This window comes from Archocentrus centrarchus, chromosome 15 (assembly GCF_007364275.1).
Source record: "Archocentrus centrarchus isolate MPI-CPG fArcCen1 chromosome 15, fArcCen1, whole genome shotgun sequence".
Classification (NCBI taxonomy): Eukaryota; Metazoa; Chordata; class Actinopteri; order Cichliformes; family Cichlidae; genus Archocentrus; species Archocentrus centrarchus.
The window spans coordinates 11119349-11186817 of record NC_044360.1 but is presented as its reverse complement, the minus strand read 5'-3'; the positions used below and the strand labels follow the sequence as shown (position 1 = coordinate 11186817).

The 67469-nt window shown below is 38.8% G+C and overlaps 3 protein-coding genes across 3 annotated transcripts; 2 read left to right on the top strand and 1 right to left on the bottom strand.

The window, feature by feature from the left end:
• Window positions 1-6915: 6915 nt before the first annotated feature.
• On the bottom strand, window positions 6916-28150 carry ifngr1l (interferon gamma receptor 1-like). The gene is made up of 7 exons (XM_030748221.1): window positions 27926-28150; window positions 11477-11594; window positions 9756-9940; window positions 9070-9251; window positions 8670-8838; window positions 7763-7878; window positions 6916-7596 (listed from the first exon to the last, which is right to left on the bottom strand). The coding sequence occupies exons 1-7, from the start codon at window positions 27987-27989 to the stop codon at window positions 7210-7212; spliced, it is 1221 nt and encodes a 406-aa protein (XP_030604081.1). The 5' UTR covers window positions 27990-28150; the 3' UTR covers window positions 6916-7209.
• A 4307-nt stretch (window positions 28151-32457) lies between these two features.
• On the top strand, window positions 32458-39961 carry LOC115792888 (uncharacterized). Its single transcript, XM_030747494.1, has 2 exons — window positions 32458-32485; window positions 36658-39961. Exon 2 carries the CDS (start codon window positions 36732-36734, stop codon window positions 37524-37526), a length of 795 nt encoding a protein of 264 aa, XP_030603354.1. The 5' UTR covers window positions 32458-32485; window positions 36658-36731; the 3' UTR covers window positions 37527-39961.
• A 23433-nt stretch (window positions 39962-63394) lies between these two features.
• olig3 (oligodendrocyte transcription factor 3) lies at window positions 63395-65189 on the top strand. The gene has a single exon (XM_030748535.1). The coding sequence runs from the start codon at window positions 63652-63654 to the stop codon at window positions 64534-64536; it is 885 nt and encodes a 294-aa protein (XP_030604395.1). The 5' UTR covers window positions 63395-63651; the 3' UTR covers window positions 64537-65189.
• The last annotated feature ends 2280 nt before the right edge of the window (window positions 65190-67469 follow it).

The following is a 67469-nucleotide window of genomic DNA, read 5'->3' as shown; positions in this document are numbered from 1 at the left end:
GCCAGTTAAAGCTCTGCAAATTCTCTGTGGATGTAGACTATTCCTGCTGAAAGGCCTTTTTCTTGGTTCTTGTTAGTTGTGGGGGATTACCACACTGCGTCATTTTGGGTTGACCCAGTTATAAGCGGTGCTAATTCTTGTACAGCAGTTTACTGGAAATGTGTTACATAATGACGTTTCCTGTACATTACCTGCCACTTTTCATCACACTTCATGTTTCCACTTTGTGTTCATAATTTGATATTGTTACTAGCAGATAATTATAGGAGCAGTTATCAGGTTACGCAGGACACAATAAATCCTGACATTGCAAATTACAGTTAATGTTTGACAATATTACAGCTGGACTTCATCTTTTCTTGTGGGCCATAATTTAGCACAAGTGTGAAACGAAGCAAACTTTCCAAGTGAGGTAAAATCCATTTAAAAAGTTGTTGATAGCTGGTTAGACACTACTGCATATTAAAATACTGGTAAAAAATAAATAAATAAACGTAAAAATGAAAAAATGTAATGGAGAAAACATGCTTCATGTTATGTGCAAATGTTAAGTTGATTAAAACTGTTAGAATAAAAAAACTGAGTATGGTAAAACAGTAGTGGATAATATGTTGTTGGAATGAATGAATGACAAAAAATTAAATCTTTAATTTAGAAGATTAACATAACCCCACTAACTGCATGTCTTTGGACTGTGGGAGGAAACTAGAGTACCTGGAGAAAACCCACGCAAACACGGGAAGAAAATGCAAACTCCAGTCAGAAAGGCCCAGGCCAAGGTGGATTCAAACCCAGACCTGCTTGCTGTGAGGCAACAGTGCTAACCACTGCACCACCATGCTGCCCTCTAATACAACTAAATTCAAATAATTTATATAGCACCAAATCACAACAACAGTGGCCTCAAGGTGCTTTATTTTGTAAGGTAAAGGCCATACAATAACACAATTTAATTCAATTTAACAATACAGAGAAAATCCCAGCAATCAGATGATCCCCCATTATCAAGCAATTGACAACAATGGGAAGAAAAAACTCCCTTTTAGCTGGAAGAAACCTCCGGCAGAACCAGGCTCAGGGAGGGGCAGCTATCTGTCATGACTGGTTGGGGCTGAGGGAAAGGAGACAGCACAAAAGACACACTGTGAAAGAGAGGCAGAAATTATTAATAGCATTTGAATTGTTTTGGTTACTTTAGTGGTGCTCTGTCCTCTTTTTCTGTCTTCTCCCCCTTTCTCGCTCCTTTTTTTTTTCTTTTTCTTTTTCTTTTTTTTCCCCCCCTCAGCCTGTCAACTGGAATTAAATGTATATGTATACAAATAAATAAATAAAATAAAAAGAACAAACAAACAAACAAAAAACCCCCACAAATATTAACAAGAAAACCTTATAGAGACTCTATAGAGCTTATCTTGGAAGAATACATATGTTTGGCACAACAGTGCATTCAGATCACAATTCTGCTTGCAAACACTGCCAGACATGACAGGCTTTAAAAAAAAAAAGAAAGAAAGAAATTATTAATAACTAATGATTAAATGAAGAGTAAAGCTTTATCAAAAAGAACATTTTTATGCCTAATGTTAAAAATAGAGAGGGTGTCTGTCTCCTGAATCCAAACTGGGAGCTGGTTCCACAGAAGAGGGGCCTGAAAGCTGAAGGCTCTGCCTCCCATTCTACTCTTAAGTATCCTAAGAACCACAAATAAGCCAGCAGTCAGAGAGCGGAGTGCTCTATTGGGGTGATACGGTACTACGAGATCTTTAAGATAAGATGGGTCCTGATTACTCAAGACCTTGTATGTGAGAAGAATTTTAAACTCAATTCTAGATTGAACAGGGAGAAAATATGGGAGAAATATGCTCTCTCTTTCTAGTCCCTGTCAGCACTCTAGCTGCAGCATTTTGGATCGGCTGAAGACTTTTTCAGAGAGCTTTTAGGACAGCCTGATAATAATGAATTACAATAGTCCAGCTTAGAAGTAATTAATGCATGAATTAGCTTTTCAGTGTCACTCTGAGACAAGATGGTTCTAATTTTAGAAATATTGCACAAATGCAAGAAAGCAGTCCTACATATATAATATGCATATAGAAAGAATACTCCAAGATTTCTCACACTGTTACTGGAGGCCAAGGTAATGCCATCCAAAGTAAGTATCTGGTTAGACACCATGTTTCTAAGATTTGTGGGGCTGAGTAAAAGAACTTCAGTTTTATCTGAATTTAGAAGCAGGAAATTAGAGGTCATCCAGGCCTTTATGCCTTTAAGACATTCCTGCAGTTTAACTAATTGATGTGTGTCGTCTGGCTTCATGGATAGATAAAGCTGAGTATCATCTACGTAACAATGAAAACTGATGCAATGCTTTCTAATAATACTGCCTAAGGGAAGGACATATAGTGTAAATAGAATTGGTCCTAGCACAGAACCCTGTGGAACTCCATAATTAGCCTTAGTGTGTACAAGATTATTTCCCATTTACATGAACAAATTGGAGTCTATTAGATAAATGACTCAAAATATTGCAGCACAGCACCTTTAATACCTACGGCACGCACTAACCTCTGTAATAAAATATTATGGTCAATAGTATTGAATGCTGCACTGAAGTCTAGCAGGACAAGCACAGAGATGAGTCCACTGTCAAGGGGTTATAAGATCATCAGAATTAGGAAGATTAGAGACAGATGGCTCAAGTCACAGCTATTTAAGCGATGGTTTAATTATTGCCACCTTAAATGCCTGTTTGAGCAGTCCTGTGGCATAAGCTCATTGGGGCTTTGGCTAGATGAACTATAAAGTAATGGATTTGGAAAAAATGTCCAAAAAAAGTCAACAAATAATTAAAAAGCAGCATTAGAATTTAAACGTGATGGATGAACAGTGAAAAGAACTAAAAGTAAAAAGAATGGTATACAGTAATAATTGGTAATGATTTAATTTTGATTTAAAAAGAATGATTATGAACAGGACGTAAGTGACATGCAGTGGACACAAAACACATTTCATCTATATCCACTTTTAAAAAAGAAAGTGAATTTGTTTGCAAATGAGCACATTATGAACCTCAGAGTTGGTTTTTCAGTTCATCTGATAAGCCTGTGAAGGCACAGATAATGAAATCTGTTACTGGCAGAATAAATAGAAGGTCTCCCTTTTCCCACACAAAGCAAAGAGGAAGGAAGCATAACCAACAGACATGCAAACACAAAGGACCCCCCCCCCCCCCCCCCCTCCCATTACTGGTGTTACTGGATGGAGAGGAAGGAACACCTTGGGTGAGTTAAATGTCAAAACACCACAGGCGTGAGCCTTTCTTCCCTTACATGGTGACGGAACCTGATGAAGTGATTTAAATATTACTGTAGGTCCCACTCCAATAAACCATCAACATAATGACACTGCAAATGTCAGCTTCCCTTTCTTAATGGGTAATATCCACATACAGTAATAGAATAAGATTGTTGCAGGATGTTTGACATTAACTTCAGTTAATATGTCACACATCAGCCTTTATATGAACAAGATACAGACAAGCACAAATTTATAGTTCCACTTTTCTTTTTTTTTTTAATTGAAATTATGCAATCAAGACCAGAACAGGCAGTAAATGGTATGGGTTACATGGGTATAATGATGTAACCACATTGCATCACTTACTGTTAGATGTATATTACTATTACAGTACATAGGTAGGTGAAGAAGCACAGCGTTAAGAGCATATACAGCAAGCGTGCCATTTTCACAATGTTCTGTTTTTCTCCATTAAGAAAGGAACATTGAAAGAATAATCTAGAAAGTGCAAATGTTGAATTGCTTGGCAACATTTTAAAAAGTGGAAAGAAAAAAAAAAAAAAAAAAAAAAAGCCCAACAACACATTTAAAAATTATTACAACCAATACAATCCCTGCCTGCAAGCTGCCAATTTGCCATGTGAAATTTGTGGACAGAAAAATGTTGCACGATAATAAAAATAAAAGCACCACCTTTCTGTTATAGAACCAGAGTTAAGCTGTGAATAATCACCTCTTGGTGTTTCTGATACACATCACATTTACATCCAACATTTAACATTTATACATGTAAACTAAATAAAAAGCAGGAATCATCACATGTAATGACAAACAACCACAAAATTTCATTAGTTACAAATCTGAATTTCAGTTTTGTTTCCAAAGAACTGATTCCCCTCACGTTTTTCTCCTCATCAACCAGGAAGAAGAGAAGGTAAGCACACGATGCATTTTTTTATATTTATATTTATATATATATATATATATATATATATATATATATATATATATTTAGCGGTTAACAAATTTATTAGACCAGCACCCAATGTAATGTTTATGTCACAGATTCCCTAAATTAACAGTATGTGCAAGCTCTTTATATTACTAAGAACATTTTTGATTAATTATTATTGTTATCCATGAATTTTCAACTGTACTGTTTTTAAAAAAAAAAAAAAAAAAAAAAAAAAAAAACATTTTTTTGATTAAGAAGCCAAATTATTTACTTGCACTCTGGAATGAATGTAATGCTTGATTCATTTCTGACTTCTCAGAGAAGTCCAGTGTGCCGACCCAAAGTTAGGTATAAAAGCACAAATTAATTTTATTTTCCTTAATAAATAATATAACTTTTAGTTTTATACAAGTTTTTGACAGACTTCAATATATTTTTTTTCTTGTTTTTATGACATGCGGGCTAAAAAAAATTTGCTAAGCACTGTATGTTGGAAGAAATCGTGCCTTTCTGATTTGTTCTCTTCAACCAGATCTTCCAGGATGAAGAGAGAGTAAAGCACATAAATGTCACAGTACTTACATTAACAACTTAAAGCAATTTTTTATGTAACTTTAAGATAACGTCAGGCTTAAAAAGCAGATGAATCAGATAGAAGAAGAAGTGCAAGTGATCATGAGGAGGCTCCACAGTGAAGACAGCATTTTGACTACCTGGCTCAGCAACTGGTAAATATCATTGCACATATGAAACAGATGCCCACAGATAAAATAGGATGTACAACAGAAATATTTACAGTTTTACTGTGTGGGTGTCATTGTCATCAAATCTTAGATACATCATCAATGCACAGTGGAACACTTCTGAGCTTTAAAATTCATCCAATGAGCCATGATGCAAAGCAGGAGTATATTTATGATTTCAGTTTCCTCGTTAGTTATTTTAGTCAATCACTGACCGACCTTGTAAAAAAGCTCTTTGTTCCCTGTAACATTTCAACTGTCCTCACTATGAGAAGAAAGCTGAGATTAATATAGTTTTACCTTGATAGAACTCTCTTTAGAAGGTTTTAGCTAGAGCTAAACAACAGAATGCATTTCTACTAATAGTCAACTTATTCAAGATTATGGTTTATTTAAGCTTTATGAAATCAGAAGCTGCAGGAAAACACTTAGATTTGCATTATAAAAAAATAACTCCATTTACTGGGCACTGCCTATAAATCAAGTAGGGCTGCAACTATCGATTAGTTTAGTAATCGAGTATTCTATTGATTATTCCATTGATTAATTATTAACAATTCATCTGCATATTTTTACTTCCATACTGCAGTTTTTCCCTGTGTGAAACAAACAGCTGTGGATGGAGCAGCTACAAAGTTCTCTTTTCTTCACATTTGCTGATCAGGTGGTTGATGAAGGACCTCCAGCTCTGTCCCAGTAAAGCTTTAATGGTGGTTACAGGAACAAGCTGCTGCTGCTGCTTTGAATGCTTTCCTTTCACTCCACCTGGGCTCATCGTCTCTGTAACGTCTCCGCCTCTTTGCGCTTACCCAGCGTGTGCAGACAGACTGCACATAAAACAGATGCTGCTGTTGTGTTATTGTTGAAAAACTGGGGGTTGCGTGCGCTTATTGTTGAAACGCTTGCATTCACAGGCTTCCTCCTGAATAGGCTTCTATTGCAGGTCTATTTTTAGTTAACAGCTGAAATTCTCAGCACAGTGAGCGCAGCGAGCACAACACACACACAGTTTAAACAAAGCAATAACTGAATTATTAGTAATTAAGTTACTCGAGGAAACGTTGCAGCCCTAAAAACACGTCACCATCACCATCATGTTTTTCCATCAGCTTGGATCGGCCCCTCTGGAAGCCAATCCAAGCTGATGGAAAAATCCTGATTCATCACTGGGGTCGATAACAAGGCACCTTAAATATTTTTTTAAAAAGTAAGATTGCCCTCTGCTTGTACAAATTGGTTATTATTTGATTTAGACTGACATTTGGTTTACTAAATGCAACAGCTTTCTTTTTTTAACTCGCTCGTGAAGGAGGAATAAAATGGCCCCTGGGAGAGAAAACTATACAGTATATATACCGTATTTTCCGTATTTTCTCCCAACTGGGAGAATGCGCCACCCAACTTTCCTGGAAGTCATTGGATGGATCAAGAAAACATGGGCTTCAGTGACAACCAAACCATCCTGTTGGGATTCAGAAAGGCTGGAATAATTATAACTGCAGCTGACGACGAGTCTGACGAAAGCGACACAGAAGAGGAAGCGGCGCCTCGTCTACGTACGGAGTGTACGGAGTTGTTTAGAAGTGACACCGAGGATGAAGACTTCAATGGATTGATGGTTTGGTTAACTTGTTAGCATGTTCTTTATGCTATGGTTATCTGAATAACTGTTAATGGAACGTTAACATACCAAACACGTACTCTGTTCGCTGTGCGTCATGTAGCTGAATGTGTTACGTTAGCATAACGTAGGCGTAACCGTGTTCGCCCTGTTCTTTAATCCATTATTATTTTAAATTGCCTTTCAAGATGGAATTTCTGCTCTGGGTCGGATTCTATTAAATAACCCCCCCCCCCCCCCGCCCCCCAAAAAAAGTGCGACTTATAGTCCAGTGCGACTTATATACGTTTTTTTCTTCTTTATTATGCATTTTTTGGCTGGTGCGACCTATACTCCGGAGCGACTTATAGTCCGAAAAATACGGTAAGTCCCCTCAATATCCAAACACAGAAAATAAATAAACAAAACTGGTCTACAAGTTAAAGCATAACTAGAAGGGTAGAGGATATGAGTGAGCCAAAAATGTATCTTAGGCAACAAGAGTCCAAGTCAGTCTTTCAAAACTGAGATCTCACATTTTAAAAATGTGAGATGCTGCTAACGTTTTACATCTGCTAATGTGCCAAGAGCTGATTGGGACAGCTGTTCTACCTTCAGCCACGGTAGCCCTTAGCCATTTCATCTTGACCCAAATCCACCAGCACTGTTCCACGCTTCTCATAACCAGAGGTGGACTCATTGGCCGAAGATGTCTCATCATCTTCGTCCAAGTTTCCTGCCATGTAACCGGGACCCTCCTCATTCACTTGCCCTTCCAGTGTGACATTAGATACATCTCCATTCTTAGATGACACTCCAATGGGAAACCGCTTGTCATAACCATCAGAATTACAACTAGATGTGAATTCCGTCTTATCCTCCTCTTCTGTCTGTGAGAGCAGAGGTGTGGGCGAGGAAGGTACCGCTTCACACTCCACATTGTTAAGAGAGACCGGCTCGGGCGGAGCCATGGGCGAGGACATTGGTGACTTATTGATTACCTAGACACAAAGAAAAAGTGCTCAGTCTGTGCTGAAATTTAAACCCACCTCGACCTTCAGCTGGGATACATTATTCATCAACAGCAAACTTGAAAAAAAAACAAAAAAAACTTGACATTTAAATGGGACCTGTCTAATATAATTAGAGGTAGTAAAATGAGGATACCAGAAAATTGGACAAAGAAACTGAAGGCTTGGTCATTTTTTGATACGCCATGAAGACGATCAAACAAGTCGTAGCCACAGCCAGTACAGCACTCACAATGTAGACGATGGTGAAATCTAGACAAAGCAGAGAAGGAAAAACAGAGAAGTAAATTTACAGTGAAACAGTGCACGCACGCATGCACACACAGAGCTTCATAGACAGTATAAAAGCTTTGAATCTGAATCAGATTCAAAATTTTTGAATCTGAACAGTGACGCTAATGCCAAAGTGCCTTAAACCTGCATTCTTTTAAAGGCCACCAGGGGGCATATACCTGTGGTTGTAAAAAGATCTCTGGTCCTAGAAGCCTATGGGAAACCAGCTTTTCCAACATGTTCCTGCTGACTTACTGAATAAAACTTGTGCCCATTTTGTAAATCGTGGTCATGCAATGAAATTATGTACAGCATGCTTACTGCAACTACTAGTAAAATGTTCAATCAATTGTAATTTTGATCATGACGGGTCTCTGTGTGTGACTGAAGCTTGAGGCTATATGTGGCTTCAGGTTATACCTAAGAATTTATTTGTTTTTTTTAACAGTATTTTAATGACTATCACAAAACAAAGGTGATTTTTCTTGCTCATAGTGGTTTTTATCCTTCGCTGAACTGACTGCTTTTTCTTGTTTTGGGAGCAGTGTCAATCAGCCTTTTCAAATCAGCCTTACTTATGGATATTCTCTCATATATATCCTTATATTCTTGGCAACGGTATATTTTCCTCAGCTGGAGAAATTAGAGAGAGCTGAACCTTAGTTGAGAGCTAAGAAGTGGAAATTTAAACTGTTCCAGCTGCCATCACAGGGAATTAGTAAATCATAATTTGTCAACTGCTCTTAAGAAAAAATAAAATTTTACTCAACTGCTCGCCGATGGTTCTTTGAATGCACAGTAAAGTTGTGTGGGTTTAACCAGGGGTCCCATTAATGTTTCTCCGGTGATGTTCAGACAGTGGTTCTGTTGTGCAGCATCTACTGGCAGTACTTCGTTACACACTCTGTCCTCACACGTGAAAGAATGGGGTTTCCCCGTCTGCACATGCAACAATGGCTCATTTTCAATGAAATAGAACACTGACGCAAATATTTTTACAGCAGCTAACTAGACAAAATGCATTTTCACTATTCCAGAAGAGTTTGTTTGTGGCAGTGTGCCCTATTTCTGATGGCCACATATGAACAAAAGTATTGTTTGACTTTTCAATGATTGCTTCATCTGTATGTACAAAAAAAGGGAAAAAAAAAAAATTGTGTGCATTCTGACCTGGTTGAGAATCGTGACTTTAAAATTAACAGCCGGGATCTCTGCTTGGTTAATTTTCTTTTGAGATTTTTTCGTGCTACTATTCAGGTGTTGGCGATGAAACAAAAAGGGATGCACAAAGCTGATCTGGACCTTGTTATCTCGCTGGAGAGTGACGTTTACCGGTGAGAGATCCAAAGAACCTGTAAACCAACACAAACATGTTTAAGTCAATTTGGATTACATGTAGGATCACAAGTTCAGTATCTGATCAAATGATATAGTCTCAATCCCTCCTTCTCTTCTTGGATTACTTACTATGTCACAGTTAACATTACCTATAAACTATTACAACTTTACATTATGCCTGTGTGAACTTCTGTGATAATGAGCATGTTCGGTTGTGGCCAGAAACATGATTTGTGAGGTTAACTTTGATCTTTGAACAGCACAAAAGGAGTTGAGTCCACGTGACCGCTGGGCTTAATTTGAAGAATTTACTCCATTGTGCATAAATAAAGAATCGGATGGATGTACAAGCTAAAAATGTGACTTGGGCTATTAAAGCTCGTTACTCATTAACTACTCAATAACGATCCATTAATATAGTGTTTAAAATTGTTCATTGTTGTGTATTATGACATTTACTTTAGTCACATATTTTTTTTTTTTTTTTTTTTTTAATTGCATAAGGTACAAACACTTACATTTCTGCTGAACGTCATTATCCTGGTAATAGCTGAAGGTGATTCCATCATCTGATGGGGCATCTACAGATCTATTGCCACCAACCACAGCAGTTACAGTAAGAAAATAGCCATCGCTGGGGTCATTCAAGAATGACACATCGGCATGTAGAGCTTTTGTCTCCACCAGGGAGACAAGATGAGAACTGAAGAAACAAAACAAGAGAGAATTTGTTAAACTTTGAAAGAGACCATGATGAGCAAACAACTCTGATTAAGCCATATTAAAAATATTCTTGGTTGCATTTTAGAAAAAGAAGAATTCATCTTTATTCTTGGAGTCTGAATTACTGCATGACCTTTACCTTACAATATAAGGGACCAAGAGGCAACTATTTGTTGTGATTTGGTGCTATATAAATAAAACAGAACTGAATTAAAACACATTTGTGACAGACAGTAAATGATAATTAGGTCAATAAGTGCTTGAACAATAACACATATTTTGCCTCTGTGCACCTCTGCAGAAAGTTATCTGCATAAAGAAAAAGGAAAAATTCTCAGGCAGTCAGGTGGAAGGCACTACTGGATTTTTCATGCAAGCAAATTCCACAAACAAGGGCCCGAGCACATCTGCAGGGATCTTATCTTTAAATGTACGGCAACTGAACTGCTTATCAGCGGTCATAGCCATACAGAAACCCGCACAGGCAGGAGGCTTCTTACCTGCAGCGTTCTTGCTGTGACATAAAAGCACCAACAACTGCACCACTCTCATTTTAAATATTATAATTTACAAAAGTAACATAGAACAAAAATACTTCATCACTGTACTTAAGTAGAATTTTCAGCTATCTGTACTTGAGTATATATTTTTCTGACAAGTTTTTACTTTTACTCCCTACATTTTTGCACAAATATCGATACTTTCTACTCTTAACATTTTTAAAACACTCGTTACTTTAGGTTTTCATTTCTGGTCACTGCACCTTCAAACATCAAACTGATCTGAGCCTAAATGGAGGAACAATAACACAAAAAAGACAATCCTATTGGTGTATCCTCCATCACTGGGGCTTATCACACACAGAGTTTAAAGAGGTTAAACCATATAATTCATGTATCATTTATAGCACTATTATCAGGGGTTAAAGTGCCCAGACCTTTTAGCTGTGAAGCAACAGTGCTAATCACCACGCTGCCTATTATTTTATATTATATTAATATAGCAGGCTCAGTTAGCTGTACACAAACATAGCTGGTAGAAATGTCCCCCAAAGAGCTACTTTTACTTTCTTTGAGTACTCAAAGTGCAAAAGTACAGGCTCTGAAATGTAAAGAAGTTGAAACAGTACATCAACTTTTACCAGAGTATTTATTAACACATTTACACATAACACAGTATTTATACTTCTACTTAAGTGAAGAGTATCTGTACTTTTGCCACCTCTGATAATTTATATTTTAACATTTTAAGATCCTCAAAACATATTTTTCCCTATATTTTGTTTTTCAATAATCAAAGAGGAAAACACTTTGCTGATTTGTCTCCATCCTGGCTTTCACTGTCAATCATTTTCTTAGAATCTGTCTTTAAAAGGCGATTCAAAATTGAATACAAATTAGTAAATTGTGAGCGTAGTCTGGATTAATAAGTCATCTACAGTAGTGCACAGTTTGTTTAAAGCAGCTCAAGAGAGACATCTGGCTGGTACTGTGTACAAAGGGAAATGCAGTCATACTTTTGATATGATCCAATATTGACTTTAAATTTAAGCCCAGGTGTGTTTTCAGGGTAGCTCCACTTCAGCATGTTGCGGAAATTGCGGCAGTCCAGAGTCACATTTTCTGGTGGTGCCACTGTGGAGACAGAAAACACAAAAAAAAGATGTCAGAATGCAGATGTGTAGAGAAATAAGAAATAAGGTTTGAAACTCCAAACTAAAAACCTCCCAAACTCAGCAAATCACTAGCAGAAATGTGTTTAGGAAGCATTATCCTCATGATCTGTACGGTAAAAACTTTAGGTCATAAAGACTCTCTTCTCACTGCCGTTCACTTACACAAACAATCCACTAGAGGGCACAGTGTGAAAACTAGTTCCCTCGACACTGCTGATCAAGCGTTTTCAGTAAGCTTTTCTCCTTTCTCTAGTTTCTTTCTCTTTTGTTCTGCACCCTCCTTGACTGTGACCCAGAAATAAGTGTCATTATGCCCTTCTGAAGGATGATTACATTTCTAAAATAAATCAGGAGGAACAAGGAGTTGAGGCTTGCTGAAGGAGCAACAATTAAGGACGTACAGGAGTTTCCTTTGCAATGGCTTTTTAACCTTCAGCATACAAAAACTGTTGTTTTAGCTATTTAAGATGATTGACAGTGTGATTAAACATTTTTTTTTTTTAAAGAATAGATTGACACAAACACTTTTACACCCTTAGCTAAAAGAGTGCAACACAAAAATTAAAAGCTGATTTTAAATCATGGCTGAATAAGAACAGGACCCTATTCCATGAAGCAGGTTCAACAAACCGAGTCTAATCATAAACTCTAAGTTGATTAACTCTGAGATCAACTCCAAGCTTTCTGTTCCAGAACAGCCACACAGAGTTAGTTCAATCATCTCTGAGTGTGTCCAACCCGAGTTAAGCACACGTGTGTATAGAGACAGCCAGCTATCATTAATGGAGCTCAGGTACCACAATTCACCATGGCAACGGGTAAATAAAGAGCAGCGCCTCCATTTGAATGCACCAAATGTTAATGACTGAGTCAGTGAGGACCATGGCATTAATCGTACAAAAACAGGAGGGGATAGTCAATCAAATTAGCTCGGTCCACTCAGGATTCCAGCTTCATCTAATGTACACAAAGACAAATTTACATTTGAGTTTTAAATCTAATTCTTCAGAGGGAACCTGACAAAATGCAGGTGACAGATGCTGAAGATGAAAATCAGGAAACAGATCAGACATTTTACTAATGGACCTGTGATACTGGTTACTCAAAGACAGAGCCACCCTCAAGTCAGTTTATTAATTAAATAAAGAACTGAGATTTTTTTTATTGCTTATGCCCATTTCATTAATGTACCAATGGGTTGTAACTACCTCATTTTTTTTGCTTAATATTTACAGAAAAACTCTGATTTAATGGTCTCCAGTGTAACCATCAGCCTTCACTGCTGGATGATGGCTCTCTTACAGCCACAGGAGAGATCTTTTACTGATTTACTAATAGTGCAAGATTAGTCATTGTAACTGTTTCACATTTCACTTTCAAAAGTAAGTACATAAAAAAAAAACAAATGTAGGCAAACATCTTTAATTATTGTTAAGGTTTACCTTTACTCACAAAAGTTAACATTTAAAACTGTTAATATCTAAGTTTTTATAGACCTGTGTACACGTTGTTCAGCTAAATTTTGATATTTCAGTATAATTTTGGAAGGATGAGCCCTTTTAAATAAGCATGCTACATGCTTGCATATTTCAATAACTGTAACTGTGTCAAGTCTGTGTATAAAACTTGAACTAAGATAGAGAGCAGGGTCAGACTTGTGTGAAACTGCACTGACTGCATCAGGCAGCTCCGACAATTCTGAACCAGATTAATCTGTAAACTGTTTGAAATGGCTTTATTAATTTTAATAATTGGACTCCTTATTCCTGTTGGTGTCATTCCTGTTCGATGAAAAGAGCACGCAGAAACCTAAAAGCTTAAACAGCAACACACACTCTTATTATTTAAAATTCCTTCAATACCCACCAAACGTATGTGAGGATAGGTATCCTGTTTGCAAACAGTGTGGAAGTAAAGTGGCCGCTAAAGGAGGGAATACTTCAAACTTGTTCTCACATCTACTACAACACCATCCCTCCGTGCAGATTAAAGTAGCTATCTCGTTAATACCTGTCTCTCTAACAAAAATGTGTGAAATGTTGACCATAAACCCCGTCTGTTTCCTCGTGCTCGTTCCACACGCAAACCACCAGCAAAAGAGCTGAGTCATCTGAACTATGGACACGCCGGTCCCCGTGGCCGTGAATCGCGTGCTGTGCTGGATGTACATGTCCGTGTTAAGGGCCTTTTGAAAGATGGCATATTTACGTGCGTTTATTTTAAAACTTTGGCGTGTCTATTTTTCATCCCTTAAAAATCAGGCTCAGCATGAAAGCCTTAAGAGTGAAATCTGTATTATGAGGATCATGTCAGAAATAATCCCCTCTCTCTGCAGTATCTGGTTATTTATCACTAACTTAGCAGTAAAACGCATGTTATAAAGCAGTCAGCAGTAGTTGATCAGACACTGACCCAGGCTCAGTTTCTCAGGTATTAAATATGTTTTTAAGGTGATACATAATTTTACTGAACATTTTAAATGCAGGATGTTTAATTATCAGAGATTTTATTTATTATATATATATATATATATATATATATATATATATATATATATATATATATATATATATATATATATATATATATATATATATATCACATTTAAATTGTATTATTTATTATTATTATTATTATTATAAAAATTAGTATAAAAATCTGATCTCAGTAAAACTGCTGCACTTTTTCTCACATTTGTTTACAAATGTGAAAGAATTTCTTTCTAAAGAGACAGATTAATTTTTATTTAAGATTTTGGCTTTTTCCTCATTCTAATATTGCAATTTTTGCAAATAAAAACAGGAGATGTAAAGCTTTTTTTTTTTTTTTTTTTTTTTTTTTTTTAAAATGGAGGCATTTTAAAACTGTCATTAAAAATTGTTCCAAGTACAATAAAAAAACAAAACAAAAAAAAACAAAAAAAAAACTGTTGTCATTTCTTTAAGGGTCAGTGTAACTTATAATAATATATATGAAATAAGGTGATACCGCAATAACCGTGATACCGCGATATTTTCTGAGACAATTATCATACCGTGAAAATCTCATACCGTTGCAACCCTAGTCTTATGTCTGCTTTATACAGATAAATTTGATATAAATGTTTCCAGTGCAGAAACTGACAGTCAGCCAGCTACATTACTGTCCCAAATCACAATGTTAGAAAAATGTAGATTTTATTCTAAGATACATGTAATTCCTGATGTAATCACCGTCTCTGTCCTTAAATCTATGACCAATTATAAAAACACTCGTGTTAAGCACAAAAATGACGAACACTTTCTGGAACGTCAGTGTTTGTTTAAAATAAAACTTTCACGGGCGGCTTAGTGGTGAAGCTGGCGACCACATACATATGCTGCATTGCGGTGCGGGCGGCACAGGTTCAAGTCCCAGCCTGTCACCAATTTGCCTGCGTGTCTTCCCCTGTATCTTCCCCCCCCATTTTCTGTCTCTCTCCACTATCAATAAAAGCCGCTGTGGCCAAAAATGCAGGGTTAACAAACCTGCTTCCTGGAATAGGGGCCAAATGCATCTCTAATAGAAAGCAGCTTCCTCCAGGATGAAGCAACTATTTTCCCAAAGAGCAGTGCCAACTAATTTGCTTCAGACCACTGCAGCCCACCTTTGACAACTGGAAATCTTCTGCAGCCCACGCAAACCTCTAATCACAACTCTGGTCACCACACAAGTAGGAAGATTATGTTTTCATGAACTGATCTTACTTGTTCAACTGGAGTCTCGAGAGCTTTTTCAGCATTTCTGAATTAAGGTCTTTGAATCTAACGATGGTATGTGTCACGGTCCTGGGCCATTGGCCCAGTGTTTTTGCGTTTTCTCAGTGTGGTTCTTGTTCACAGTGTTCCTTAGTTTGCTCATTTAGATCCTTAGTTCGTTTACATTTGATTAATTATCACTGTTTATATTGAATCCCTGTTCCCTATGTGGTACTCCAGTGTTTGTCTTGTCCCTTTCTCATGTCCCCGGTCTCTTGTGTTGTGTTTCTATTTAGTCACGTTTAGGTTCCCTCTGTGTGTCAAGTCTGTGTGTGTGTGTGTGTGTGTGTCTCATGTTTGTGTTATTTCCTGTTTTATTTTGACATCTTTGTCCTGTGTGTGTTGGGTTTAGTTTTGCTTCCCCTTGTCTAAGTAAACACATTCAGCTGTGATGCCCACCTGTTTCCTGATAGTAAATACACAGAGAGAGTCTGTGTTTTCCCCTCGTTCTTTGTCCGCCCTCATCATTGTTTGGGTCTGTGTTATCTTCTGTCCCGCTGTGTGCCACATGTCCTGAATTCAAGTCTATGCCTTTGTTCATGTTTAAATTTGTCAAGTCAAGTCATGTTTTGCTTTGTAGTGGAAGTTTTTTTGTTGCTGGCTCCCAACCAGCTCCTCCTTTGCTCCATGCCTGCAAATGAAGCTTGCATTTCTATTAAGCCTTTCATCTTGGGTGTCCTGCATTGAGGTCCTCTGCCGTGCCTGCCAAAATGTTACGTGACAGAATGTAAGATGAGTTCAGGATCAAAACTAGGCCAGAATCCCACAACTTCCCTGTTTTTAAACACACTTTGGAACACCACAAACAGCCAGGCAGAGCATGAATGAGTGAACGATGACTTGTTAGATTATTTTTAAACTGCATTGTAATATTTGCTTGTTTAGGACTCCTACATAACTACACATAATTTTAAAATTTTAAAGACATTTGTTTATATTTCACAAGGGAGGGACTAAAACATAAACAGGAGGATCTGAAATGCAAACTGGGAAATAAGAAAAGGCACAGTACCCCACACAACTCTAAAGAGTGTCAAAATCTCAAAGTATTGGAACATTTTAATGTCTGTAAACAAGAGTATGAGAAAACAATGGATGGGTCTGCCACAGTCTTGTAATTTCCACTGTGACGGTACACCAATAAACTGACCAAAAAACAAACAAAAAAAAAAAAAAAACACGAGCTGCAAGCACTAAGCCTTGTGAAAGTCAGATTTTTCTCCGGAACACAGAATGACTTTAAAGTGGAGCGCTGCAGCTGTCAGGAGAATACTGCAGGAACCAGGGTTTTTAAATAGCATGGTGCAGAGTCAATCAGCAGAAAACAGGCAAGAGAAGACCTGCAGAGGGACCCTCAGAGTGGCCACAGCCATAACAGAGCATTACATATGAGATCACAAAATACAGCAACAGTAGGGCTTAACACATTGTTTTAAAGCGACAGCAACAAAGCAAGGATGTCTCCTTTATTTAAAATATCTGTTGCCTCAAGACTTCCACTTGCTTTTCCGGTGAGTGGGTGGGACTAAAATGTAACAGGAAAAAGGGGCAAGTCACTCTTGCACAGTAGGCCACACAACTCTAAAAGACTGCCAGAGGCTCAAAAGCATACAGAAAGTGCAGAAACATTTTAATGTCTGTAAACAAGGGCATGAGAAAACAATGGATGAATCTGCAGTTTCTTCTGCCACAGTCTTTGCACCGATAAACGGTCAAAAAAAAACAAACAAAAACAAAAAACAAACAAGCTACTTCATATTTTTTCACTTCCTTAAATCCAATTTTGCAAAAGCACACACCCAGAACACGCAGAAAAAGATTTCCCTTTTAACTGCCTCTGCAGTTGATCCTCACGTCACTGCACCGACGTCAAGCAGCAACAAAAAAAAAAAAAAAAAAATTATTTGCAGCATTACACAAGAACTCTTTTTAAAGCATACCTAATCAAAACTGTGAATAGCACTTCATTAACCTGAGCATTTTTACACAGGCCTGACATTTTACCACGCCTACAGCAGGTGTCATTACACTGCACGATTAGCCACACATCCATCCGCACATTCATGCCCAGGCTTCCCTCTTTTTGGCGCTTCTGTCAACTTTGTTCCAGGCAATTACTACCAAACCAAGGGACATTTAGTTATAAATTATGGAGCATTTTGTGGTTGGAGGCATAAATGCACGTGATGTGAAGATGTCAAAGAAGCTGTCTGTTAAATTTCCCTGACAATACAAATGAAGCTGGACTGTTTAATTCAAACAAGAGTGAAAAAAAAAAATAAAAAATAGCAGGCAAGCCGTATCAAGTTAGTGTTTGGGACTCATGAGCTGTGGCACTGGACCTCAACCAGTTTTGATAAATCACATGGGAATGACTGAACGCACCAAGACAGTTATGAGTCACCACTTCCTTTCTTTTAAGCTGAACGATAAAAGAAAGAAAAAGGAACCATGTACATATCAGTCTCTTTTCCTCTGTGAACAAACTTTGAATTCATTACATTTACAAGGAAATACCCGCCCACAAAGACACATGTATAACTAAGCATAGCTGAGATGTTGAGAGTGAAAGAGAAATCACTGGTAGAAGTATACATACTGTAAAAGAAGTGACAACCGCAACAGTAAAACTGGTGGCTGAGGGTTATCACCACAACCTGACACATTCACAAACACTTTCGGTTCATTTTCTAACAGTTTTAAGGGTGTTTATAGATCTGACTGTGAAAACTGCAGAGGATTGTGACTACTGAGTACTATACATGAAGAAATATCAAAAGAGGCCAGGAGCTAAATAGTTTTGACTGATTAGGCCAAACCTATTCCAGCCAGCCAGCAAAAAAAAAAAAAAAAAAAGTACAACAGCTTTCTGAGAAACTTCAAACCCTGCAGAGGAAAGTTACAGATTGCATTTGTGAAGATAACAGCAAGAAGCAACAGTAGCAGGCAACATTCATGGGTTTTTGCCTACAAAGCAAAAACATGTATCTGAAGCAGGAAGAGAAAGCAGATGCTATCTGAGCTAAAAACGAGGTTACTTGTGGTACGGAAAGCACAAAGTGACCGCAAACCTGCGTAGTGCTGCTGGAAAACACTTTCTAATTGAGTCAAACAGAACGACCATTCTAACTGTATAAGTTTAGTACCTAACAGCATTTTGTTAAAAAATGTTGTTGTAATTTGAAAATTCGGCATTTTTACAATAGTATAATATATTACAGTAACATGTTGGATCTATAAGATTTTATTTGTTTTAAATACAGCTGACTAACTTTACAAATGCGCATTTATTCCAGTGACAGTAAATCTCACTTTGTATGAAATCAAAATGCAAATTTGTTCAACCACAGCTACTGTCAGACGTCACAGTTCTTTTTACAGGAGAAAAGAAAGAAAACAAATCAAGAGATCAACAGGATGATAAAGACACGTGCCAGAACTGCGGAAAGACTAAGGAAACAAAATAAGAAAGCACATCTGAAAAGTTATTTAAACATTTACATAGCCCGCATGCCTTTTCCGTGTATTCATAGTGTTATTAATACTAACTTTGTCAGCAAAAGCTCTGTTAGCACTGCTCTAAGGCTGCATTATATTTAAGTGAAGTTAAGAACTCCTGGGCCTTTATTTGCAGTTTCCTTGTGACTAAATCTAAGAAACTTATGACGTTCTATGACGTTCCATCCATTTTCAGACCTACAGTATCTGTGGTAGCATGTAAGTTTACTGCACAGATAGGTCTATGTTTTCAAATAGTTTGTGGATTACCCAGCTGAATTATTCATTACATTTTAATATGTATTTTTAAAGCATGTCCAGAGTAAACTCTATAATTTGGTCTTTGTCCATTACACCCAATTCTAAGATAGCTTTTTATTTTGAATGAACCATCCCACCTTTTGAAAAAATGTGTCATTAATAGTAATGGTGTCAGCCACACCTCCTCACTGAGGTAAAAGTTTTAGTCCCTTCCTCGCCAGGAGCTGCTCTGATATCTTTATTAAATCATCCTTATGGAGTGTTCACACAAAGTGTGCAAACCTATGCAATCAAGTGAAATGATGTGAACAGAGGCAAATCCACCTTTGTGCAAGTTAAGTTTCAACATCGGCAAAGGCTTGCCTAAAGCTGCAGTTCCTGACACCACACTGCTCCACCTTATCCCACTGACTGTCAGGAACCCACAAATACTAACACAAATGTATTCATGTGAGCAATCCAGGCAAAACTTCGCAAATGGCAAAAAAAAAGGTTCATAAAAACCAAACAAACGAATATTAAAAACATATTTGTTCTTCTTCGTTGCAAGCTACATTTTCATTGCATAGGACAAAGTAATTAACAGGAAAAACAATCAAGTCACTGCCTGCGAGTTGCCAGACTAGTTACAAACATCTGCTCAGATCAAAGTTTTCATATTGGCATGCTTTGATGCTTGGAAAAGATACTCTGTTAATAAATCCGTGGTATGGTTACCTAAATCATCTAATCAATACACTGGTGAGGCTTTAATTACATTTCCATGAGAATCAGTTTTTTGCTGTACAGAATCACCTCAATTCCCCACACTACGAGACACATTTGACCTGCTCTGGCAGATGATTAATTACCAAGAAATTCACGAGTCAACCATTGCTCAATAACACAATTAAAAGAATCTGTGAGCTGATCTGAGTAATTGTGACACCACTGTAAGTAATGATTAAATACGCAAACAAAACCACAAAACCTACCAAATAACGACCATACTGCTGCTCAGGTTTAAAGCCAACATCGGTCGCCTGGTCCCCCACAAACATGCCTGCACCACTCATGTTAAGAGGACATGCTTACTTTGTGCATATTAACACTTTGGTTTTTAGATGATGGTTAGTATACAATGAACTCCTGCAAACAAACTGTTCAATGCAAGTACTCAGTATTAAGGTTGTAGCTGTTTGGAGTATTTGTGGGTTTCTAACGCTAAAGTATTCCCGCGAGTAATGCCAAGTGAAACTTCACTTTGTGTTTGGTGTGAATTGGGGCTGCAACTAAAGATTATTTTGGTAGTCCAATAATCTGTCAATTATTTTATCGATTAGTCGATTAATCGATTATTTCAATCTTACCTAACCTGTTCAAGCCTTCCCACCTGTTAAAAATCACCTTGTCTATTCTCACAATCAAAATAATGACCCATAAAAATACAAGTTTGAAACTAATCAAATGCATTTTTAAAATTAATGTGACATCACAATAAATATCAAATAAACAACGCATATTAAAGTGAATGCAATTTTTACGTTTTAAATGACAATATAATATGCAAATAAGGCAATACTGCCCTCATATCTTCCTGTAGTCTATTGCAATTACAAACTCGCATATAAGCAGAAGGAAATAGATGGATGAGTTATAAAATACGACGCTTCAATGATGAAATTCCATGTCAACTAATTTTTGTAGTCGACGTCGTCGATTACGTCGATGAATTGTTACAGCCCTGGTGTGAATGCACCATTAAGCTGGGAGTTCAATCTACTGCATTCCTGTCTATGGATAATAATGATTTTTTTTAAATAGTTATGAAATAACAAATATAGTTTGTGACTACTTTTTGTCCTATAATATATAATTTTCATTGTTTTAATTGTAGGAATGCAATGCATTCCTATGCCCAGAACATGACAAGATTGTACAAGCAAGTTGTTTGATGAGCATTAAACAGAAATAGGAGAATGGGCCATTAACTCCTCTGCGTTGGACTGATTAAGTGTAGGCCAAGAAACAGGAGGCATGGCACGCAAAGCTAAAGATGACTACAGCCATTTAAAAGTCTTAGAATACAATAATTAATACATGAAAATGACTTCAGGTATAAACTCTGCCTGTTAGGTCTGCTGGTTTTCAAGAATAGTTCACATTTCCCAGTAAGAATCAAACATAAATAACATTTACTGTGTTAATGATAAATCTCTGGTATGGTTCCTACACCATCTGATCAAAATATTGTTCAGGTTTTAATTACTTTTTAAGGAGAATCAGTTGTTGCTGTTCGCACAGAATCACCTCAATTCCCCTTCCTGTGAGACACATTTGACATGTTCTGGCAGATGCACTAATACCAAGAAATTTAGTTAACGATTGCTCAAAATCACACTGAAAAGAATCTGTGAGCTGATCTGAGTAATTGTGACACAACTGTGAGTAATAATTTAATATGCAACAAAACCATCAAGTCTACCAAATAACTACTATACTGCTGCTCAGGATTAAAGTCAATGTCATTGATCATTTTTACACACACACACACACACACACACACACACACACACACACACACACACACACACACACACACCCTAAACAAGGATATTTTGTCAGTGAAAAACTGCAAAACTCTGGGAGGGCAGGTAAAAAATAAAGGGCCATGCAAATGTTATAAATTAATAGAGTTTTGGCTGTTCTGCTGATTTCTTTATTAACTACTGCAAAGCTAAATCATTCATTGTTAAACTGCATCTGAGTGTACTTTGTCTGTTACCAGTGCACTAATGTGTTTTTTCTGTTTGGGCTCCACACTGTGCATCATGGACAGTGGAAAGCGCTTTCCTAACGGGTGCACATTAATCTCATTTGCCACCCAGCATGATCTGCAGTCGGGGGGTGGGGGGGTTGACAGAGCAATCGGACTGTGTGGCCAATTGCCAAACCCTAACTGGTAATACTAGAACTGCCATGACATCCAAGTTTATCTTTTGAAACTAAAACAACATTTTAATACCCAAGTCTAAAAAATGTTAACAGTTTAAACATATGATCTTTGTGAAAGTAAAAAGCATATTAAGTTTGATTTAGGTTTAAAACAGGGACCCTATGATCAAAGAGTGACAAGACCAAGGCTGGTCTGCCTGGAAAATTCAAGCCCTGTGTATACCAATATGCCATCCTGCTCAATGCTACTGAAACAAGTCCGGGGTTGAGCAAACCCAGCTGGGCCATCTGGATAAAGAAGTATTGTGTTGTGAGCAACAAAACACCCTACAAGCCCCCAGGAAACATCAATGATGATGTGTCCCAGCACATCCATAGGATGCATCTTTCATTCACAAGGAAACAGACCGGACCAGAAAACCGCCTTTCAATAATTTTTATGGTTAATAATCAATTTATCTGCAGCTCCTCTCAAATAGCTGTTTCCCATTCATTTAAAACTGTTGTCAAATTTTTATCTTCACCATTTTGTAAAGCTGATACAAGATTTCTTGTGTTGTGTCAAAAAAGGCAATAATATTCTAAAAAAATAAATAAAGAGAAATGAAGCACATTTTAACAACTGAAAAAAACCTTTGATTTCTTGTTAGCTATCAATTTTGGCACTGCGGTTTAATTCCCAGCATTAATTCGGCTTCTTGTAAGCTGTCAGACTGCAGTGAGTTTCTTTCACATTATTCCATGGGGAACAGTAACTCAATGGTTTTTGGGGTTTTTTTCTAGTCAGGAAAGTACAAGTCACAGTGAGTCGTCATCACTCTAAACCAAGTTTCAGGGCAATACCAAACATTTCAATTAAATAACTCCATGCTTGGCATGTCATGTGCTTCACAACGACAAAACGAGGCTCTCCCTCCCAGATGGTTCATGTTTTAACTACTAACAATAATCTTAGCTGCTTAAGGAAATCTGTACCTCATGAAAGCCACAATACCAACATAAAACCCCCAACAGTATGTCACTATATACCTGAGGTTCACACATATGCCCACAAGACCTGTCTGAAAATGACAATACACAGGGCATACAAAGTGTGAACCACAATATACAGTCTGCAGCATACAGTAGTTTTCATGAACCAGTGGATTTGGTGCCCTTCATGGTTTCCACAGTTCATTTTAAATATCTAGAACTGCCATTTCTAACTCACCAGCCTACACCAAGGATGTCAAAAATGGGCCCACGGGTCGGAAGGGTACAATCTGGCCCATTGGATGCCTTTTTACAAAACTGCAAAGAAGGAGGGCATACATTTTGAACTTTTGCTGCCTTTTGCACTAAGAAACATTGCACTGGAAGTCTCAAAAAAATTAATCATGGCATGCGTGCTTTTCCAAACTGCTGCTACACTACTTCAAAGTAATTTAATGGTGCTATTATTACAACTATAAAAGTTCCTTTTTACACTACAAAGGAACCATTACATTTTAGCAATGGTGTCTGGTCAAAAAAAAAGAGGAAATTTTCTGTGTATTTACAACAAAAAAGATTTGTTGTTAAACACCCCATAAGAGCCATTCTGATTTAAAAAAAAAAAAAAAAAAAGATTTGTTGTTTTTTTTTAGTTATGCAACAAACTCTGGGTGATGAACTAGGGAGCTTGTGTGTCCATGCTGACAGATTTACTAAGCAGCATGTTTTTATAATGACAGCAGACTGGCTGAAGGTGGAATAACTGAGACACTGTTTAAAAAGAACTTCCTTTCCTAACAACAGAATGTACTTCTTTATAGTTAAAAGAAAGGGAGTCATACCAGAGGGTAGGGCTGCAACGATTCAGCAACGTAATCGATGACAATGACGTTGACTACAAAAATTAGTTGATATGGAATTTTAATTGTCGAAGCATCATATTTTTAAACCCATCTATCCATTTTCTACTTATGTGATTTTGTAACCGATTTTCCATTGTCTGCCAATAACACCACCAACGAAGAAGAACTTAACCTGAACAACATAACAATGGTGGAACAGAGAGGAGGGTGGAGAAAACGAAAGAAAATGGAGACAGACTGTCAAAGGTGTGGGAGCATTTGACTCAAAACATGAATAAAGCTAAATGCAGACTGTGTAAAGCAGAGCTTTCCTTCCACAGCAGCATCACTGCAGTGCTGAACGTTTAAAACACCGGCACCCTGGAGCTGTGACATCAGCTTTAGATGGGTATATTTCAGGGAGTTAGTGCAACATTTAAGCTAACATACCCCCAAAAATGGCCAAATGTAAAGTGGACGTTGAAAACAGGTGGGAGGCAAAGGACCTGTTCGCTGATATTGAAGGTAAATCCATGTGTCTCTTCCCCGCCTGTGATGTGTGGGCAAAAGAGTGAAATTGTGGGACGAATTTGAGAGAAGATGCAGAGGGAGACCTGAACAGGTGAGCTCAAAGTGCATCACTGAGTCACACAGCAGGAAACTCTGTGCAGCAAAATCCTGGAAACAGAATGCGTCATAAGCTCCATAACACAGACAGTGAACTTTATAAGAGGCAAAGGTTTAAATCACCGAAGTTTCAGTCTTTTCTGGAGGAAATAGCTTCTGAATTTGGTGGCGTGCCTTATCACACAGGTGAGATGAGCTGCCTGAGTTAGATATAAGCAGCTACGCTGGCTACTTTTTTTTTTTTTTCCTTGCATTATTATTAGACTTCATTCTGAATAATAAACCTCTTCATGAACTGAATCATCTGTAAACTTTTCAGTTGTTTTGGACAGAAAAATCTTTGTTTTCATTTGAAGCCTTATTTGAACTTTTGGACAGAGGCTATTTTCATTTATTTGCACATTATATTTTCATTTAAAAATTAAAATTGCATTCACTTTAATATGTATTATTTATTTGATATTTATTGTCATGGTCACATTAATGTTAATAATACATTTGATTAGTTTCAAACTCATATTTTTATGGGTCATTATTTTAATTGTGATTAGAGACAACAAGGTGATGTTAACAGGTGGGCAGGCTTGAACAGGTGAGGTAAGATTGAAATCATCGTTGACTAATCGACTACCAAAATAATCTTTAGTTGCAGCCCTACCAGAGGGCATGAACAGGTCTTTTAAACAAGAAATATCAGTTTTCAGTGGTTAAAACAATGTCAAAAACATGCTTTCAAAGTTAGTACAGACTTGAAGAGATCTGATTGTTTTTAAATCCACTGTATTAACCCCAGCATCATGAGTCTGATCTCTCTTGGATAGATAACATCACAGCTGTCATCAAGAAGGCTCAGCAGTGACTACACTTCCTGAGGGTCCTCAGGAAGAACAATTCGGACTCGAACCTGCTGCTGCCCTTCTACCACTCGTCTATTGAGAGCCTGCTGTCATACTGTATCACAGTGTGGTACGGCAGCTGCACTGAGGCAGATGGGGGAGGCTTCAGAGGGTAGTCAACTGTTGGCTGCTCTCTCCCCTCCCTGGACATCTACAACTCCCGCTGCTTCAGAAGAGCCAAAATCATCATCATCATCATGGACAGCTCACCCCCTGGCTTTGAACTGTTTGATTTGCTGCCCTCTTTCAGGTGCTTCAGGTGCATCAAAGCCCAAACAACCAGATTCTTGGCTAAAGCAATAACCACACTCAGTCTAACTGTGCAATACCCATATCCTGTGCAATATTTATATTATTCATACTAAATCTCTACTCATGAACAGTGCAATATCTATCACTCTTATACTGTGCAATATATATTCACCAAACGATGAGTCCTGATATCTACATCAAGTAAAGATGATTTTTTTTTTTTTACCTTCTTAAAAAATTTCTTAAATGTCTAATGCTGCCTGACTCTTTGGATAACTTTAGCTGGAGACTATGTAATGTGACACAGCTTATTTTTTATAAGCTAAAGATAGTTCTTATTTAATATCATCATGATTGCATCTTAAATTACAGATGAGCTACCGATCAAAGCTTACTTAGGACATTGGGAATCCTGAAAAAGATTATTACAGAAACTTATTTTCCCATTGTCTATGCAACTTATAATTAAAGAAGAACGTAATTTTTTTTTTTTTTGGAGCAAACTCTGAAAAGATTTCAATTCCTTTCACAATTTTCACTTCACGTGTGGAGAAAAAGCACATAACCAGAGCTTTACCAAGCAAGAAACAATGCCCAATTAGAGTAACACAGTTATGCTTGTTACATTTCCCTCTGACGTCTCTGCAGACTTCTGCTTCCCAGAAGCAAAGAAACTACAAGATTTGAACAACTTGATTTACACCAAAACAGATCCATATTCAAATAAATAACTGTTTATTTCCTGTAAGGGTGTTTTAAAGATCAGGGCTGTAAAAATACATTATTTTTAAAGCTTGGCAAAGGTTAGACAAAGGTTAAAAAAAAACAAAAACAAAAACCAAACATATAAATCGGGGTCTCTGAACAATTTTGCTTTAAAATTCTACGAAAAAGACTACCCTTTAAACCAGTAAAAACTGAATTAATTGTTTAACAGTTCTTACTTTCTGTCAGTAACAATATGACAGGCTTTTTCCTAACTCAAAATAGTCTTGGAGGGATAATCAGTAAAAAAAGTCTCTCCCTTCTCCTTTTCTCTTTTACAATTTCATAAATAAAACAAAAGGTTTAAAATATTTCTGTCGCTGCAACTTCTGCAGACTGCACAGGATCAATACTTCTTTTGCTGGCGCCTTAGTGATCTAACTAGGATTAATTAGCACGTGACATAATATATTTAAATGGTGAGACCATTAAAAGCCTCTCTAAAACCAGTTATGTGCCAGGCTAAAATTGAAGATTTATAGTGCTTGTCTTTTGCTGAGTTTCATGCCGGCACACACACACTGCATCATAATACACAATGGGCTTCCTTACTTCTTCCTGTAAAGAATATCGAACAGCTCTCTTTAAACATATTGCACAACCAAAAGATTGGGCAAGACCAAACAAAGAGGAAATAAAGAAAAACCCCTTAAAGCTGCAGAGAATAAATTTAATGTTTGCATATTTTATATATATTCTGATTAATACTCACAATGATGTCTGACAGCTAGGTTTCAAGTATATTGCATATTTTGGGGGGCAAATATGCACAAACCAAAGGGACCTTTCAGAGATATTCAGGCAAAAATGCACAGCTCATCATGCTTTAAAAGCAACTTTTTACAGACAGGCCACAGCCATAGCCAACACCATCAATACACTGCCACATCAAATATCATGTGCAAAGGGAAATCTACATTTATTTTTAACACTTCAGTTTTTTCCTGGCTCAAAATTGGCCGGGAGGGTGAGCATGTGGACCGTTCGTGCATTTAAACACGTATGGTCCTCAGTTGAAACAAAGAGTCAGCGTTACCTTACTTAGCAGAAGCCTGTGGATTTTCCTGCTAGTTTTACTATGGAAAGTTTCACTAAAATGAATCCTTCTTACAAAATAAACTTGTTAAGAATCAGTAATGGTGACTTTCCTTTGGTAAGGGGAGACTAAAACCTCACTGGTGGATATTCACATCTTATTGACATAAGCAGAGTGAACTCTGTAGTTACAGGAAACCACCTTTTTTCCCAGTTATCTTTCCCTAATAGCATGATAGCATGTTAGCTGTTAGGGATTTACCGTATTTTTCCCTTGAAGACACACACCCACACATAACAAAAATGGCGAAAATATCTCCTGACAAATCATTTAACACATTTTATTTAACATAGTCCTATAGCAGCGTATTCTCGGGCTCACAATAACCATTTTAGCGTATATTGTAGTTAGCTACCGTCATAGCTACTCACCGTGGGAAGCCACTACCCTGATCCAGAATAGCAGGCAAGCAGGAAAGAATAAAGCGAAATCCATGACACCTATTTATACGTCTAAGGTGTCCCTACTGACACCTCAACGCTCGCTATTCAGTCTACAGTACAAAGGGAGGCTCTAACTAACGACACCTTGACTGCGTGCTCGGAGATCGACTGGTTCCCAGAATCAGAAGCTCTGCTCTCCGATCCGTGCTTCCTTCGCTGACTGTTTGAGAGAGGAAGCGGCTCAAAGACTAGAGAAACACGCAAAGACGCGTGACAAAAACTGTTTCACTAATTCTGGTTCCACTTTCTTTTTCATTTGTATTATTATTTAGGGGAGTTCTTTATTTGTTTATTTTTCTTCAGCAGGGGCTTTTTTCAGGATTTTTTCAATCCCCAAAATTTTGCTTTCCTGTCAACGCGACCATTGGTGGAAATTACAGAGGGCGCGAGATCAAATAAGCGCTGCATCATTGTAAATAAGCACAGCACAGAAAGTAAGGAAATTTGTGTTTGGCCGATTATTTCTTTGTTGTAACAATGCTTCTTGGCAATAAATCTTAAACCGTTGGAAAGCCTGTTTATTTCCCCTTAAATGGTGCCACATTTGTAAGGAAAATGCATTTGTGTGTTAAGCAGCAGAGATAAATATGTGGGTTGCACCCATGTAAAATTTGTCGGATCTTTTCTGCCAATGCCAAAGAGCTTTTTCTGCTGTTGACATATGTTTTGAGCGTCTGTTTATATAAAATGCAATCCTAAATAATATTACATGCAGTGAAAGCTGATAGTTTAACTGCACATTATTTAAATAAAAAATCCTGCATGAAACTAAGAGCAAAGTGTAATTGAGTTAGCCCTCATTTCTTATATATTTCTTTTATTTTGATTCCAAGGACCCAGACTTTCATGCCGTTTTTTTCAAGTAGTCTCTTTTCTTTGAACATTGGCTGCTTTTTTGCTCATTTTCAGTCCGGTTCTTATACCTGACCATGTTCAGATGAATTTTGTTTATTTGTTAAGCCAATTTAGCTAAGAACCTATTTTAAGTTGTATCTTTAGGCACTTTGTTACTGGCAGCCTGCCAAAAAACACACAATTTGTTCCCATTTAGTTGAATTTATGAAAAATGCCCAAGATAACACAATCTGACAGGCATAAAATAATATTTTTACACCACACAAGGTGATTCCACACAAGATCTCTTAGCTGAAAACTTGGCATTTTAGTTTAGTTTAGTTTATTATTATTGTCATATACAGGTAACAATTGCACATCACTACTGGCAATGAAATCTTTAGGCCCAGGCCCCTCAGTATTTCACATATGCTGCCTCAGTCATGAGAAAATGACTGATGCCATACTGGCTCAGACATTGCCCGGATTAACAAGGTCTGCATCAGGTATTGTGGAACTAGGGGATGCTGATGATAAGTGGGGCAACTGGAAATAGATGGTGGATTCTTCGACACCCAACATCCACAGTGACATCGAAACAACTCGCAGCTCAGTGTTCCAACATTCACAAGAAGATACTATTATTGCAACTAGAGATTGCTGAGGTACAACAAGGGAGAGTCAGGATGACAGGTTTAGGGGGGGGGCTAAAGGCTAAGATCAAGGCAGGTAAGCTGAACCACCAAAGGTGTACTCTTAGTGGCAGGGGAACAATATGAGAACAGCACCCCCACCAAGGCTAGAGATGGAGGAATACTGGAAGAGCAAGCCAGGAAAGCTGCAACCTCTAAGTACCTGCAAAGAGTAAGACAAGTCCTGTAGAGTCAGCTGAATGGGAGAAACAAGATCCGGACAATCAACACCTATCAATCATGGCAGCAGAGGAACAAGCGCTGACCACAAGATCAGTAGAGGCTTGCTCACCAGGCAAGACCCCTGGTGTAGGCTGTGCAGAGATGCCCCTGAGACAATCCAGTACATAACAGCAGGGTGCTAGATGCTAGCAGGCATATATATATATATATATATATATATATACACACATACATACACACATACATACATACATACACACACACACACACACACACACACACACACACACACACACACACACACACACACGCTATTGTGTGCAATGCCCAGTATTTCAACAATACAGTAGCCTGATGTCTGATGCTAGAAACTGCCCCTGAATCTGCTGGTGCGGGTCTGGATGCTCCTGTGCCTCCTGCCATCAGGCAGGAGTGTGAAGACTGAATATCTTGGTGTGACATGCAGTCTTCTGGGCAACTGAGGGGATTTCCAAACCGTCACATCTTCAATTTATCATTACTAACTGGACAATTTCCAACAAAATGACAATATCAGTGGTCATTCAATTTTATAAATATGGTGAAAAATACGACTTCACAAATTACAGGCCTGTTTCTCTTCTGCCACAATTCTCAAAAATCCTAAAACAAACAAACAAACAAAAAAAAAAACCCTTCAATGATAGGCTACATAAATTTATAGAGAAAATTGTTGAATTGAATAAAACTGAACTAGGTCTGGGTTTTGGTCTGTGGATTGTGTATTGCATTATTTATGTATGTGTATGTATATCCCTGTGTAGGTTTATGTGTGTACATGTGTATACATAGTGTTGTTGGTGGCAATTCTGTGTCCAGTGCCCTCTTGTTTACCTATTTACAATGCATTTTTTTTGTTTATTTTTATTTACATATTCAAAATCAATCAATCAATGAATCTTCTTCTTCTTTCGGCTGCTCCTTTTAGGGATCGCCACAGTGGATCATCTGCCCTCATCTGCGGTGTGATTTCATTAGCTTATCTCAAGAGAACCTGCCCGTGCTTTCAAGGAGAAAAAAAAATCAAACAGGCAGGGATTTTCTGCTCTAACTTCTTTTCCTTTTAACTACTTTAAATAGAAAATGTATTTGCTGCATTAAGTGACTTCATCCTGACTCTGCCCCCTTACTCACACTCTGTGCAGTCAGAAACTGCAAGAAAAACACATCCATTAACATTTCTCACAACAAATGAGGTCCTTCCATTGACACAGTGTAAATATCTCATAAACAGCAAATCCATGGAGGTTCAGTGTAACCAAAACTCCAGTCTCAGACTGCAGATTCTCTAACTGTCCTCCATCCATCTTCCTCTCTCTCTCTCTCTCTCTCTCTCTCTCTCTCATTATCGTCGTTTATCAGCTCCTCAAAGTACTCCTTCCACCCTCGCAGCACAATCACTTCACTTAGTATATTTCCATCTCTATCCTTAATCACCCTATGCACATCCTTTCCAGGTCGATCTCACTGTCTGGCCAGTCAATACAAGTCTTTTTTGCCTTCCTTATCAGATTTTTAAAAAGAACAATACAAAGATGTTACAAACCTAAACAGAGAAAAAGCTCGTAAATATAGTCATTTTAAACCGGAGTAAACAGGAAGCCATATTTTAGCCTTATAATTTCAACAAAAAAGCTTTTTTTTTTTTTTTTTTTGAAAATGTAGAAAAGCAGAAGTATAAAGTTTCACTTCAGTTCAGTTCAATTCTATTTTATTTATATAAAATATTATCAAGTTAGGAAGAATAAAGGGGAGGGTCTCTCAATCAGGATCAAATGGAAGCCCTCTCCAAATATCAGGAAGTCAATTAGCAGAATATGGTGTAGCAAAAAACAGATACATCAAAAAATTCTTGAGTATAGCTTCTCTCTCTTAAACTCTAAGACACTCGAAGTTTAATTTCCATCCATCCCTCCCTCCATCCATCTATTTTCTTCAGCTGATCCAGCTGCTACAGGGCGAGAGGCGGGATACATTCAATTGGGGCCTCTTGGCCAGGTCATGTTTGTAAATGAGAACTAGTTCTCAAACATTTTTTACCTGGTAAAATAAAGGTTGAAATACACTCCGGAGGGGTCGCCAGTCTGCCGAAATCAAGTCAAATCCTGTCATTTCCGACAGCACTTGAAAGCAGCAAACACTGGCTAGCCGCTATATCGCCTAAGCGCCTTGTCAGGAAAGACATTAAGTGTTGTTTACCGACAGTCAAACCATTAAAATGACATTCATGCCTTTATGAAGCCGTTACAGTATATAGCTTATGACGTGAATATGCTTTAAATCCAGAAACTTCATGCAATGTCGGCCTTATCTAAACAGAACAAGAACTTATACTTGATTACACAAAACGTATATGTAATATATATATATGGCAATGCGTGTTATGTAACCTATTATTATTGTTCATATATATATATATATATAAAAAATAAATATATATATATATATAAAAAATATATATATATATATATATATATATATATATATATATATATATATATATATATATGAACAATAATAATAGGATTCTCCTTGGTTCAGTTATGTTCAGAGCAAATATAGCCTTACTGCGGGCTGCATTGTACATAAGGCTGAACTCAGTCTCCTCCAGATGCGAGTTACAGCTTCCTATCTGGGATAACTTCCCAAATCCTGACGTCAGCTGGATGTGTGAGTTTCCCTCCCAATCCCAGCCTCACTCTGACGCATTCGCATATCTTCTCCTCAGCAGCAATTTGGGGTAAGTTACACAGCAGACAACTATGAAAAACTTTCTGTATGCTTACTAACGCTGACGACCATTTAGTGGATATTAACAGCTGTGAAATGTGTATTTTTGCGTCGCGCTGTTAACGCATTGATAGGATTAGAAAGCCAAGCCCTATGTGTATTCTCATATTACATTACTTAGCTTATGCATTCCTGGCAATGTGCGTTATGTAACAGAAATATTCTCGCTAATCTCTTAAGGTGAAACAGATACGCTTATGATGCCAGACTAGCAACCGAAAGGGTCTTTAATTCACTGTAGCATTTCCTTTTACACTTTACTGTGAATCCCTGACAGTTTTTCTCCTGAGCATGTGTGAGACTGCTGAACAGACACTGATTTCACAGAGATCATAATTGGACAAAATTCAGCTGTGACCCAAAGAATACAACCTAATGTTTGAATCTTGACTCACAGTAAATCACAGCAAAAACAGATGTGTGGCCAAGCAATGACTCATATGTATTTGAATTTGGGACAGAGAAAGGAACAGTCCCATATACAGTTAAGCAAAAAGGAAGTTTTCATAGGGTTTTTTTCCCCATTCTGGGGAAAAACTAAGTACACCCGGTGATTTATAAGCTTGTTATTGCTTTCTGTATGTCCTTACCAGTCTCTCACATTGTTGTGGAGGGATTTTGGCCCACTCTTCTGTACAATGTTGCTTCAGTTCATTAAGGACTGTGGGCATTCTTTTATGCACAGCTTTCTAAAGGTCCCACAACAGCATTTCAATGAGGTTGAGGTCTGGATTTTAACTGGGTCATTGCAGCACCTTCATTCTTTTCTTTTTCAGCCTTTCTGTTGTAGATTTGCTGCTGTGCTTGGAATCATTGTCCTGTTGCATGACCAAACTTCAGTCACGCTTTAGCTGTTGGACAGATGGCCTCACATTTTACTCTAGAATACTTTGGTATACAGAGGAGTTCATGGTCCACTCAGTGACTGCAAGGTGTCCAAGTCCTGTGGCTGCAAAACAAGCCCAAACAGTCACCCTTCCACCACTGTGCTTGATGGCTGGTATGAGGTGTTTGTCCTGATGTGCTGTGTTTGTTTTTCACTGAGTATGGTGCTGTGTATCATGATCAAATTTTTTTTTTTTTTTTTTTTTTTTGAGATGCAACTCTGCAAACCTAAGCTGTGCTGCCATGTTCTTTTAAGAGAACATGCTATTTGAGACCTGAAAAGATGTAACTCTTGTGACCTTGAGGTGAATTTGCTGGGACATCTCCTCCTGGGAAGATTGCCATATTGTGTTAACACATACCTGAATGCTCCAGTCCCGCAAACTGACCAATCCTCTGGCAGATTGCTTGTTTTTAGAGGTGGTCACACTTGCTGATGATCAGTTAATCAGTGCATTTGATTAGAAGCACCTGGCTATCATTTACCCTCTTAATTACTATGGAAGCAGAAAGGAAGCACTTAATTTTTCACAAACATTCTTTTTCACATGACTGTGCTGTGACTCTTATCCACAAAAGATGAGAGCAGCTTTTCAGGTCTTGAAAAGTGAAGGAAATGCAGAAATGCCTTAAACATGCATTCTTTCTATTAGCCAGCAGAGCAGGTCACCTCTGGTTGTAGTAATTAATCAAACTGTGTTGAAGTCTGTGGAAAATGAACTCCTCTGTCTTTCTTTATCTGAGTTTACTAAAGTCTTACTGAATACAAATGGTGCTCACTGTGTAAACTGCAGCATAGTGTCAAAAAGGAAGATGAAGATTTATTTGGTGGTGCTAACTCTTTTGCTCAGATCTGCCAAACACTGCAACCTTTTCTTAAGTAATCAATGGGTGAATGACTAGTGTCTGCAACCACCTTTTATTTGCAGTCTATTCCCTTATAGCACTTAAACAGATCATTGGCAGAGTTAGGCATTTTTTCTTCAGATGGCCGGGCTGAGCTCATTACAGAGACTGATGTCTCATTTTTTGTGTGTGCTGCAAACTGCTGTTGTCCAGATAGTCCACTTTATTTAATGACCCACTCCTCATGATTGGAGGTATGGCCGCCATGGAGAAGTTAAACAGGCAGAAATAATAAGACTTTTTACATAAGTGTCAAATGAGTTTAAAAAAATCTGGAATGGCTGCTAGGAATGTAATTTTCATAAGGTATTTACAATTTAAATTACAAGAAGTTCCTGTCTGTAACTGCCAATATATCAGTATGTGGATAGTTTCCTAAAGGTACATACACACTGTGAGACCTTTGCAGTTAGCCACACCCTGTGACATCGCTATAATAAACAAAATTTCGGACACTTTTTCCCCCAGGTTAAAAGGTCGGCTTTGAACTTCACATCACAAGCAGGTAGCAGCAGACAAAAAACAAACAAACATGCATTTAAAGTAGTATTTAATACTTGGAGCCTTGTCCCACACTGTGTTTAGTTAGTTACAGCAACTTTCTCAGCTGTTATTACATTGCATTCCCATGCAATGGGCTGCTTGATTGCAGACACCTAATGCACATAATCCCAGTGCACATGACACAACTGTCATCACATCTTATGAGTTTGATGCATTTTATTTTTTTGCCTGACTAGTGCAAGAGTTGTTTGTTCTTCCCATTTCCCCTTTTTGTGACATGGTATTATGACTCAAATAGCCACTTATAAATTTTACATTAATATGTGTACAATTGCCATGTTTTATTATGTATGCAACTTTGAATAGTTTAAAAAACATTTCTTACAGTATTTTTTTCTGAGCTATTTTGTTACCTTCAAAGAAAAATAGAGAAAAGTAAAGAGTCAGTTTAAATACAACAACAAAAACAAATCAGAGTTTAACTTGGATGCAAGAAACCTCCAAAAGCTGCACGTCAGGGTGAATTTAGTCTTTAACTGAATCACTCAGCCATCAAAATCAGGGCATCATGGGTTTGAATATTTTGTTCAGGATCTTATAGCTTTAGTTAAAAGCTGTTGGTGCTGTTGGTCAATGTTAAACACGACGATTTTGAAGTTAAATTTACTGTAGATGATAACTGTCTTTTGTTTAACATAACCCAAAGGAAGAATGTAGCGGTCAGCTCCATCCAGACTTCAAAATGAGTCAGAAAGTCATGTTCCTGCTCTGATTTTATTGCCAAACCAGAAAATCTACCCAGACGGTCATACAAACCAAGATTTCAAAACAGTGTTTTCTCTGGAATCTCAAAGCACAGTTGTAATTTTCTAAGTAAGTGTGTTTGTCCATGTGAAATTCAATGTGGGGTTTCAGTGCCAAACTATATATGCTTAGCTGGGGTTCAGGAAGAACACACCCAACACTCATTTAGTGTGTGTGTGTGTGTGTGTGTGTGTGTGTGTGTGTGTGTGTGTGTGTGTGTGTGTGTCCTGATTCAAACCAGCTGTAAATATGTCCACATTCCCTTTCTTCCTGTGTTGGTAAGTAAATATTTAATGGATCGCAAGTATATGTTGACCTCAGTCCTTTTCAGTCCATTATCTATGAAAAAGGACCTTAACTGAAAGAGGTTTGTTTTCATATATAGACATACTCATTTTACTCACACATTCTAGATTTGATTGTTGTACTTTATGCAAGAAAATAATCCAGTATTGTACTATTTTTATTAGCGATCGTTAAAAATAATAATCCCAGCTCGCCCTGTGGGCAGTCTTTGTCCACCAAACTCAGGTCCTCTACCAGAGGCCTGGGAGCTTGAGGGTCCTGGGCAGTCTCTTAGCTGTTCCCAGGACTGCACTCTTCTGGACAGAGATCTCGGATGTCGTTCCTGGAATCTGCTGGAGCCATTCTTCCAGTTTGGGGGGGTCACTGCCCCGAGTGTTCCGGGAACCACTATTACCTTCACATCCTCTCTAGCTCTCCTCTGAGCCCTTGGTATTTATCAAGCTTCTCACGTTCCTTCTTCTTGATGTTGCCATCACTTGGTGTTGCACCGTCTGTCACTATGGCCTTCTTCCTTTGTTTGTCCATCACTACGATATCTGGTTGGTTAGCCATCACAAGTTTCCCTGTCTGTATCTGGAAGTCCCACAGATGTTATACCAAGTGTGATTTGCTGATAATGTTGTAATGTTGTGTTTACATGCAGGACCGTTACTACTTCAGCAAAGTTCTGAGGTGTTTGTTTGTCGTATAATCTTTTTCCTCTTTTCTTTACTACAGGCTCAAGTGTGTACACATCATATCCACATATGAGCCCCAGTCAGTAAGATGCTTGAGACTCTCCTTCAGCAGTGATGCCTGCCTTCAGCCCCCCTGCCCCTCTCCTCTGCGTTCTGCTATATGTGTCAGTGGGTCTGCAGCGGTCTGACCTGCGCCTGGCTTATGTCACCCACAACAGCTTTTTGTACTACTCCTGCAGTCAGGATCCGCAACCCTGCAGCACCTCTTCGCTTACAGACTGCAGATGCAAGGACATCCAGCTCTCCACACTGCACCGGCTGCAGTCGCACTCATCTCCTGTTTTCCAAATGAGACGTTTAACCATTTGGTTCACTTCGCCATCAAACACAGCACGTCTGCTCAACAACTCAGAGGTGAGGCACCTCACGCTGATCTACTGCGGATCCAGTGGGGTGCCTCCTTTTAATCCGGATGGACATTTTGCCGTGCACCACCTGGAGAGACTGACGGTGGTAAATCTGCCACAGAAGTCATTTCATCCCTATCCTGATGTGAACAGAGCCAAGAATACAGACCCAGACAGGGAAAACAATGCACACTTAAACACAAATAAGTACAACACAGAAAGAAACACAAATCTGGACTTGATTACAGACATGAAGAGAGATTCTCTAAGTCTCTCCCCAACACAGGTTCAAGACATCTTCCTGGGCAGGGAGCTCGGAGCAGAGTATTATGAACAAGCCAGACTGGGAATCATCCACAACTCAGTGCTGGAGGGGGGAGCAGTGGTCAAAGCATACACAGTCAAGACACACATAGACAGCAGTGGTGCACTGCCTTTCCCTGAGCTCCACCTGCAGAAATTACCAGAGACATCTGTCATTTATGTCACCTTTGTGTACTGAATTTTAAAAAGTTGCCTCTCAAAGCTTTTAGGAGGGAACAACAGGATGAAGATGATCCGGTTTTTTGCAGGCCATATTTCTTGATTTACATTTTGGCTTAAGAATAATCACTTCATCCTCTTAAAATGGAGATAAAGCATCCATTAATTAGGTTCACAAACTAATTTCTTCTTCAAACTGATAGTTGGCAGGAGAAACAGTGAGAGCTTTTAAAAGCCATTTGCTTAATGACACCCCACAAAACTTTGGGACGAGTGAACACAAACGAAGCACAAACACAATGTCAGCAACCACTAAGTAGTTCCCAAAAACATCGTAATAATTGTTTAATCTGTTTTTAAATATAGAAGTTCTGTAATTTTCACAGGTTTTCTTATTTGGACAGAAACTGAATTCATTTGAGAGAGTTTACGTTTGTTTTTGCATTTTGGTCCTGGGAAAATGATTCAAATCTTTGGCTCAAGAGATTTAATCACACTTTTCCAAGTGACCTAAGAGTTTGCACAGTTGTTTATCAGTGTTTGGCCTATTTTGGCCACTCAAAATAGGCCAAACAAAATCTGAGGCTCCAGAACACCAGAACAATAAGTTGTTTTTTTCTGTGTTTATACTGAAGGGCGTTTCATTCATGTGTTATCAAGCAGTATTTATTCTTTTGATTTCCTACAGTGCTGTGAAAAACTAAATAAAAAATGTAGTTTTTAAATGATAATTTCATTTCTAAAGGGAGAAAAATCTACCCAAACCTACCTGGCCCTATGAGAAATTTTTTAAAATAATGAATTAACTGTGATAAACCACATTGTTTTGAAAGCTGAATTCAAACCATTCCCAGATCTGATTACTGGCAGACCTGTGTGACAAAGTGAAGAAGGCTGAAAGATCTCACAAAGCAGCACTTCATTCCACTTAGAAACAGATGAGAAACAAAGTCATCGACATCCAGTAGTTTGGATAGGGTTACAAAGCCATTTCTAAGGCTTTGGGACTCCAGCAAACCACAGTGAGAGCCATTATCCACAGATGGAGAAAACTTGGAACAGTGGTGAACCTTCCCAGGAGTGGCATTGAAATTACACTAAGAACGCATCGACGACTCACCCAGGAGGTCAGAAAAAAAAAACCCATAAAAACATCTAAAGAACTGCAAGACAAAAGTTTAACTTTATGGAAGGTTTGAGTCCCATTACATCTGGCATAAAACTAACAACATTTCATAAAAAGAACATCACACCAACAGTCAAACATGGTGGTGGTAGTGTGATGGTCTGGGGCTGCTTTGCTGCTTCAGGATCTGAATGACTTGCAGTAATTGATGTAATTCTGCTCTCTACCAGAAAATCCTGGAGGAGAATGTCCGACCATCATTTCATGCCCTGAAGTCCACCTCTTAAGAGAGTGTTCATGCTTGAGGGTGGCACAATTAGATTTAGGGAGCGAGTACTTTTTCACATAGGGACAGGCAGGTTTGGATAGCCTTTTTTTCCCTTAATAAATGAAATCATAAAAACTGGATTTGTTTGATGACCGGAAACATTTAAGTGTTACAAATATACAAAAAAATCAGGAAGGGAGAGAGAAGGGGGCAAATACTTTTTCACAGCACTGTATGTAATAGAGATGAACTGAAAGGGCTGATCCACTTCCTTAATTTAATGTGAGGCTGCTATACAGCATTTCATATTGCCACACCTGTCAGATGTTGTGAAAATATGTTATGTCCCCTGTAACTAAACATTCAGAGGTTTCAACATTATTTTGTGTAATGCTGACTCAAAAATATCTTTGGCTTAACAAACAGTCTCACGTGTCTGCTATTGCTAAAAAAAGCAAAAAAAAAAAAAAAAATTTCATTTGTAAGCAAAACATGAATCCCTCACAGTTCTGCTTTCTAGAGTTAACTTTTGTTCCTTTTGTACAACCAGCAAAGATTTTTGTGAAAGAAGTCAAATAAATAGGGTTCATGATTTTTTTTAACAGTCCTTGCCTAATGCTTTTTGGAATGGCACAAATTTTGTGTTTCATACACTTAGCTACTTATTATTTTGAATATTTTTTACATATTTCTGTGACATAGTGAACAATGATTATTTGGCCACAGATTCCTGATTGGATTAAGATCCAGGGAGTTGGATCCAAAATGTTAATTTAATGATTTCCACACCACTTAGTTATCACTTTTACTTTGTGACGTGGTGTTCCATCATGCTGGAAAATGCACAGATTGTCACCAGATTGATCCAGGATCAGTGGAAGAAGTTGGTCTTTGAGGACGTTGTTAGTATGGTCAGTGTGTGGACAAGCAGAAGCCCACAGCCTGTTCATGCATGGACCTAGAAGCTGATATCCAGCATGCCACAGAGATTTGCAGAGGTTATCAAAAAGAGGGGTCCACACTGTAAATACTGACTCCAATAAAAGTCTTTGAAACTTAACACTAACACTTCAGTTATATATTATTTAGGTTAAAAAAAATCTGAATATAAAAAAATGAAAATGCTCTCCAAAGCCTTTTGGCTATGAGTGCACATATATATAAGCTAGATCAAAAAAACAAACAATCTGAAGTGGCAAAGTGTATGAAACACAAAATGGCAAAAATGGCAGTGGCACAAATAAACCACAAGGTGGCAGCAGATACATTTAAGTCAAAGAGGTGCCGACAAATCTAAGTACCTTGGAAAGACTAACTGAAGTTATCTGCAGCTCCGGTTAACCTAAATTTTAAAAAAAAAATGTCATGATGCATCAACACCTGACAAAAGCGTGTGACGACTGTTATATTTGTAGGCAGCGATTTTGTAAGCTTAAGTTAATAAAGCCAAACAGTATTTCTTTAAAAATGCCATTACTTGTATTTGCATACCGTAAACAGAAATAAACGATTTTACAAGTCATAATTTGTGAATTTATTATTGATTGATCATTTGGCTCCTTTATTAGAATTGGTGAAATTAAATAATCAGATACACAAAATCTGAATATTTAAAATAATAATAATAATAGCGATGACGATGATGATGATGAAAACATTCTCCAAAACCCTAAAATAACATGAGCTTTTTGTTTACAGTTATGCTCAATCTGAAACATTTATTAGAGGTTATGTGAAGTTTTTTTTTTTAAATGTATTTTAGTGTTCTGTCATTGTTTTTAGGCCATTGGTCATTATGAGGCACAGCTGCATATGTCAGCCTTGTGTGTCTATGGTTACATTTGTAACGCGATAATGACTGCAGTGCTGTTAAAGACGCCGCTTGCGCACGTGCATGCACGTGTGCGTGCGCACTCATGCGAGTGTGCGCTGACACCTGCTAGAGAGCTGCTTATTTGCATGATAAACGTGCAGCCCATCTTATTAAACGTCCTGTGAATGCAAACTGATACCGCCTGTTGGCCCCGCACCTGAGAGGTCAGCGCGCAGCCGACTCACCAACCGGGGGCAATTACAGGAGAAATCACCGGCGGGTGGAGGAGCAAGTCAACCCTGCGTGCATAAAGGTTGGTGTGAGTCTAACCTCTGCTTGGGATCATCTGAACACGAACTCATCCAGGAAAAACAAATCAGTTAAATGTCCAGTGCGATACTAGAGCCCTCTGTGTGTGCACTGCAAATACTTATGTCAGTCTAAAAAAGGCGGAGGGGCCGAGGCTAAATTGGATTGATTTTAGGTGGGCTCTCCCTCCTCTGCACCCCTCCAAAGTGAGTCTTTTACCACGCTGCCGCCGTCTCCTCACCGGCAGTTTAGCAGTAAAACATTTTTATAATCAGACGTTATTGTTCGCCGCCTCCTTGTGGGAGATGCGCCCATGTTCATTTTTTAAAAGGGCAAATCAGCCATAATTCAGTTTATAAACTGCTGCGCGCAGGGGAGAAATGCCTGGATGAATATTCATTAGAGTCCGCCCGAACTGCCACGCTCGGTGATTCATTAGGCATATGTAAATATCACTCACTTTAATTGCCCCTAAACTGACTCAACATAATGTTGTCATTAGCAAATTATTACTTATTTGCGATACTAATGGTACGGTATGGCGCGCGGAGCTGAAGCCACACATATATGATTGCAATTACAGCTCGTTTTATTCACAGGATGACTGCGGGATCTGATGGATCTGTAATCCGCGCGCGCGCGCGTGTGTGTATGTGGCTAAAGTGGCAACAATTAATTTCCCTGATTCTATCTAAGTCTATCCAGCCAACACAAACACACTGTGCGCACATCCTACCCAACCACCCCACAATAACAAAATTAATCGCTGTATTTTAACGTGTTTTCAACGCACCTCTACAATTAACTCCTCTAGAATGAACTCGAAATGATCTGAGGTTTGATTAAAGAATTGTTGAACCTAATTAAAAACAACTAAATCCAGACAGTTTCCTGTATCAGTAACAGATAAATGAAAGCTTTCACGCCTCTAGAAACTATCATGCTGAACAGCACAGTGTATGAAGCATAAAGTTTGGTTTCAAAAATATAAAATATGTGTGCAAAAAGATCATCAACGTGTTTTTCTTCCACAGTGATCATGAGCAAAATGACTGATTAGATTGATGACTTCTGTACTGGTTGCTTTATAATGCTCATTTAAAAGTTGCACTATTGTTTTTGCATAAAATTTGCATTAAAATTTTTTTGATATACAGAGAATTTTTTTATAGTTTAAAATGAGCAGTTTTACGCTTAATCAAAAATATCTCACTAGTGCTGTTAATTAAGTTTTGGGGTAGACATAATCATAATAATAATAATAATAATTTAGGCAAATAATTTTTTCAAATAGCATTAGGCTACCTGTTTGAAAGGCCACATTGAGTTGTGTGCACACTGAAATTCATTATTACCACTGTGTTAAATTTCTTCAGATATCCCCTTTAAGCTTCATATTAAATTCAGGGAAATCAGTTAATGTTTGATTACTTTGTGCATGTTCAGTTTAGCTTCAGAAAACAAGGCTGAGCATTAGATTTCTGTCAGTCATCCTCTGGTGCATACTGAAACCAGCTCCTGTCACATTTTTAAAAATAAACTACTGCTGTATTTAAAAAAAGAAAGAAAAATCCCTCACCGCTTGTCACAGTCTGCAAAACACAACTCGGTTTGGAGTTGTTTTATAGAAGCAGCAGCAGTTTGAAACAACAACCATGACAAAACAGGCCCACAAAACAGAGGGAGAGAAAGAGGGAGAGGCAGAGACAAATAATGATGTGTGTGTGTGTGTGTGTGTGTGTGTGTGTGTGTGTGTGTGTGTGTGTGTGTGTGTGTGTGTGTGTGTGTGTGTGTGTGTGTGTGTGTGCGCGCGAACACACGCGCATCTGTGAGAGAGAGTGAGGGAGCTAATAAAGTAATGTGATGGATGATCTCCTTTCTCCCAGAGGGACCAGCACCATGTAAATTGGCCCACACAATGCATTATGGATAAGGCAGTTGAGATTATAGCTTGTTAATGTGTCCCTCCCTTGTCCCCTCCCTCTCCTCTCTCCCCCTACTTCTTGCATTTCTCCCTCGCTCTCTCGCTCTCTCTCTCCATCCCTCTGCTTTGGCTCAGGCAGTGACATGGTCACCTCATTGTCGGGGCGCGTGGGTCTTTTAGGTGCAGATGGAGAGGAAGACGAGCTGTACTGCAGCTATCTGCCAGACTTACTGGAGTAAGTTTATGCATCTGTGTGTGTGTGTGTGTGTGTGTGTGTGTGTGTGTGTGTGTGTGTGTGTGTGTGTGTACATATGCTGCTCACATTGTGAGGACTGTGTGTTTCTTCACCAGTTTGTTCGCCCAGTCACAAGGAGTAAATGTGTGTGTGTGTGTGTGTGTGTAAGGGGGGTGGGGGGGGTGTAAATAAGTAAACTGCCTCATTTCAGGGTTAGGATTTGGTGTTTGGCTATAAGATTATAACAGTCATCAGGGGATAAATGGAAGTCAATGCAGCAACCTCCTAAGTGACAAAAACATGCTAATAGATGTGTGCGGTGTGTTTGTGAGAAAGACAAGCCAGTCACCAAGCAGCCAACAGAGACTGTCCGTCAGCAGGGGCCAGGACTGTGGACATATGTCTCCTCCCTCCCTCACCCACCCTACACCCCCCTCAGCCTTCCTTAGAGGGTGCCAAACCTCCCCCCCCTCCCCCCTCCTCCCACACAGCCCCTTTCTCTCCACCTTACAGGCCTGTCCAGGGATCTGTTGGGCCATCTGTTGAAGCATGTCCAGAGGAGCTGGTCTAGAGAAAATACTACTCCAGCGTAGATATGTGGCCAGTGTTGCTGTCGCTAACTAGCAGGGCTATGTGTGTGTGTGTGTGTGTGTGTGTGTGTGTGTGTGTGTGTGTCCCAGGGTAGACAGTCCCCAGCATATTGTTTGAGCAAAAACACATCCCTGTGAATTCCTTAAAGCCTGCATATGTTGAGAAGAGAGCACATTTTATTTCCTTCACATATATAAGTTTGAATCTGTTGATTGTGTCAGTGGCACACATGGACCTTGTTACATAAGCCTGATGACACTCATGTTTGTCTTATCTCTGAATAAGCACACTGGGAAGGCTACCAGGTTGGACTAGCTGCATTTCTTCACTTGCCCCAAATTCAAAGAACCAAACGCATCAGATTGACCTAAGCGACACACAGTGAAGCAGGCGCAGAGACCTTCATATGTGAGATCAGCCTGTAAAAGTTTTTCTTCCCCTCAGTGTGTGATTGGAGCAGGAGAAGTTGAAAAAAAAAAAAAAACATAGAAATGATCAGACCAGCAAGTGTAGACAAGTTTAACTAAGATTTAAGACACTCGTGAAGTAATAAAAAAAAAAAATCTGACAGTGACAACCTTTAACATCCATTAGTGCTGCAGCCTGGGAGAGAGCAGAAAACCGCTCACTGATGTTTTCTATCAATCTGTGCGACTTGATTTGAGTTAGATGGCAGAATTATATCCAACATAGAGGCAACTTTTCCTGAAAAAGTGTAATAATTACAGGAAGTCTGTGAACTGCAACCATCAGTGTCATTTTGTTTGCTACCTTACCAAAAGCATAAATTAATGATTCCTCATTATCAATAAAAAATATAATATTGCTTGCATACTGCTTGTATTAAAATACTGGAATGAGGATGCGTAAACTGATTTCACTAAGTTTTATTTATTTTGCACATTAAAAATCGAAGTGCTTTGCAATAAAAAATAAAAAATAAATAAAAATTCCTAAAACAAAAATCAATGCTGCACACTTTCACAGTATTTACATAAAGTAACAGAACAACAACAACCTGTCCGCCAACCATAGTTCCAGAGATCAGCTGCTTCCAAAGGCTTGACAAAAAAAGGTATGTTTTCACCTCAGATTTAAAGATGTTCACAGTTGATTTCTGAGATCACTTTAGAGATCATTCCAGACCTTAGTGATCTTGTGGGAATGTATGGATGGAGCATATCTACTACAGATACAGGTGCAAGACCATTTAAGGCTTTAAATACAAACAGTGTCACTTTATACTGGACCCTGTAATGCACAGGGAGCCAGTGTGAAGCTGCTAACACTGGAGTAATGTGATCTCTCTTTTTTGTCCCAGTCAGTCATTTGGCTGCAGCATTTTGGACTAATTGTAGACCAGCAAGAGGTGATTTACTAACTCCAATATACAGTTCATTACAATAGTCCAGTCTAGATGTAACAAAAGCATCCATCTGTATTTACCCATCAGCTGATTTTTTTTCTAGTGCAGATTTTTGATATTAAAATGGAAAAATTAAAACTCTGAGTCATTCAGTAATAAGCAGCCCAATCACAAACCATGTTCTCTGTAAAGAAAACCTCTGAGAAAAACAACCAGCAAAGACTGTGAAGCAAATATTGTGTCTTTAATGCTATTGACTAAATGATAATCTTAAAACTTGTAGTATGCTTTGGCAAACGGTCAGCAGGGATGGAGCGTGTATGTAATTTGTACCCAACTGGCTAAGAACATTCAAAAGCAGCTGTGTGTGCCTTTTAAGGGGTCTAATAAACAAGCACGCAGGAAAATGGCTAAATGATCCCACTGAGAGCTCAACACCTGCACACACTCAGCTCACCGAAACAGCTGGTCCGATCCACGGCGAGGTTTTCCCTCGTTCTGGAGAGCAGTCTTTGTTTGTTCTCAGCTGATATGATAAGTTTGAATGTTCTTTAATTGGAGATATTTAAATATCATTTCAGTCAAAGCACACACACAATCAGTCTTCAGCTGCCACACTTTAATTGTTAAACACTATCTTTGTGTCCAAAGTGCCCAAAAGGACTCAAAAGTCACCATTTTTTTTTTCTTGCTTTCTTTACGAGGATACTCAGGTAAATTGCTGTGTTCTTGTTCCTAAAAGAGGCAGTAACTGAAGTATCAACTACATCCGGAAATCTCGCTTTCTCATTGTTTTAATGAGATCATACCACATTGGCATATTCTAGACCTCAAATTTCCAAAAATCTGAAACCAAAAAACAAATGATTTAAGGAAATTAATCCACGGGGAGAGCTTCAGGTATATAATTGTTACCCTTTTCTTTTTTAATTTATATAATTGTTTAACAATACAGCTTTAAAAGATTGATTTCAAACTCTAAATCTCCTCTTCAGATGGTTTCAAATACGCCAACCACTGCACTGTTTTTCCCCCACAGTGGATACTTCATACATGATTCAGAGTCAGATTTATAAAAAGACTTATTCCCAAAAACATGCTGATTTTTGTATTATGACAGTATTTTTGGATTGAAGTGACAATACATTTCTAAAATCCCCTTAACTAAATAAATAAAAATCAATTTTAAACCTGGTTTTATCTAATATTCACATTTCTGTTCTAGGAAATTGGCTCATATATATATAGCACCTTAGATAGCACCTTATTTGGGCACAAAATTTCAGAACAAAAAATTATTGTCTTAATTTAAACAATACACTTGTGAAGACTATTTCAAGCAATTTTTTACCTTGTTCATATGTAGAGTCTCATTTGAAATAAATCAGCCAGTAATGGGCAGTTAAAACAAGCCAACCAAAAACTCACATGGCACAACCTGCTTTCTTATTTCTGCAGCAAATCAGCTCAAACATAAGGAGAAAAACAACAAGACAAATGTAACATTTCACTAATTTTCTTTACAGATCAATTTTATAATAATGTATAATGCTAATCTAAAGGTAACTTCTTCAAATACTTTTTTTCCCCCCTTGGATTTTCAAAATTGAGACATTATATTTACGTGAATGTAAATCAGATCGAATGTGACTTTAGCAGCTGGAGCAAAGGAATATTTTGCTTTGTTAATTTACCATGTAAGCAAAACATTGTGATACATTTTCTGTAAAATAACCAATCAGTTAATGATCTAATAAGCACCAGTCCAGTTCTGACTGTCTGTCTTGACAGAGCAGGGTTAGGGTTTCCACAAACTTGAAAATCATCATTTAAGAGTTTAAATCGTGTAGTGTCTTCTTGTCTCAGTGCGTCTTCATAAGCCCAGCAAGCTTTGGAAGATCTGTTCTCTGCGTGTGTGTGTGTGTGTGTGTGTGTGTGTGTGTGTGTGTGTGTGTGTGTGTGTGTGTGTGTGTGTGTGTGTGTGTGTGTGTGTGTGTGTGTTGGCTGGACCCTCCGCGGCTGTGTGTGTGGGTGGTTGCCTCCACCCATTAGAACGGGTCATCTCTCTCTCATGGAGAGTTTTCACGGCTGTGGAGCGGATTAGGAGCAGAGACAGACGCAGACAGAGAGAGAGGGGAGAAGAGATTATTGAGCATGCTGGAAGGAGGAAGGAGGGACTCTCAAAAAGCGAGAATTAGCATCTACACTTCAGCATTTGTTTGTGGTATGTAGCTGACACTCATCCAGAGTGGCTGGGTGTACAGTGAGTACAAATGGAGGAACAAGTGAACACTGGCATCTCGTCACAATCGGCCTTTAGAAGAGAGGAAAGGAGGTCTGAAGGGAAGCGAGAGAGGAGATTGTTGGGTTAAAGAGAGCCTCTCCTACTACAGTTATACTTACATAAACTACATGCCAGCTTAAATGTATGCTGACTTTTAATAAGGTTTAAAAATGTAAGCTAAATTGATGTTACAATCCCTGCTTATATAAAGTACAATGTTTTGTAATTTACAGTTACAGCAAATGTGATACGTTTTATTTTGATTAACAAATAGATGCTTAAGGTGAAAGTTACACAGAAAGGAATCAAAAGGAATATTGTTTTAATATTCTAAAATAATTCATGTAGATATACGTCGACTAAAGGAATCCTAACTTTTTTTTTTGTTTGTGTATATGCTCAAATGTTAATGACTAAATAAACTGGATCAAACTGTGGGGAAGAACACTCTAATGCAGGGCACATGAGAATGGAGACAAAAAAAAATCTTCATTCCAAAGCAAATGGGGATCATGTACACATGATAAATAAGCAAAGCAAGCAAAATAATAATAATAATAATAATAATAATAATAATAATAATAATAATAATAAGAAGAAGAAGAAGAAGAAGAAGAAGAAGAAGAAGAAGAAGAAGAAGAAAAAAAATGTTCTATGGAAGCTTGTTTCCACCACTGGAAAACATTTATTTTTTGCCATCCATAAGTCAAAAATTTGGGTTTTTTTTCACCTGTGAAATTATCTAAAATTTTCAGGTTAGGTCTTACCAATTTAAAATTTAATAACCCTTTTTGAGATAATATTAATATAATAATTTTTTTGTGGCGGAAACATACAGAGCTCAAAAACTCACAAAAGAGGAAAACAAAAACAAGCCCCCACTAGGAAAAGTATGAGGAATTCTTGTACCTTAACTATTAAGATCACGAGACAGCCTTGAAAAGTGGAGGTGAAAGACTGGAGGAGAGAACTGAGTCCCCTTTTCCACTGATACGGTGTCAGTGCCAAGTGCTCAAACCGTTCAGCGCTTTTCCCACCGCGAGCTCACTTCGTGCTCAGCCGAAAAATGGGTTCTGTTCCAAACTAGCTGAACCAAGGAATGTGTGACGCAAGCGGCAGACTCTGCCACGTGGATGTAAAGTTTTCTACCGCCATTTCACTGCAAGGTGTGTATGGACTTACTGTAGTATTCTCCCTAATGATAGGTGTCACTACTCAGAAAAAAACCTCAGCATCAGTGCTGGTACAGGAGTAGAAGAAGCTGTTGCAGCAGCTCCCTCTCTTTAACCTGAGAATCTCTGAGCTCCTGTGTCACTGAAGAGATGATCATACATTTGTGTCTTCATGACAGCTAAGCAAAAGTCGAGGTGCTGAGATGGCACAAAAGCATTTGCCAGCAGTTCTGATGTCACTTTTTCCAAGAGCGAGAGCGGCAACGATGACCATAAACCATGCTTAAAAATGGCTCTCCAATCCAGATCACTTAAAATAGGTCTAATTTTCATGAAAACCATGTGACGCTGCACAGAGCATGTCAGGAGTATGTGTGTTAAAGAGGAGGAGACAGGTGCAACAGTGAACCTGTAAAGAATAGAGGTAATCAAGGTAGATGAGTTTAAATACCTGAGGTCAACCATCCAAAGCAATGAACAGGACATGAGAGGTGAAGACGAGAGTGCAGGGTGGAAAGAAGGTGGATAGAAGGATAGCAGCAAGCGTGAAAGGGAAGGTTTACAAGATGGTAGTGAGACCTGCTATGATGTATGGTGAGTAGATGGTGGCACTAACAAAAAAAAAAAAAAAACAGGTGGCAGAGTTGAAGTTAAGATTTTCATTGGGGGTAACCAGGATGGACAGGATTATAAATGGTTCAGGTTGGAGACAAAGAGAGTCGAGGTTGAGGTCCTTTGGTGCAGAGGAGGGATAGTGGATAAATTGGACAAATGATGTTGAATATGGAGCTGCCAAGTAGGAGGAAAAGTGGAAGGCCGCAGAGAAGAGTCATGGATGTAGTGAAGGAGGAAATTCAGAGGGTTGGTGGGGATAGGGGGGCAGCACGGTGGCGCAGTGGTTAGCACTGCTGCCTCACAGATAGAATACCATCTGGAAGGACTGGGTTCGATTCCACCTTGGCCCAGGCCTCTCCCTCTCTCTGTGTGGAGTTTGCATGTTCTCCCCGTGCTTGCGTGGGTTTCCTCCGGGTACTCCGGTTTCCTCCCACATTCCAAAGACATGCACTTACTGGGGTTAGGTTAATTGGCTAATCTAAATTGCCCATAGGTGTGAATGTGAGTGTGAAAGGTTGTTCGTCTCTCTGTGTTGGCCCTGTGACAGGCTGGCGACCTGTTCAGGGTGTACCCTGCCTCTCGCCCTATGACAGCTGGGATAGGCTCCAGCCCCCCCGTGACCCTGACCAGGATATGCGGAAGTGAATGGATGGATGGATGGAGGGTGGGGATAGGGAGAGACAGGAAGATGACCTGCTGTGGCGACCCCTAAAGTGAGCTGCCGAAAGAAGACGTTTTCATGAGTGTCTTGTAGTTTTTGCTTCCCGCTTTTGTTTCCCACCTTTTGTAATTGTCTGCCCTGCTCTAATTTTTTACTTTTTACTTCTTTCTTTTCCCTCCTATGTGTATCACCTTTGATTTTTCTCAGGTTGGGTTGGTGTGATTTATTTTTTTTTTTTTTTTGTGACTTTAACTTTTCAATAAGTCACACCTCTGTTTTTGCATTTTGGCCTCTAGCATCAACATTTAAATTCTCTTTGAGCTATAAAACATCCATCCATCCACTTTCTTCCGATGATCCAATTCAGGGTCGCAGGGGACTTTAGCCTATCCCAGCAGGGTGAACTGTGAAACAGATTATTACAAATCAATATAGTACAAAATTTCACCTTTTTTGCTTCTGTCAGTATTCCATGGAAGCTGGTTTCTGCCAATAGAAAAGAACTCCAACTTTTTTTTTGCCATCTTTAAGTCAAGATTTCAGGCTTTTGTCTCAAAATTTCCAGTTAGTAACTCAGTCCTCTTTCAAAATAACTGGAAATTGAAAAAAATAACTTGGAATTTTGAGTTATTAAGTTGGAATTTTGAGCTAATAACCTGAAATTTTGACTGCCAGGCAAAAAAAGTTTTTTTTCCCCAGTGGCAAAAACAAGTTTCTGTATTATTCTGTACTAAGAAGATTGTCTTAGTATTGCTGCCTTTGTTGCTGTGCTTTGCCACTTTTGCTTTCTGTGCAAGAGAAAAACAATCACTCATAAAATACATATTCACGTTCTGTTTAAAGACCTTTATGCATGCATTTCACCCACCTTAACTTTTACAGCCACCTCCCACAACTAGTGTCTGGAATACTTCATTCCCAGTCACGCTGCAGTGGAGACATTTTGTAGTATGCTCCTTTAAACTGGTTTCTTATTGTGTGAGATATGTGGGGACAAAAACATCTGTCAGCATACCACATCTCAAAGCCATTGTTTAAAAAAAAAAAAAAGTTGCAAAACCAGCCACGTTAAAGTGTCATTGTGTCCCATCTCATATTTATAATGAATTACAGGCTCGACAGTCAGAGATGCTTTAATGGGAATATATGATCGTCTTTATGGAATGTTTACTTTACATCTCGGTGGGTGTCTGAATGGAGCCGGGAGGTGATTAAGACTTGAAGTGAACCAAACATTAAACCAGACAAAGTTTCTCATTTACAATTAAAGTTTGAACTACGATCTTAATGGCTGTCCCCCTCATTCACACACACAAACACACACACACGCACACACACGGAGGAGCACCATCCGCCAGTTGGTCTTAAAGAGGCAAATTCCTCCACAGCATTTTCTCAACATCGTAAAGCGTCTGCCGTTAAAGCAATGTTTTTTCAATCCGTCTGCTCTCCCTGACATTTCCAGATAACGTTGGCGTTAGGTTGATTTGGGGGAATTTGCACACCATATGCTGCTGTGTCAAACACCTACATTTAAGCCGACTATGGCTCTGCATCTCCTAATAGCGGCATCATTGGAGCTTGTTTATCTAATGTGCCTGTTAATGTTATTTATTGGGAGTCTGCCCGCTATCCAGTTCCTCCATGCATGCTAAGGAGACAGACATAAGATATGCAAATGCTAACGTCGACCGAACTTTGTGGCAGTAAAACAGAACATTTGCATTTGATGTAGCACATAATAAACTAGTTATTAGCATTTTAAATGCGTCAAACAAACTTGAAAAATGTGGCCTGTGCTGATGTGCTTTTTATTATTGCTGTGTGCAGGCAAAACACACATACACACGCCACACGTGCCTTCAAACACGCACAAAAAAAAAAAAAAAGAAAAAAAGTGCATGGGGAGACACATTACTATAAAACTGCTGTACACAGGACAGGATGTCACGAGGCAAAGAGTCACAGGACGGATGATTTTGTTTCCTCACTGTCTTGTATTCTGCTGCCATAAACTTCCTCTTTCTTTAACTCTAACCATTAAGCCATGCAGAAATTTCATTTCATCAGCAAATCAAAGAAGAAGCTCCAGTTTAAGCTTTACAAGAAGAGATGATAAACAGGCTGTACTGCCTGCTGCTGATTTATTAACTGAGTCAGAAGCAAAGGCTGTATATAAAGGATGGTCATAGATTTTCAGGTCTGAGAAGTGAAGCCAGTGTGAAAGTGCCTTAGAAACTGGCAGTCTTCGTAGTGGTCAGCAGAGGGCGATGGTTTCAAAAAGAAGGCAGAGATCTATCCAACCATCCATTCTCTTCTGCTTATCCTTTTCAGGGTGGGGGCTATCCCACCTGCCATAACAACAACAAAAAAATCTCTGTTTGTTTACCCATGAACTCTTCCTACACAGTCAGGAGATGAGCAATCAAACCTTGCTACAGGTACATCTTAGGCCCCTGAAGCTTCTTATCTTCTTATCAGATATACCAATAACCTACCAATGGGCTAAAATGACCCATTTTTAGCATTTGTGCACCTAGAACACCTTATTAAAGCATAAGAGCATGAACAGGCCAAACAATTTTGCAGCATGGGCATTTACTAGTATATAAAAATGTAATGGAAAACACCCTTACAGTTCACTCGATCTTCTACCTACATAAATACTTGAGTGTGCCATGTCCCTTGGTTTCTCAGTCAGATTTATTCCTTATTTGTCACATCTGCTTTCAGGAAATCAATTTGGCAAAGGCCAAAACCCTCATCTTGTGGACTTCACTAACCAATGGGTGATATCACAGTGGCTATGACCATCTTTTTTGTACAGTAAGCCAGCAGTCTGAGAGCAAAGTTGGAATGATACAGTACTGAGGTCTTTAACATAAGATGGGGCCTGATTATTCAAGACCTTGTATGTGAGAAGAAGGATTGTTGTCACGGGTTTGCAGTACTGAATGATCTAAGCAGTAAGCACACACCTACAGATTTCAAAACATGTTCTGGACAGTCACCACCTGCACTTAACTTTGTCACCGTGTCCCCAAATAAGATTTTAACACTATTTAGGGTTGCTTCTATTGAGTTTTTAACATGAAAAAGTCAAATAGTTGTGAGAAGATAAAAAAATTCTGAAATCTTCTTCGTCACAAAGCTTTGTATTTTCACACACAACATTAGAAGGAGGAGGTTGTCATACATGCAGGGGTTAAAGTGGGCCGGAACAATCTGGAACAGTGTTCCAGCTCCTTCAGTTAATGAGTAATTAAATCTGATTAATTCAGATTCATTCATATTACTATTTAATGAGTCACTTTTTCATGTGCTGTAGCCTGGTGTTGCTTCTAATGACAGCATGGAGATACTTGATCAGTAATAAGAAAATAATGGCATCCCACAGCCCGCTAACACCTTCATCCTTTTTTCTCCCTGTGATGCGTTCACAGTGCAGACGTAAAGCTGCGGTCACTGTCTTTAAACATCTAGAAAACTACAGAAGAGGGGACATAAATGGAGGAACATTTTTTAATTGGCAGATAACAGCTCAACAAATATCAGCAACCACTTTGCAGTTTGTCACAATTTCCCAAGGAGAGAAAAAAAATATTAATAAGCAACATTGAGAAATGGAGAAAGACATAAGAAAGACAAGACAGGAGAAGAGATTATTTTCAAAGGTAAGGACTGCTCAGCAAGTGAAATTTTATAGAAATTTCAATCTTATTTCATTACTAGTGTTTTTAAATGAGATATTTGATCTACTCATTTTTGCTGAATTATATTTTTGGAAAATGTCTTGGAAAAACAAAACTGATTTTGTGTTATTCAAAGGTTGCAATAAAATACTGAGCAGTTTAATGCAGGCTAAACTGGTTAGTTTGCAATATTGCAATAGTGTTTATAGTGGTGCACTATGTTGGACTGGTTGCATGTAGGGCACTGTTATTAGGCATTACATCAAAGATAGCACACATCAATTTTTATGTAATGTGATGATGCTGATTCGATTCACTCACAGAATTCTACCTTTTATACTAATTTTGTAGTGTCTAGGAATTGGAAATCAGCCTTTTAGCTCGCGTAACATTGAATTAGTGAGATAAGATCCACAAAGAGCAGTGAATATCAGAGCAGCACAGGTCAACTGATGACAGCCTGCACATAAAGAAAAATCTACTGAAGCTCACAAAGCAAATTATTATGTGACTTACTTCTAATTAATTATTTTCCTTACACTACACTGCTACACGTGATCTTAAGGTTCCTACCCGTGAAATCCCACTTTAATCCCTGCTGACATCACAAACCCAGCCTCACAGGGTCACAGACCAGCACACTCCCAGTGCTGGGGTTAGTTCCAAGCCCTGATAATTGGGATGGTTGCATCAGGAAGTGCATCTGGCATAAAATCTTTGCTAAATCAAACATGAGGATCCATCCTCTGTGGCAGACACCGTGGAAATATAGGATCAGCGGAAGGTACCATTACCTGATAGCCCCATTAGCCATATTTTAAGTTGTTAGAGTAGCGGCTAGTGGCTATGGCTAATAATAAAACAATAACAATAACTATAATGTGGGAACTAGGCAGTAAACGTTATCAGTCCTGCCCATGTTATAATGGAAAATGTTAATTTAGCAGCATAACACAAATATTTGGGTCGATGTAAAATGATAAATGGAATGGATTTATATAGTGCTTTCCTACTCTGAGCACTCAAAATGCCTTCTTACTACAAGCTTCATTCACACACACATTTGTTCTAGCTTTGATGCTTAAGCACTTTCAACCCAACATTCACACTGAGGCAACTCAGGATCCAGGACCTTGCCCAAGGATAATTTGACATGCAGACTGGAGGAGCCGGGGATCGAACCACTGACATTTTTTAACCACTATAATAATGCCTCTTAATTTTTTTGTCATTTTTTTTCCCCCATGGTATCAGAAATGATATTGAGTATTTTCCTGGGTATCAGTATTTAGCTTGAAGATCTAGTATCATGACAACTCTGGCACGTAAATGATTTTAGTGCAAATGATACTCATAAGTTCATTTAATCTTCTAAATCTTCTCTTCCTTTTTGGGCTGTTTGTATGATTAGGATGCTGATTTAGAGCTTCAATGAAATAAGAAGCATGGATGGCTTATGTTTCACTGCCCCTGCTACCCAGCAAGCACAGAGCGCAGGAGGGGAGCTGTCTGAATTGGTTTTTCATTAGGAGTTAATGATGTGATAATCTCCTCTAACAGTATCCAGGCCTTACACCCTGCAGCCTGCAGTACTCCTCTAATGGAGTGTGCATGAGTGTCTGCAGTCCCACATACATATGTTTAAAAGAGGGCGCTGAATTTGTGTATGTGCATCATTCTAGTCCTATGTGCATGGTGATCTTTATACATTTAGGCATGAGATGGATGGAGAATCATCAGTGAGCCACACATGCACACATGCATGTGCACAGATCAGACCTGATCTGATCTCTACATGTAACCCCACTCACCCACCCTCACCCCATCACACCAGCTTAAGTCCTACATGTTAATCTCCCTCCTTCGCTCTGTCTTTCTCTCAAACACACACAAACAGACTCGCTTTCATTCTCTGCTTGCAGAGACCCCTGCTTCATTTTCTGGTCATGTGCACCCATTGCGAGGGGGCGAAGCGGACACAAAGTGACACAGGGAGCAGAATGGGGAGGAGAGGAGGCGAGGCTGGAGCTGCGGCCTGAAAGGAGGCGGTGGGAGGTGTCTAATTGTCCCACGCTGAAAAGGACAGTTAAAAGGAGAATCTTGTTGCAGAAGCTGGTGGGCTGGGCTGGAGGCTGGTTAAGTGCTGGTGGTATGTGTAACTGTGTGTGTGTGTGTGTGTGTGTGTGTGTGTGTGTGTGTGTGTGTGTGTGTGTGTGTGTGTGTGTGTGTGTGTGTGTGTGTGTGTGTGTGCGTGCTTGTATGAGTGTGAGTCTAATGAGGAGGAGGATGACTGATGACCAAAGGGAGGATGATACTGAAGGGGATGAGTATAAAGGTTAAAGTAATAAATTAAAATTACACTTAGCTTAATTTCTAGCAAAATACTAATATCACCACCCAACATGATCCAATATTTTAATTGGCAAATAAAAAGCAAATTAATTTGAAAGTTTTATAGCTAATGATTGCTTTCTACAGTAAGCTATGTGATAAGATGAGCAACCAACTTTGAAAGAGGGGCATTTTTGCTGCTTAATTAAATCCTAGTTTGTACTCACACACCCTGTACATCAAAAACTAAGGTTTTAAAGTATGATGCATGATAGGGAACCTGTTGAATTTACGTTTAAGACAGTACTGCATCATGCGGTCCTGAATTATTGACAAACCCTATCATACCATCCACAACTCCATGCATTTTGCATTATAAATACGGTGTACTGTTAGGGACACAGGCAGTGTTATGTAGTTGCTTGACCTTGACTTTTACATTTCTATTATACATTATACCAATGTGCATGGATGTTCCACTACTTAATTGTCCTACTTAAAATTACTTACAGTGTAATTTTTTCTTTTTGGAGACCTTGGAGGTCTCTACTTAGGTGCGATTACCAACTAGTTGTAAGTTTGCTATGCAGGATGTATCTGCTGTTCGCAGCTTTGTCATATACAAGTCAAGTTGTCCTTATATTAATGCTCAGATATACAGTATATACAATGATCACTCAGTTGTGTTATAACATATCTGACTTAGACAAAACAGTGCAGCAAGGAGTTCACACATGCACCAAGTGGATGCTGTCATTTAGCAGTCGCAGGTGTTTTCTCGATGTCTCACAAAGAACTGATAAAGATGTAAAAGCTGTCTTACACCGATATGTAGCAAAGATTCAAAACTAAATTGTTTTCCAAAATTGTTTTCAATAAGGAAAACAAGAATTGCACACATTGATCAGTCATGCATTGGGATGAAAAATATGTGTTTGAAAACTTCATTGCTTCTGTTTGATGAAAACATGCCTCAGAAAGCTTTGAGATGACAATTTTGTATCAGAGTGTGTTCAGACAGAGAGAAATAAGAACATGAAGGTATGTTTCTTCATTACTGAAATGTTAATTTGACTTGTTTTTGCCTAATTAACGCCAGTGTCTTCTAAGAACAAAACAGCCCCACAAATATTAATTAGGACCTCAATATTCATGTTGGCAGACATGGTTGTGAGGTCTGTAATTAACGAGATTTTAATCGTTTGATCATCTCCTTAATTAAAGGCTTGCTGTAATTTGAAGGTTTGTTTACTTTTCACAAAATAGGAATGGAGAAGTCTTATTGATATTCTTTTTACCCAGAATTCACCCAAAGAACACTAAGAAGGCAAAATCAAGCTTTTATAAAAGTTGCCTTAACATATCTGAGAGGTGCAATACATCTTTTACTTTTCAAATGTTGAGCTATCGTTTAAGAAAAAAAAAAAATCTCACAACTACTTTTGACAGTTTCCGCTTGGCTTCACTGTGAGATCTCAATACTCCTTCCATCTGCCGCTCGAATGCTTCAAACTAAAAGAAATCTCTTTTATTGAAACTTCAAACTGTGGTTTGATGGTGTCTTTGATGTGTAAAATGAAAGAAGTATACATCCACAGCTATGCATGCACTGATTTGACTCCAGGACTATTCAGTAAAATGATGCGTAGGCTATATCTCTGCAAGAAACAGAAGCTCCACTTTCAGGTCAGATATGCAATTGTGAGAATGTATCATTTATTTTCAAACTGATAGGAAGGGAAAAATAATTCAAATAACTACTTATTAAAGGTATGCAGAAGAACATCTCGGAATGCACATGTCAAAAATTGGGTTATGGGCAATGGGCTACAGCAGCAGAAGACCACACTGGGTGTCACTCTAAGAACAAGAAACTGGAGCTACAATTTCAGGCTGATGGTGGTGGCGCTATAATGGTGTGAGGAGGTATTTTCTTGGCACACTTTGGGCCCCTTAGTACAAATTGAGTATCATGTAAATACCAGATCCTACCTGAGTATTGTTGCTGACCATGTTCATCCCTTTATGACCACAGTGTACCCATCTTATGATGGCTGCTTCCAGCAGGATAATGACCCATGTCACAGAGCTCAGATCACCTCACACTGGTTTCTTGAACATGACAATGAGTTCACTGTACCCAAGTGGGGGGGGGGTCTATATTCTTCAAGAAGAGCCTCAGCGTGCAGTAGACTGGAGTCAAACAAGAAGTAGTAATAGGTAAAGTCAGAATACTCTCAGGAAAAAAAACTGCTTAACATTTTTTCCTTTAGGATTGTACGAGCAATTATATTTTAACCATCAGAAGCTATAATCCAATTTAACTTTTACTTATTTCAAAGTAACTGACAGATTTCTATTTTGTTGTCAATTTATTAAACTATGCTGCATGAACCAGTGCCAAATACTGCAGCATTTTAGTCCTTTGATAGTACTTGAAAGTAAGTTAACAAATATTGAAGAAATGCCACAAAACACAAACCCCACAAGTAAAAAATACATTATAAAACACACAACCCAACTTTTTATACCAGCAAAAAAAGTTTTAAAGTAGTAGCCTCAATCAGATAATGTTAACAAAATCACTCATATTTATTCAGCAGTTACATTTTAGTTTATGTTTGGATTAGAAATTGCATTGTTTGAGAATTTTTTTTAAAATAATAACTTTATCCAATTCAGGACAAAATGATATTTTGGTTTTGAGGAGAGTAATTTAATCCTTAAACTTATAACATGCATGAAGACATGAACAGATGTGTGTGATTGAGTATCACTCTGGTAGGACACAGAGGGAGAACTCATCTCTACAGACCAGGTGAGAGTTCACAATCATTCCATCTCAGCAAACATAATCCGGAACGAGCACAAAGAGGCAAAAAAAAAAAATTTTTTTTAATTAAAAATTTTTTTTTTTTTAAATCAGGAAAGAAAATATGTTGGTGTCAGGTTTGGCTGTGTGGCAGGCGGGGTTGGACCCGTGAAAACAGAGCTGAGTTCAAAGCAGCTTGAATGATGAGGAATTTTCATAATGTGCTGAAACACAAAATTCAAAACACTAAATTCCAATCCAAGGTATGCAATTAATCCATAATGCAAAACTCCCTTGGAGAACAAAAGGAAAAACTCAGAAGGAGGACAGACACACAGCATATGGGCAACACGACGACACAACAAAGGACAAGGGAAAACGCAGACAATATATACACAAGAGATAACGAGGACAAGTGGAAACAGCTGGGAAGAGAACACAGGAAGCAAAACTGAACAGAATAAACACGGAACAAGGGACTGCCAAAATAATACAACCAGTCACAGGGGACGTGGAATAACACTGACTTCATCAGCTGTCAAGGCTAAACCTTTAACACATAATACGAAATATAATAAGAATTTCAACATAAGAAAAGATGCCTATTAACAATAAACTCAAAATACTGGGCCCAAAACCCATGCCCGCCCTACCCCACTCCTTTCCACAGAGGGGGATTATAACTGGAATCACTAGAATCACCAATAAACTAACCCTGCTACAGTAAATGCATGTCTTTAGACTGTGGAAGGAAACTGAGTATCTGCAGAAAATGCACGCAAACTGGCCTGGATTCGAACCCAGGACCTTCTTGCTGTGAGCTGCTGACCACCATGATGCCTGTTTACAAATTCTTATTAGATTATTTATGCAGCCTCACATAAAATATGACACTAAAAGGATGAGAAAGAAAACATCAGAAGTACAGATGTTATCAAATGTTCTAGGAAGCTCCACAAACAGGAGCTGAGAGGGTTTTTTTTTTTTTTTTGGGTGAGATTGCAAATGTATGTAAAGTGCTAATTTGATTTCCAAAACAAAAGGGAAGCATTATAAAATGACTTAAATTTTTTAAATTGGATCCTCATTTCTACGAATAGTCAGAAGATGTGATAACTCATCACATAATCACCCTCCTAAAATAATGGCCTAAGTCATTTATAATGAAATTATTTTTGCCTAAAACATCATATTTTCAGTGTTTGGTTCAGTTTTTTGTCTTTTCTGGAAAACGAGAAAAAAAAAATTACTTAGGCTGTTATTTTAAGAGGGTGATGATACTGCATTTTTTTTTTTTTTATAACCTTCTGCTCTGACCTTGACCTTGTGTCAGGGTTGTCATGTCTACAGAAAAAAATTATTGGTGCTGACTTGCTCTCCATTCAGGACTTCAGTACAAATCCAGAATCAGGAAACAGGCGTGCGACATCATCTCAGACCCATCATAGCCTGGACACAACCTGTTCCAACTCCACTCCTCAAATAGGTTCTACAGAGCACTGGATGCCAAAACAAGCAGACATCTGTACAGTTTCTTTCCACAAGGCATCACTCTGATGAATACTTACATCACTCAAATATTGATTCTACCAAAAAAATCCACCAGACCTACTGCTGAACCCTCATCTTTTCACATCATCTTGCGCAAAGGAAAAAAAAACCTGGCAACAGTACCCAAACCTTCATGGCCCTGCACCTTTCTACGCAAACAAAGTGGTGCCAGTGAGGAACACATCTAAATGACATCTAATTCTAAAGGACAACTTTAGAATTAAGGAGAAGTTGAATTACTACTTTACGTTTCCTCCCTATGAGATAGCTGTACAGTAACTACTGATTTACAAACTGAAATCTCTCACATTACTCAACTGCACTAAGAAAGCAATGCTTCTCAGTTGGTCCGGGCACAACTGCACAACTCATGCAGCACGTCAGTGTCAAAAACTACACCCTGCTTTAGGGCTGGTGGTTTGATATGTAATGATAGCACACAATTGTAAAAAAACTATGAGCCAATGATCTAACTTAACACATTTAGCACGATATGGCACAACTGCTCACCCTGACAACTATGCGCTACATGCACACAAATGCAGTATTTGGTTATTTTTCTAATGACCCAAATATGATTACATAAAACAGTGATACCACTTAAAATGGTTACACATGCATTACAAAATGATGCAAGTATGACATTCAAAACTGCAAAGAATACACATCTTATTATGAGTAACAAACGGTGACATCTAAGTTTTAAAAGTAACAGCTCTGGCCCAGTTCGGGTCCCAGTGATTTTGACCTTTTGCTGCTCAGAAAGCTGATGTGAAAGGACAGAAAGCCACTTATCAAAGAGAGGAAGATACAAAAAAAAAAAAGAAGTGGGAGGGTTTCAAGGGAAGAAGCAAGCCTGGCCAGAATCTGGAGAGAAGGAGTACAGACAGCGAGAAAGAGTGTGAGAGGAGAGCAGGGGAGAGATAAAAAGATAGGAGTAGAGGAATAAAAGGAAAGCGAGGAGCTTATGCAGTGAAAAGAGCACATTATGGGCGACCTGCTGCGACAGTAGTGTGGGGAATGGTGAATAACTGCCTTCATTTAGGCCAGTGTCCTGGTGGTGTGGAGCTAGAGGCCTCAGATTGACACACACACTCTCACACACTCTCACAAACACTAAAATACATTTGCAAGGCATGTGTTCCTACACAAATTGATACCTGACACATACACACACATGCTCACAGACCTGCTCTGCCCCTCTCATTCACACATTTCTCCACATTGGCCGGATTAGGAACACTTTCTCTTGGGTGTGCGAGGCTGCCCCACACACAAAGAAACACTTGGGGACAGGATTAGTAGGCTTACAGCGGATTCACATATGTCCAGTTCAAGCAATTGGTATTCAAAGCTTTACACTTTCAAATGCCACCAAGAGAGAGCAAAGCCGACCAGCTCTTTTCTTTGCATTGGCAGCACCTTTATGAGAGGGGCTCTTTTGCTGGGCCAACAATGAGGCCGTGAATACACATTTTTACTGTTCTACCAGGGGGATCTCATTGGCAAAGGATAGAGCACCGAGCAGAGTTTGAGACGGACTTTATTATCAGGGTTTGAAGTGCTGGGTGGGTGGGTGAGAGTGCAGACGGACCGACGGATTGATGGAAGGATGGATAGACAGACAGATGGATAAATGGAGGAATGCTGAGGTGGTTGGTCAGAGGGAGAGTGCTTCAGTTACTTCCACATGTTATTGTTGGTGGCCCGTTTCTCCACTCCACCTCGACAAAACAGATCTGGAGTAGACTCTTCAGAGTGGAGAGAGCACTCTCAGCAGCTCAATATAGACAATGCTGACTCAATTTACACCATTCTCCCAATATTTTAATGCACATTTAAAGATCTGCCTGTTTCTTTAATGGATAAAAACTGCTGTTTCTAATGTTTTCACTGCATGTTAAAAACGCAGAATTTATATGGTTTATTTTACAATTTAATATGTTTTCTCTTAGTGTGCCTCTTGTAGCCACATCTGTAGTTTGGCAAGTCTTTTAATTTTCTCTTTGTATATTTTTTATGCATGCTTTGTGTGCATATATATTTGCACCAATTTTATTTTAAGCATTTTGAAATTAAATGAATTGCTGGAATGACTACAGTATTTCCATTTTTTTTTTCTTTCAGCAGTATTTTTGTCACTCAATCTAGATTTGAGAATTAGTGCTGATTAATATGAATACAAATATTTATTTTGAAAGGAATAAGCTATATCCTTTATATGTACTATCTATAATATATATACACAACAACAATAATAATAACAATAATAATAATAATAATAATAATAATAATAATAATAATAATAATAATAATAATAATAATAATAATAATAATAATAATAATAATAATAATAAGCCTTCAGCACATGGAATCGAAAACTTGTAACATGAAGTTTAGCGTGGCAAACTCCAGCACCCACATGCTGCCATATGGCCAGCAGAGTGCCGAGGGTCGGAGCAGGCGTGTCACCTCCGTCCCAGCGGAGGCCCTGTACCCCTGCGGCAGCACTAACCACTGAATGGGAAAACCAATTTCCCTTCCCATTCCTCCTCATTCCCTCAGGCAACCACGGCGGAATCTCGGAGGTTTGGGTTTAAATTTTGACCGTCCGATAGACAAAGTGAACAGCGTGTGTGTGAGAGAGGCTGATGAGGTTTTCTTCTTTTAAAAGGACGCAGCATGGTCTCTGCAGTTCATGCTGCATTCAGTCAACAATTTTAAATGACTTTTTTTTTTAATTTTGTGACGTTATCACAATAGTTTTGTGCGTAAAATATAGACTGCGCTGATCAAAATAAAATGTGGGAGGATCTCAAAATAACTTGGAGACCGTGCGTGTAGTAAATTCACTAAGGAAGCACTAAGGAAGAAAACTGACCAGTTTCTCCCAGGAAAAGCAACTTTCTCATCCACGAGAGGAGAGGAGGGGAGAGGAGCGCGGTGGCCCCCGACAGTTTACTGACAATGGCAGTGAATGGTTGCGCACCACGGTCACTGGGACAGTCAAAGCACACCGCCCCCTTTCTAACGGGCACGTCATCCTCCTAACTAGGCGTTATGAATAGGAAAGCCGCTTTTGTCTGTCCGTGCGTATAAATACCCACAATCAGTGTCCTCCACACCGCAGAGTTACAGAGACACACACAGAGAGAAAGTCACAGACACTGACGCAAAGTGGTCACTGATGTGATAAGGACAGAAGCGCGGGACAGGAGGGATACAGGCAACATCAGGTGACCAGAGTGACTAAAGGCTTCAGAAAAGAGAGAAAGGGAGAGACAGAGAGTAAAAGCGGAGAGGGGAGAGAGGGGGGAGAGAGTGAAAGTGAGAGAGAGAGGGAGGAAGCCAGCAGCGACCTCCTACCCAACAACCTCGGAAGCAAACTCATAAAATGAATTCAGACTCCAGCCCAAGCAGCAGAGCCTCTTCCCCGGACATGGACGGCATGTTTCTCCGTGACCACCACCCGCATCACCATCACCATCATCACCACGTCGGCTCCTCCGTGTCCTCCTCCACGCAGAGCGGCGAGCAACAGCGCCAGAAGATGAGCGGCGGTGAGCACCTGCGCTCTGGAGAAGCAAAGTCAGTGTCTGTAGGAAGCAGCAGCAGTAGCAGCAGCAGCAGCAGTAGCAGCAACAAGTACAAACTGAAGAAGCAAATCACTGAGGAGGAAATGTACCAGCTCCGTCTCAAGATTAACGGAAGGGAGAGGAAGCGCATGCACGACCTCAACCTGGCCATGGACGGCCTGCGCGAGGTGATGCCCTACGCGCACGGGCCCTCAGTGCGGAAGTTGTCCAAGATCGCCACGCTGCTTCTTGCCAGGAACTACATCCTGATGCTCACAAGCTCCTTGGACGAGATGAAGCGGCTGGTGGGGGAGATATACGGAGGGCAGCACTCAGCCTTCCACTGCGGCACGGTGGCGCACGGCGCCGGCGGACACTCCGGAGGTCCCGCCGCCGCAGCCGCTGCAGCCGCCGCAGCCGCACACCAGGTACACCCTCTTCTCGGGAGCGCGCTGTCCTCCTCGACGTCCTCCACTCTGTCCAGCGCGCTGCCGGGGCTCACGTCTATTAGAGCACCCCACTCCCTGATGAAGGGTTCTCCGGCTGCGCCCTCGGCCCTGCAGCTGGGCTCCGGTTTCCAACACTGGGCCGGGCTGCCCTGTCCCTGCACCATCTGCCAGGTGCCTCCTCCTCCTCCACACATCCCCATTACCTCCACCGGCCTCACGAGACTCTCAGGGGAGGGGAAAGATGGGATGAAATGATACCCGGTGTCTGACAAACAGCACAGACTGAGAGATGTAATGATGTTTGTAAATAGCGAATTCAGGGCATGTGGGTGAATTTGGCCTCACTGGTGCATGTCGTTGTTTAGTCTGTTTTCTTGTTTGGCGTGTAAGAGAAAATTCATTTTCCTCCTTGTAACAAGGACTTGGACTATATATAAAGACTGCTGGTTTTTGCCTGTTGAAGGTAAAAAAAAAAAAAAGAAAAAAAAGAAAGAAAGAAAATGTGTCATGCAACGAGACACCACGATCCTCCTACGTTTAACTGAATTTTCGTCTCAAATGACATAGTGAAAGGTGAAGGAGGCTGCATGAACATATTGCTTTATTATTATTTTTTTTAATATATCAAGCGTCATTTTGTGAAAACGAAGAATGCTCTCTGTGCCTTGTACCAAGGATTTTAAACTTGACTTCTATGTAAAAAAAATAAAAATAAAATAAATGACATGTATGTGTTTGGCTAAAACGATTCCGCCACCACGGAAATTTGTTTAAAATTTTTTTTTAAATGTGTGGCTCATTGTGTGCCCTGATTTCCATTTTGGTTTTAAGAATTTTTTTTCTATTCTTTTTTGCATGGTGATATAATTATCACAGCATGATTGTTTTTGCTGAATTGAATTTGTTATGCCCAGAGACCCTGTGTCTTTATTTTTGTACATTGATGATGACTGATGAAATATTTATTATCGCCCAGCGTCACTGGAGGAAATTTCAATAAAACTGGAATTATGGATCATATCCACTGTCTCCTTCTATTTATTTTAAATACTCGCCTGGAAGCCTTAATTGATTTGTTTGATTAGATTAGCTTTAAGGCTCCTGAAGACTAGTTTAAGTAAATGTTACTTATTTCTTTAATTATTTTTAGTGCGTCCACACAGACTTTTAAATAAATACGAACTTGTGCTTCTTTAAATCTCTTCTTTTTTTTTCTTCACAGATATTTAATCATCGCACGTTTTGAATAATTAAAATTCGTTTAACTGATCATTTTTGCACCCAGTGATGAAAACTCAGCGTTTTTTTTTTTCCTTTCAAACTTCTGGTCATCCTTTTTCCTTTTTTTTTATCATATCGGATTTTTTCCTACTTAAAACAGGCTACACTGAAACCAACATCATGCAGAGATTTTAAATGGAAATTGGTTATTTTATGCTAAGTGAAAACTACAGATAATTAAATGAAAATATCCATTAAGTTATCGTTTTTTCCTTCTTTAAATTATCCCCAAATAAAACTGAAACTGCTGGATATTTGCAGCGGCACATTAAATGCTTTATTGTTATTAAAATTCATTTTTAGAACAGCTCTAAAATTAAGCCATGTAGTCAATTTTTTTAAGCCATTTCATCACAATTTCCGCACATAGATGCCTGCACGATAACACGAAGGCAGCATTTATTTAGCATTTGCACAAATATTAGGAAAAGGGAAAATTAGGACGAGATGAAGGACCGGGCTGCAGCCTAATGGCGCCCAGCTGAATTTGGTCCCTGTGGCAGCTAGAAAGTGATCCGCCTTGGGGAGCGCAGAGCAGTTTGTCCGCCGGGTCCCTTGGGTGTTTCTCCGTCTCATCTCTGCAGCGACAGAATGTACGTATGTTTGTGGAGATTACAAGTTAATTGTTCATGGGGGACCGAGAGGAGAAAATCACATCACAGAAAGGCGTCGGGATTACAGGCTGCTAAATGTAGAAGATTATACATTCAGACCCCTCCTCGGCCTCGCCGCATGCAAATGAGTGTGTGGATTAAAAAAGTAAAGAAAGACATAAAGAGAAAAGAAGACGAAGCCCTTTTGTAACTTATTTGGAGGGAAGAAAACACAAGTTTGGTGGCTAAGTCGAGAAAGAGTGAAAGAGTTCATTTTACGCTTTTTTTTTTTTCCTCCTTTTTTTTTTGTCTTTAGGAATGAGCATGGCCTGTCTGTCCCTCGCAGGCTGCCAGATGGGATGTAAATAGCTGGGTAGCTGCAATGGCCTTTTAACCACACAACACTGAGGAGGATGTTGTCAAGGGAAGCTGGCGGTTTGCGAGTTAATAGTCATGAGTTGGGGTAATTACTTAAGGTTTATTATGCTCTGGTTTCAAAGGAAATGGACTCTTCAATGGACCGAGAAATACTTCTTAATTCTGGCTAATTAGGAGCCGAGCAAAGCAGAGACAACTGCTGCTTCTGCTGCTACCAGAGAGGGAGAGATTTGCAAGTAAGCCACTAAATAACGCACAAAACAATCATGCGCATGCAAATGGCGTGCACGAGACACACGCATGTTAAAGAGTTGAATGTGTACATCCTGGTCTGATATGTTGGTCATATGGTAACAGGAGCGTTTTTCTGCCTTTGGCCTGCACCCTGAAATATAAGATTTCCCTCTTATTCTTCTGAAAGCTGGAAAGGTAAACAGAAAAGCTAACTTGCAAGCAGTGAGTGAATTACAGGTTTTCTGTTTTTATCTAACAGAGGGGCTTATCTTCCTGGCAGGGCTCACAAAAATTATCCTCATTAGACTGAGACTTTTATTTTTGTTTAAATAAATCCCACTGATATTCAGATTTGTCTTTTTCATTAAGGCAAAGACAGGTGGAGCGAAGAGGATAATAATGCAACACAACAACAACACAAACACAAAACTAAGTAGAAGAACTGATAGTGTTAAAGACTGAAAAACTCAACAGAAAAAAAAAAATAAAAACTGCTATAAATTATGAAAATTTCTCTGTTTCAGCAACTCTCTGTTATACCAAAGTCAATTCAAATAGATAAGCTTTTTGGACTGTTGGACCTTTTGGACTCTTCTGGTGTGAAGTTCTGCAGCAAACATCAAAATTAGAGCGTGTGTGACCAGATAAGTAACAACATACGTAAAGTAAGATTAATGCAATATAAGTGGAAAAAGGTACAAG

Excerpts from the sequence above, each read along its gene's own strand:
- ifngr1l (XM_030748221.1), bottom strand. The coding sequence starts at position 27,989 with ATGGATTTCGCTTTATTCTTTCCTGCTTGCCTGCTATTCTGGATCAGG. Across the intron at positions 8,839-9,069 it reads AAGTCACGATTCTCAACCAG|ACGGGGAAACCCCATTCTTT; the intron begins GTCAGAATGCAC and ends TTGCATGTGCAG. Across the intron at positions 7,879-8,669 it reads CAAAGAACCATCGGCGAGCA|ATTTCACCATCGTCTACATT; the intron begins GTTGAGTAAAAT and ends TGCTTTGTCTAG.
- LOC115792888 (XM_030747494.1), top strand. The coding sequence starts at position 36,732 with ATGCCTGCCTTCAGCCCCCCTGCCCCTCTCCTCTGCGTTCTGCTATAT.
- olig3 (XM_030748535.1), top strand. The coding sequence starts at position 63,652 with ATGAATTCAGACTCCAGCCCAAGCAGCAGAGCCTCTTCCCCGGACATG.